A 72,089-nucleotide genomic window follows, 5' to 3' on the forward strand; every position below is an offset into this window, starting at 1 on the left:
TCCTAAAGGGGCAAGGTACACAAATAATTGTGAGTACATGTTAGTTTTGGTGAAACTCAACGATATAAGTAAGGAGTCCTTTTATGTCGTGGCAAATTCGATAGGTTTACCTAATAAGTTCTTAGACGTACCTATCAACCAAGAATAGTTTCTAGACTATTAGCAAAAGGCTTTTGCTTACCTAAGATGTTCTAGGATTAAGTCGACAAACTGTGCTTAGTTCTTCAATGATTTTAGGATCTTGGAATCATTTTATTCACACCTGCCGGAACAATAAAATCGAATAAAATGCTAATAACTTGTTTGAATTGCATGGTTGCTTTAATTTCAAGTTATTATTCATGATAAATGTTTAGACTTTGCATGCTTCAATATATGTTTTAATTATTGTTTATAATTAAATATCTTGCACTGCAATAAATCCTTTTAGAAAGGTAACAATAAATTTCCTCGATTGGTAGTGAATCCAAGAACGATTCACGGAAAAGAGAGAAAGTGAGCAATTTAAAATGTACGTTTCTTATATAGACTTTTATGGTTGTTTTCGAATATCAAAATCGAATGGCAAACCAATTGGTGCTTGTGAATTCAAAATACAATGTAGTTTTGAGATCATAAAGCATTGAGTTTAAACGCTCAGCCTTACCAATGGTTAACAACCTAATATCTTTGTCCATTTATTTCTCGAATGAGTCTAGTCCCTAGACATTCGAATAGATCGATACTTAGAGAACTTTAGAAGCTTCTGGTAAGATCATCTAGTTGAAACAAAATATTCAACATAAATTAAAATGGTAAAGAACCTTGTTGGTGACATTGGACATGTCTAACAAAGTATAAAAGTCAACACTAAAGAATTCAATTCTTAAGACTATAAGAAAGGGTACAAGAAATAGGAAAACGAGGAACAAATGAAAGGAATTTACGATTCCGTTTCTACCTAAAAGTTAATGTTTAAAGAGAAGTGACCTAGCAATCAAACTTCCTTGGTATCATATACCGCTTGAGATTCTTACTTCGGTAATAACTCAAACAATGGAAGCTAGGATACACTAATGACCTACAAGTGGGAAATGAAGCATGGCAATGCTACATTAATTGTAGGGTCATCTAAGTTTGTTTTAAGTCCTTTCAAAGGCTGGAACTTAATGGCTATTTTGATCCATAATCAGCATACCTAAATTTCTGCTTCAAACACAGAAAGACTCACATTCAAAGAAAAACAAAAACAATGTTTGTTTTTTTATTTGAATGAAATGGTCAATTACAGGTTGAGTCAATATGCTTGATTAAAACAAACAACTCTTTAAAGAACTTTACTAGGTTCAAATCAACCCCTTGATTTGAGTTCCACAAATCTTTGGCATTGTTGCTTAGACCATATCAACAAGTTAACATTCATAAGCTCTATTTTGATGGACTTCTGAAAGTTGATTGATTTCTAGATCATTTTAAGACAACTAGTCTTACTTGTTGAAAGTAACAAAAGATATGAACTATTGTTAGAACGCCTAGACAATGGAGTTCAAAGCTAAAGAAAGATTTTATGACTTTATTATTTCACATGGATTTGAGTGAATATAGGTTTATTTACTCAAATGTGATATAAGTTGAATCTGTTTGGCTAATTCAAAGATTCAGAAGTATAAAATCCACTCGGCAAGAAATCATAAAGATCTAGGTTAGATCATGTTGATGATTACTTGAGACCAAATATGATCATCAATGATTGTGTGTTGTAATTTCACAATCTAGCTCCATAAGATATGGCATATCTACGTTGGAATGATCGAAGTCAATTAGTACTTGATTCGATCAATGATGAATCATAAAGACTTTTCCTATAATTTCTAAAACAAAATGCTCAACTACCACCAAACTAAACCAAATTCGTCAAAGCTATTGAAAAGTAATTTTAGGATATCTTTTCAATTATATATATCTAAAGAGTTGCTAAACTCAGTGGGAGCTTAGTGTTTGTTATTCAACAAACTAAGGCCCAAGTCTAGATATATGTTTCATTGTGATTTATTCAAATGAGACACAAGGGTATTGTTTCTACCACGAATTTTTGAGAACATAATGTTTGTTTGCTCGAAATAATGTCCTTTTGGAGATTCGTTTCCAAAATGACAAGTGGGAGAAAATAGACCTCGAAAGTCTTCGAGGCGAACAACAAACATAAACGGACATTCCGGAGGCTTTTCGAAGTGCTTCAGAAAATCCGAACTTATTCTGAAAGGACTTTAGAAGTAGCTTTTAAAGAATAGACATCTCTTAGAAGACTTTACAAGTGCTTCAAGGAGAATAGAATATTCAAAGGACTCTCAAAGTGCCTGTTGATATTCTATTGTTTGATGTTCTATACCCAAGTAGGCATAGAGTTCAAGTCACTGGAACTATGAGATTCTTCTATTAGATAGTAAGGAAACATAGAGTTCTGGTCAATGAAACTATGAGATTCTTCTATTCGATAGTGAAGAAACCTACAACTTGCAGTCAAACTATTATCATGTAGATTAATGAGTTTATGACTTGTAAGAAAGCTATGACGAAACCTAGATTCCCTAAAATGGTTAGAGGCCATATATAGACTCAAATGTTTTAAATGGTTAGAGGCCATAAAACATACTCAATGTTTTGATGACAAAATTGAAATTTTGTTGATTTGCAAGAATAGTTTCACACCTATTGGTTGCAAGTTTGTTTTAAGGATAAAAACCATCAAACATGGAATTGTGTTCACACACAAAGCTAGATTAGTTGCTAAAGGTTACAAGCAAATTCATGGCATGGATTGTGTTGAAACCTCATGCAAAATCGTAATGCTTAAGTCTATAATTCAAGCAATGATTGCATATTGGTACATATGGCAATTGGATGACAAAACGTATTCCTCAATCAAATGTTGGAATAAACTATGTACATGGTATGTCATAGGATTTGTGGATCCAAATAAATGCTTGAAAAGGAAAGCTAGCTTATGAAATCTAAGTCCAGATTTAAGCAAGAAATTGGGAATTAGAACTGTATTTTAGTGAAGCTAATAAGTATTTTAGTTTCATAAAATATACATGATTCTTATAGATATATAAGAAGTTTAGTGGGAGTACTTAAAACTTAATTGGTCCTATGTGTATTACACACATATCTCTCTATTGTGAAACAACATTCAAATGCTAATGACTTAGATTTGAAATTATTCATCAATGATGGACCATGGCGAAACTTAGTACATACTGGGTATTAAGATCTATTTACAAAAATCTTATGATATTGTTTTGGATTAAGTAATGGCATTTACTAAATCAAACACGAAAGTCTCCATTGGAGATATTCGACCCATGTGAATAAATCTAAGTAAAGGATGTTTGAACTATGTATAAGCTTTTACTAAGTTAAACATCAAAGAGTCTAAATGAGATTCTTAACCTATATTATATGTCAAAGAATTTAGCTGGATTCAGTATCTGCTGAAATTGAATAAGCTAAAGTTACATGAATAGAATTCAATTGGGAATTATTCTGCAAAAGAATTTATCATGTATGATATAATATGAGGATCGCCAAAAACGTATCGTATGACTTTAGCCATGACGAACATATACCAATCTCTATTGATCTAAGTGAAGATCAACTAGATTGAGATCAAGAATACTTATGGTACTTGAAAAGGTACATAGGAATAGTTCTTGATTCAAGGAAATAAAGATATGCTAAATATTGATGCTACACGCAGAAACACTGGCAAAGGATCAAGCAAGACCCCTTTGGAGTTAACCATTGACAAGGACGAGCTATAGAGCATCGTGTTTTGAAATGGCAACATGGGTTGGAGACCATGAGTTGTTGCGTGGGAAATTAAAATAATGATTTCTATGTTCTAAGATATAGTTGAGAGTATTCCACATATCTGTGAACTGCTTGGATAAGTAATTCCAAACAAAGCATCACTAGCAACCTATAAAGTTGAAGTAAAAGTAATTATTGCCTAAGAAGCAATAAAACAGGGTTGTTTAAAGTTCTTCACTGAACTTGGGTAGATCACCTATCTGCTGGCTTGATGATTCTTCATTGAAAAATGCGTAGAACCACTCTTGAAGCAAGAAAAACGTCTGCTAACTTGATGGTTCTTCATTGCAAAATGAGTAAAACCACCATCGAAGTAAGAAAGACTAGATCACATAATAAACAAACTCGAAAAGATCTTATCATCATATCTCGAAGAACATTCGATGAAAAGGATATTAAGATTGGCAAAGCATGATAACTAAACCTATGCAACAAGTGAGAAGCAACACTCACATTGTAGCACTGGAAATCAAGCATAGGTTTGAATTCCATGAACTGTTTTAGAAGATGGGTTTGAGGCCCATGCTTGTAAAACATTGGGGTTGAACATTTATCATATATGAAATGTATTTTCATATTCCATTTAATCTTGGTTTAGTATTAAATGATGAGTCCCTTCAATTTGACGATATATTCAAGATAGACTGTCAGGACCAGTCCTGTGACTAAGAAATGTCTATCAAGTGAACTTGAATGTCAAAGATTGAAAATGGTCCCTAATCGGAGTTTTCTATAAAATTGGACGCATAGAAAACGTTAGACGATTAGAATGCAAGATGACTAGTAGTTCTGTTTCTTGAACTATGTGGACATGGCAATGTCATAATCATTTGCATAGATACTTACTTTGGGAAGACTAGTATCGGACAAGACCTATGAAACTTTACTGTAAGAGATGAAAATCTGTCATGAGTAAATTTCATTAAATTATTAGACACTAAATCCTCAATACCTGAGTGATTTGAGATTACTTGTTTGAGAACTGGTTGCTTTGACGTTGACCAACCGTCGCACCGTAAAAGGAGGCTATAAAGGCAACGCTCAGGTAATCACCTATCAAACGAAGTCTAATCTCAAGATCGCAAGATTGGGATTGTCCTCCCATAAATCGGGATGAGATGCTTAAAAGTTGTACAAGGCCACTCGGAGAGCTAGAAACTGTGAAATGCATGGCCGTGCTCGGATGAATCATAGGCTATGATTATCTGTTTATTTGATCAGTTGAACTCTGAAACCGAGGAACACCTCTGGACATAATAAGGATGACAACTCTTACCTTATGTTCAAGAGCAAGCATCGAGCGACAAAGGAATTAGGAAATGCACACTTGTCCCTAAGGACAAGTGGGAGACTGAAGGAAATAATGCCCTTGGTCCAAGTATGCATTCTATGTTAAGTCTAATAAATGCGGTTCAGTATTAATTGACAAGTTAATAATTCAGTGAGATCAAGTGAGCTGAATGCCTAGCTAGAGGCCGCTTCAGTTCAAGTGGAATTAATGATATTAATCCACAGCTTACTCTTGACTGAACCCGTAGGGTCACACAAATAGTACGTAAACGGATCAAGTATCTAATGGCATTAGATACTCTATCTATGAATATTCGGAACCGACGGATCTTGGTTTCAGTGGGAGCTAAGATCGTCACAGGCAAGAAATGAATACTCCGGAAACGATGATATTGCCGGAAACGGAAATATGGATCGTATCGGAAATATAAATATTATCCAAGTCGTAGATGTTGCCGGAAACGGAAACATGGTACGTATCGGAAAATATTATCGGAAATGGAAATATTGCCAGAATCGGAAATATTGACGGAAACGGAAATATTGTCAGAATCGGAAATATTACCGGAATCGGAAAATAATTCCGGAAACGGAAATATTAAATATTTGTTCGAAACGGAAATTAATTCCGGAATCGGAAATATTAAATATTGTTCGTATCGGAAATGAATTCCGGAATCGGAAAATTTAATCGGAAGCGCATCGTACGAATAAGCATCGGACGAGGCCTGCCGGACGAGGCCCAGCACGAAGCCAGGCCATCGCCCAGCAAGCCAAGCGCGCCGCACAAACAGCAAGGCCAGGCCCAGCAGGCTGCGCGCAGCGCGCACAGCGCGCGCAGCGCACAGCGCGCGCAGCGCGCAGCGCGCGCGGGCGCTGAGTGGGCTGCTGCTCGCGCGCACGCATGAGGCCCATCGTGGCTGTCGTGCGTGTGTGTGCAAGTGTTTGTGTTCGTGCACGTTTCCTAAAACATGCAGAGTTCGGTTAATGATTAAATTCCTAATTCTATTTGATAAATTAATTAAATTAGAGTTCTTGTAGGATTCTAGGTTTGATTAATTTGTATCTGAATAGGATTTCGATTCCCTTTCCATACCGCTATAAATATGAGGCTAGGGCTCACAATTTATAACACAAGTTTCAAAGTATTCAAAAAGTGAGTTTTTGAGAGAAAACTAAAACACACATCTTGCTCATAAAAGTGCCGAAAATTCTAGTACCTTAAGGGCGATTCTAGTTGGTCAATCTTAAGGCGGATCCGGACGTGCTGTGGACTATCTACGGAGGGACGACACTTGGAGTCCTAAAGACTTGTTCTTGTTCGGTTCGGGCGAAGCTAGGGAAGGCACGCAACAAAGAGTATGCATCTATTCTATGCTAAATGATTATGTGTAAATAATATGTTTTCCTGGGTTTATGGTTTTTTCCGCATGATTTATGAATTGTCATATGTATCATAACCTAACACGACGAGCTCCCTTTCTCGTCGTCACATGCCCGCACCATACAACACCCCTTAAGGGTAACACGTAGCGACCATTGCTTTGTGCGTGCAAGTTATATGAGCGAATCGCATAAAATTTTAAATTTATATTCAAAATTAATGACAAATTAATAAATAATATTAATTTCATAATTTTAGGGCGAAAAATCGAAAATTTATTATTCAATTGATTTCCGATTAACATGGATTCAAGTCTAGGTCATAAAAAATTAAAATTTAACATAAACTTACAATTTTTATGGTGGTTTTTAATCATAGGTATCTAATTAAATTATAACTAATTATGAAAATCAAATTAATTCCAAATTATTCCAATTTTCAACAAATTAATCATAATTACAAATTAGATTGCATAATTAACAAGGCTAGGCATTCAAACTTGTTAAACATATACAGTAGGTCAATCAAAAATTCAAGATTTATCAACAAGAATCGCAAATATTTAATTTATCATCTTAAATTTACGAAATTTTGCATTCGAATTTGAGAATTCTGGGTTCGGCAGAAAAATACTATTTTTGTCAAAATTTTAGAATGCCTTTTACATGCGGAATTGACACAAAAATCACTCAATTTGGATGAGTAACGAAGAAACTGCCGAAAAACGGCGTACGTATAATTAAATAAACGCAATTTGCAATTAATTAACAATTACGAAAATTAATCACCCCTTTTAATTCTTCCAAATTTGTAATATTTAACCATGTTCATGCAATTTAGATTATGAAAATAATAAGAGGCGCGTGATACCACTGTTAGGTTATGATACATATGACAATTCATAAATCATGCGGAAAAACCATAAAGCCAGGAAAACATATTATTTACACATAATCATTTAGCATAGTTTAGATGCATACTCTTTGTTGCGTGCCCTCCCTAGCTGCGCCCGAACCGACCAAGAACAAGTCTTTAGGACTCCAAGTGTCGTCCCTCCATAGATAGTCCACAGCACGTCCGGATTCGCCTTAAGATTGACCAACTAGAATCGCCCTTAAGGTACTACTTATTTTCGGCTAAATGGGCAAGAGATATGGCTGATTTTTCTGCTTAAAAATCCTAGCTTTGAATACTTGAAAAGTTATGTATAAATAATGACCCTAGGCCCTTATTTATAGAGGTATGGAAAAGGAATTGGAATCCTATTAGGATACTAATTTATTTAATTAGAATCCTGCTAGGACTCTATTTAAATAAACTTTATCTAATAGGTTTAGGATTTAATCTTTTATCGAATCCCGATAGCTTTAGGATTCGCACACGAGCATCGCACGAGCACCGTACACCCGCGCAGGCCTTGCGGCCTACGCTGAGCGCACAGCGCTCGGCCCATGCTACTGTCCGCGCGCGCCCATGGCTTCGGCTGGGCCTGGCTTGCGCTGGGCCTGGTCGAGGCTTTGGCGTGTGTTGGTGATGCGTGTGGCTTGCTGGGCGATGGCATGGCTTCGTGCTGGGCCTTCGTCTAGCGAGCCTCGTCCGATGCTAATTCGTACGATACGCTTTCGATTAAATTCCCGATTCCGGAATTTATTTCCGATACGAACAATATTTAATATTTCCGATTCCGGAATTAATTTCCGTTTCGAACAAATATTTAATATTTCCGTTTCCAGAATTATATTCCGATTCCGATAATATTTCCGATTCTGACAATATTTCCGTTTCCGGCAATATTTCCGATTCCGGCAATATTTCCATTTCCGATAATATTTTCCGATACGTACCATGTTTCCGTTTCCGGCAACATCTACGACTTGGATAATATTTATATTTCCGATACGATCCATATTTCCGTTTCCGGCAATATCATCGTTTCCGGAGTATTCATTTCTTGCCTGTGACGATCTCAGCTCCCACTGAAACCAAGATCCGTCGATTCCGAATATCCATAGATGGAGTATTTAATGCCATTAAATACTTGATCTGTTTACGTACTATTTGTGTGACCCTACAGGTTCAGTCAAGAGTAAGTTGTGGATTAATATCATTAATTCCACTTGAACTGAAGCGGCCTCTAGCTCGGCATTCAGCTCACTTGATCTCACTGAATTATTAACTTGTTAATTAATACTGAACCGCATTTATTAGACTTCACATAGAATGCATACTTGGACCAAGGGCATTATTTCCTTCACTTTCCTGTAACCTTTTGCAACCAATCTAGCTTTGAAAACTTCAAGTTTCCCATCCTTGTCCTTTTTCAGTTTGAAAACCCATTTCCTTCCAATGGCTTGGTAGCCATCTGGCAAATCGACCAAATCCCATACGTGGTTTTCAGACATGGAGTCTAATTCAGATTGCATGGCTTCTTGCCATTGCTTGGAGCTAGGGCTCGTCATAGCTTGTTTGTAAGTCGCAGGTTCATCACTTTCAAGTAATAGAACGTCATAGCTCTCGTTCGTCAAAATACCTAAGTACCTTTCCGGTTGAGATCTATATCTTTGCGATCTGCGCGGGGTAACATTTCTAGATTGACCATGATTCTCACCAGATTCTTCTAAAGATCTCTGAGTTTCATCCTGTATGTCATCTTGAGCATTCTCTAGAGTTTGTTGTTCGACTCGAATTTCTTCGAGGTCTACTTTTCTCCCACTTGTCATTTTGGAAATGTGATCTTTCTCCAAAAAGACACCATCTCGAGCAACAAACACCTTGTTCTCAGATGTATTGTAGAAGTAATACCCCTTTGTTTCCTTTGGATAGCCCACAAGGATACATTTGTCAGATTTTGGATGAAGTTTGTCTGAAATTAATCGTTTGTTGATACTTCACATCCCCAAATCTTAAGAAAAGACACATTTGGAGGCTTTCCAAACCATAACTCATATGGAGTCTTTTCGACAGCTTTAGACGGAGCTCTATTTATAGTGAGTGCAGCTGTATTTAGTGCATGTCCCCAAAATTCTAATGGAAGTTTGGCCTGACCCATCATTGACCTGACCATGTCTAGCAAGGTTCTGTTCCTCCGTTCCGACACACCGTTCCATTGTGGTGTTCCAGGAGGAGTCAATTCTGATAGAATTCCACATTCTTTCAGATGGTCATCAAATTCATAGCTCAGATATTCACCACCTCTATCAGACCGCAGTGCCTTAATCTTCTTGCCTAATTGATTCTCTACTTCACTCTGAAATTCCTTGAATTTGTCAAAGGATTCAGACTTATGCTTCATTAGGTAGACATAACCATATCTACTGAAGTCATCAGTGAAAGTGATAAAGTAGCTGAAACCACCTCTAGCATTTGTACTCATTGGTCCACATACATCTGTATGGATTAAACCCAATAGTTCATTTGCTCTTTCTCCAACTTTAGAGAAAGGTTGCTTTGTCATTTTGCCAAGTAAACATGATTCGCATTTACCATATTCCTCTAAGTCAAATGGTTCTAGAATTCCTTCCTTTTGAAGTCTTTCTAAGCGTTTCAAGTTTATATGGCCTAATCGACAATGCCACAGATCGGTGAGATCTGAATCATTCTTTTTGGCCTTTTTGGTATTTATGTTATATACTTGTTTGTCGTGATCTAATAAATAAAGTCCATTGACTAATCTAGCAGATCCATAAAACATCTCTTTAAAATAAAACGAACAACTATTGTCTTTTATTAAAAAGGAAAATCCCTTAGCATCTAAGCAAGAAACTGAAATGATGTTTTTAGTAAGACTTGGAACATGGAAACATTCTTCCAGTTCCAAAACTAGCCCGGAGGGCAACGACAAATAATAAGTTCCTACAGCTAATGCAGCAATCCGTGCTCCATTTCCCACTCTTAGGTCGACTTCACCCTTGCATAACTTTCTACTTCTTCTTAGTCCCTGTGGATTGGAACATAAGTGTGAGCCACAACCTGTATCTAATACCCAAGAAGTTGAATTAGCAAGTATACAGTCTATAACGAAAATACCTGAAGATGGAACGACTGTTCCGTTCTTCTGATCTTCCTTTAGCTTCAAGCAATCTCTCTTCCAATGCCCCTTCTTCTTGCAGTAGAAGCATTCGGATTCAGAAGTGGGTTGACTGACCTTCCTCTTTACAGATTTGGCGCCAGTTTGCTTAGTTGGGTTGGCCTTGTTGCCACCTTTCTTAGCATTCCTCTTCTTTCCAGATTTCTTGAACTTGCCCCCACGCACCATAAGCACATCCTGCTTATCACTTTTGAGCGTCTTTTCAGCGGTCTTCAGCATACCGTGAAGCTCAGTGAGCGTTTTGTCCAACTATTCATACTGTAGTTCAGTTTGAACTGATCATACCCGCTATGAAGAGAATGGAGGATGGTGTCTATAGCCATTTCCTGAGAAAATTGCTGATCCAGCCGACTCATATTCTCAATGAGTCCAATCATTTTGAGAACATGTGGACTTACGGGCTCGCCTTTCTTAAGCTTGGTCTCAAGAATTTGCCTATGAGTCTCGAATCTTTCGACTCGAGCCAGATCTTGGAACATGTTCTTCAACTCACTGATGATTGTGAAAGCATCTGAGTTGATGAACGTTTTCTGCAGATCTGCACTCATGGTGGCGAGCATTAGACATTTCACATCCTTGTTGGCATCAATCCAACGATTGAGGGCTGCCTGAGTGACCCCGTCGCCTGCGGCTTCGGGCATCGCCTCTTCTAGGACATACTCCTTTTCTTCCAGCATAAGAACTATTTGCAAGTTCCTTTGCCAGTCAAGGAAGTTTTTCCCGTTCAACTTCTCCTTTTCGAGAATTGATCGAATGTTGAATGAATTGTTGTTTGCCATATTAAAACTACAATTGAAAAGAATAAACAAATAAATAACCATTCACAGTTTCTCTTAATAAACTTAAATTCTAGCATACATGCATAATTCAATGTTCATTAAGCATTTTATTCAAGTTATGTGTTCCGGCAGGTGTGAATAAAATGATTCCAAGATCCTAAAATCATTGAGCGTCTTTTCAGCGGTCTTCAGCATACCGTGAAGCTCAGTGAGCGTTTTGTCCAACTATTCATACTGTAGTTCAGTTTGAACTGATCATACCCGCTATGAAGAGAATGGAGGATGGTGTCTATAGCCATTTCCTGAGAAAATTGCTGATCCAGCCGACTCATATTCTCAATGAGTCCAATCATTTTGAGAACATGTGGACTTACGGGCTCGCCTTTCTTAAGCTTGGTGTCAAGAATTTGCCTATGAGTCTCGAATCTTTCGACTCGAGCCAGATCTTGGAACATGTTCTTCAACTCACTGATGATTGTGAAAGCATCTGAGTTGATGAACGTTTTCTGCAGATCTGCACTCATGGTGGCGAGCATTAGACATTTCACATCCTTGTTGGCATCAATCCAACGATTGAGGGCTGCCTGAGCGACCCCGTCGCCTGCGGCTTCGGGCATCGCCTCTTCTAGGACATACTCCTTTTCTTCCTGCATAAGAACTATTTGCAAGTTCCTTTGCCAGTCAAGGAAGTTTTTCCCGTTCAACTTCTCCTTTTCGAGAATTGATCGAATGTTGAATGAATTGTTGTTTCCCATATTAAAACTACAATTGAAAATAATAAACAAATAAATAACCATTCACAGTTTCTCTTAATAAACTTAAATTCTAGCATACATGCATAATTTAATGTTCATTAAGCATTTTATTCAAGTTATGTGTTCCGGCAGGTGTGAATAAAATGATTTCAAGACCCTAAAAACCATTTAAGAATTAAGCACATTATGTATTTTGACTCAATTCTAAAATCTTTTAGGTAAGCAAAAGCCTTTTGCTAATAGTCTAGAAACTACTCTTGGTTGATAGGTACGTCTAAGAACTTATTAGGTAAACCTATCGAATTTGCCACGACATAAAAGGACTCCTTACTTATTTCGTTGAGTTTCACCAAAACTAACATGTACTCACAATTGTTTGTGTACCTTACCCCTTTAGAATCAATAAGTAACACCTCGTTATGGCGGAAAACTATTACTAAGATTGATGTAAAGGATATCCAAGCAAGTGTATATTTTGGCATGGCACCTTTTAACTCAATTTTTAAGTTTGGAACTTAAGGCTCTTACTATGTTGGTTAGATTCTAAGTGAACTAAAATCCTTAATCATGCAACATAATCAAGCTTTTGATCTCATGCATTTTAAGACATATTTAAAAGCAATAAGTAACTTAAAACATGCATAAGATAAATGTGATCTAGTATGGCCCGACTTCATCTTGAAGCTTTAACTTCAAAGTCCGTCTTGAAAATCTCCGTGGGAGGCACCATTTTCTTCAAATAGAATAAGCTATAATTAAAACTAATTACAACTATTTGATGGTACGCAGACCATATTTGAATTGAAAAACAACTTTGGTACTTTAGACCAATTACATTCAAATTAATGGTACGCAGACCATATTTTCTATCCTATTTGGGCCATACTAGTCACTTCATAACCTGCAAAACAGTACATATACAATATATACCATTCACCCATTCATTATCATGAATGGCCCACATAGCTGGTTAGTAAAACACATTATGCATCACATAAACATTTGCAGCAATTAATCAAGGGCACCAATAATTTACAAATTATTCAGTCCTTATTAATTCTAATCAAGTTGTTTTAACCTTAAGGATTTGTAGACCTAATCAAGAGTTTATGACTAAAAAGGGCTCCCACTTAAACCAATAAATTCATATGCTTTACTAATTTTAAACATAAAAATGTATTTGTAGTCTAACCGGAAACATATAAATTTAATTAAAATTTAAAGCTCATATAAATTTATAATTGAATCCAAAAGTTTAATTTAATTTCAGTCGCATTTAAATTAATTCATGATTTTAATTTTAGTAAAATAATTAGAATAAATAAAATTTATTATAATTACAATATTCAAAATTAAAATCCAAGAAAATAATTTAAATTATCAATTTTAAAATTAATTAAAATTACGTAAACTGAAAATTTCAAATTAAAATTTCAAAACGATCTAATCGCAACGCAACAATCCCACGCATCGCACGCCCATGGGCCACACGCACATAGCCATCGCTGGCCATGTGCGCGCAGCCCATGCGCTGCGTCGCATCGCTGCTGCTCATCATCGCAAGGCATCACGCGAGCTGGTGCTCGCTGCGCGCGCCAGCGCTCGACGCAACGAGAATGCTGCCGCAGCCCATCGCTGGTCGCAGCGCTCGTCGCACGTCGCAACAAGCAATCGCACGCCATAGCTGGGCGCAGCGCTCGTCGCACGTCGCAACAAGCACTCGCACGCCATCGCTGGGCGCAGTGCTCGTCGCACGTCGCAACAAGCACTCGCACGCCATCGCTGGGCGCAGCGCTCGTCGCACGCACAATAGCGCTCGCTGCGCGCGAGCGATCGATGCTTGGCGCAGCGCTCGTGGCACGCGAGCTTGCGCTCGCTGCGCGCGAGGCAGTGCGCGCTGTGGCGCAGCTCGCTTGCTGCCCACACGCGACTGCTCGTGCCTTGCTCTCGCCCTCGCCCATTCGCCCATTGCACACAGCCCACGACACAAGGCAGGGCTGCTGCCTTGTGCTCGTGCACCATGGCCTTGCTCATTGCTTTCGTGCCGCATGGGCGACGAGCTCCCTTGCTCGTCGTCACATGCCCGCACCATACAACACCCCTTAAGGGTAACACACGCAGAAAAATACTAGTTTTTGTCAAAATTTTAGAATGCCTTTTACATGCGGAATTGACACAAAAATCACTCGATTTGGATGAGTAACGAAGAAACTTCCGAAAAACGGCGTACGTATAATTAAATAAACGCAATTTGCAATTAATTAACAATTACGAAAATTAATCACCCTTTTTAATTCTTGCAAATTTGTAATATTTAACCATGTTCATGCAATTTAGATTATGAAAATAATAAGAGGCGTGTGATACCACTGTTAGGTTATGATACATATGACAATTCATAAATCATGCGGAAAAACCATAAAGCCAGGAAAGCATATTATTTACACATAATCATTTAGCATAGTTTAGATGCATACTCTTTGTTGCGTGCCTTCCCTAGCTGCGCCCGAACCGAACAAAGAACAAGTCTTTAGGACTCCAAGTGTCGTCCCTCCGTAGATAGTCCACAGCACGTCCGGATCCGCCTTAAGCTTGACCAACTAGGATCGCCCTTAAGGTACTTAGAATTTTCGGCACATATAGGCAATTGTATGACTGAATTTTTGCTCTCAAAAATCACTTTGAATACTTGAATACTCGATATAAATTGTGAGCATTGATCACCTATTTATAGGGCATGGGTATCGGATATTAGAATCCTACTAGGAAACGATTTAGTGAATCTGAATTAATCTAAAATTCAATCACTTAATTTATCTAGTAGACTTAGGAAATCAATCTTATACGAATCCTAACCGATCAAGGTTTCGTACGCAAGCACAAACACACACGCAGGGGCAGCAGCCCACGAGGGGCGCCATGCGCGCGCGCGCGCTGAGCCCAGGCCCAGCAAGTGCTCGCAGCCCACGAGGGGCGCGCGCCTGCTGGCCTTGCTCTCGCGTTTGGGCTTTGCTTGCTTTGGTCGCGCGCGGGCTTTGCTAGGCGTTGGGCCTAGCTTCGTGCTAGGCCTTGCGTCTAGCAAGCTCGTCCGATGTTTATTCGTACGATACGCTTCCGATTAATTTCCCGGTTCCGGAATTCATTTCCGATACGAACAATATTTAATATTTCCGATTCCGGAATCAATTTCCGTTTCGAACAAATATTTAATATTTCCGTTTCCGGAATTATTTTCCGATTCCGATAATATTTCCGATTCTGACAATATTTCCGTTTCCGGCAATATTTCCGATTCCGGCAATATTTCCATTTTCGATAATATTTTCCGATACGTACCATGTTTTCGTTTCCGGCAACATCTACGACTTGGATAATATTTATATTTCCGATACGATCCATATTTCCGTTTCCGGCAATATCATCGTTTCCGGAGTATTCATTTCTTGCCTGTGACGATCTCAGCTCCCACTGAAACCAAGATCCGTCGATTCCGAATATCCATAGATGGAGTATTTAATGCCATTAAATACTTAATCCGTTTACGTACTATTTGTGTGACCCTACGGGTTCAGTCAAGAGTAAGCTGTGGATTAATATCATTAATTCCACTTGAACTGAAGCGGCCTCTAGCTAGGCATTCAGCTCACTTGATCTCACTGAATTATTAACTTGTTAATTAATACTGAACCGCATTTATTAGACTTGACATTGAATGCATACTTGGACCAAGGGCATTATTTCCTTAAGATAGTACCTGGTGTGCATAAATAGTATCATAGACCAAAGTCCAACATACACCAGTCACATACAATGGAACGACTATATAAGGGTCTTTATAGTAAACAAAAGGCATTAGATACAAATTAAGGATCAAGAGGCAATCAACTCAATTGTAGCTAACACTAAGCATATGTAGTGCATACTACTCTGTCAACGTCTTCAGCTTATTAGGTCCCTTAAATCTAAAACACTTTAGCTATTCAGTCAGGACAGAATATCAAGTTGAAAAGAACAAATATCTCAATAGCCCTCAAAAATGAAAAAAGTAACACAAATTAGGGATATAATCACACATTTCTACTCAACGTAGACAAATCTAAAACCAATTTAAAGTTAACTCAGAATTACTCAAATCTAAACCAATTATATGAAATGAAAGAAAATCAAACAATATAATTCAACTGCAAAGAAATACCTAAACCCTATAAATTCAGATTTCGTAAAAATAGAATGAAAATTGAAAAATTAAACAATAAACAATAAACGAAATCTTAAACAAACATAATATGTTACCTTTCACGAGACCTATAAGGTATAAGATGTGAAACCCATTGATATGACGAACAAGATCTACAAATTTAGAGAATGAAATTTTTTTTAAAAAAATGGAAAGGTGAGACAACGAATTACAACACCAAGAGAAACAGATGCGGAAAATACGTGAAAGAGCTTACAATTCCGATGAGAAGAGAATAGATCTGAGATATTTGAGCAGGAGATAGAGAGGCGGTGAGTGATATTCAACAGGGAGGTTTTTCTTTTCCAAACAAAGTGAAGCTGGGGCAACTTGTAGCTAATTAGCCAACATCACGTGGATTGCACGTGTACTCACGACGCCAAAATATGTCGAGATAATCCTGGACGATAGAAAGCGTCGTCATATAGCGGAAAATAATTTTCCCCCCAACGCTCATAGGCTAGTGTCGAGGTCCTAGCGTCTAGAAACCAAGGTTTTTGTAGTAGTGGAATTAATTAAACTAGAATCCTATAAGAACTCTAATTAATTAATTTATCCTTTTAGGATTAGGAATTTAATCATATACCAAATCCTAATAGCTTTAGGAATCGTGCATGAACACAAACACACACACGCATGGCAGCCCACGAGGGGCGCCTATGCGCGCGCGCGCTCAGCCCACGCCACGAGGCCCGCAACGCAGCCATGGCCTTGGCGCGCGCTGGGCCTGCCTTGCGGTGGGCCTGGGCACTGCCTTGGCTTGGCGTGTGGCGCGCGTTTGGCTTGCTGGGCGATGGCCCGGCTTCGTGCTAAGCCTTCGTCCGGCAGGCCTCGTCCGATTCTTATTCGTACGATACGCTTCCGATTAAATTCCCGGTTCCGGAAATCATTTCCGATACGAACAATATTTAATATTTCCGATTCCGGAATTAATTTCCGTTTCGAACAAATATTTAATATTTCCGTTTCCGGAATTATTTTTCGATTCCGATAATATTTCCGATTCTGACAATATTTCCGATTCCGGCAATATTTCCATTTCCGTTAATATTTTCCGATACGTACCATGTTTCCGTTTCCGGCAACATCTACGACTTGGATAATATTTATATTTCCGATACGATCCATATTTCCGTTTCCGACAATATCATCGTTTCCGGAGTATTCATTTCTTGCTTGTGACGATCTCAGCTCCCACTGAAACCAAGATCCGTCGATTCCGAATATCCATAGATGGATTATTTAATGCCATTAAACACTTGATCCGTTTACGTACTATTTGTGTGACCCTACGGGTTCAGTCAAGAGTAAGCTGTGGATTAATATAATTAATTCCACTTGAACTGAAGCGGCCTCTAGTCAGGCATTCAGCTCACTTGATCTCACTGAATTATTAACTTGTTAATTAATACTGAACCGCATTTATGAGACTTAACATTGAATGCAGACTTGGAGCAAGGGCACTATTTCCTTCATCAAGTTGTTCAAAAGATTTGTTTTAAATTTGGGCATGTTTATTGGAACTTTAGGCACCACAAACTATTGCATATAATAGAATCAATACATTTGGGCATGTTCGTTGGAATTTTAGGCACCACAATCCGTTGCATAAGGAACCAATAATAACGACAACATTATTTTTAAATTTTCTTAATATTTTGAAGTATAATATTTTGTCTACAAAAACGAATGAAATTGATTCAAATATTGTTAGGATATTTAGGAATAGAAATCGTACTTCGTATAAAATCGTATACAATCTTGTTTATTCGATTTGGGTTAAGCATGGAATTCTTATTTGAGCAAATTCTTAGCAAATAAAAAGGGTTATTTTATATCGCCGATAAATTTCTCACCCTTTTTTCTACCGATGTTGGAGTACAGGTCACAAAATATTTTTTAAAAAAGAATTTAACTACTACAATTTGAAGGTGTTCAAAAATTCGTCAAAAAAACAAGAGCAAATTCTCTGCTATATCCAACCTGAGACGAATCTCACCAAGGCATTTATGAAAGTATTCTGTCATTTGTGTATGTATATGATCTTTTGTTCGCACCTTATTTTACACCACCAATGTGGGACTTTGAGTCACACGTACTCCCTCCATCTCTTTTTATTTTTTACGTTTGGTATTTTTCACGCGTTTTAACGATTAACTAGTGTGTAGCCCGGACGATGCCCCGGTTGCTACTTTGAATAATTTAAAATTCGATTTTTTTTTTCAACTCAATATTTGACTAAGATACATGTAGACCATAAAAGTGAAAAGATTCATTAAGTTCATCATCTACACATGTACATTACCTTCATCATGCAAAGTAATTTTTCTAATATTTTAATTGTTTAATTCACGGCTTTCCTAATATTGTAATTTTTTTTATTCTAATATAGTCCATACGAAATAAGAAGTAACATAAAAATTTAGTTATTTTAGACTTCATGTTAACATGTATTATAAATTAACGTGCATGGATAAACAATAATTAGTGGTTGGTTAAGATGGTAATGAAACTTAACTTCTACACATGAGGTCTTGTGTTCAAATCTCATTGCATTAGTTTTGGTTGTCTATGACATGGCATAACACTTGGTGATTGGATGATGTGGCGTAAAGGAGAGAGTACTATGTGGCACATATACATTTTTCACAACGTCTTTTAATATATTATATAGATTAATTTGCATCGAGATTCCTCAATTTTTTTATTTAAACAAGATAAATTACGTTTATTTATAATGTTTTCACTTTTATCAAAATTCTGATATTGGAAAATGAGAAAAGTTAATGGCCCAATGAATTTAATTGGTTAAAATAATAATTAGACACAAATTTTGATAAAATACTAAGTCATTTATGTGATAATATAAAAGGAAATGTAAAAAAAAAATTAAAATACCCAAAAAGGAAAACGTAAAATACAAAAAGAGACGGAGGGAGTAGTATCTAAAGTCAAGCTCGATGAATCCCAATGAGAGGCAAAGACCAACAAGGCCCAATAAAAGGAAAAACTCGCTGAGGTCCAATAAGAGGTCAGGCTCACTTATATATGTATATATATATCACTAAGAAATTTATAACTTTTATATTATTAGTGATTTTAAAGAGAAACTTTTTAATTAAAAAGTAAAAATTATCACTAAGAAATAGATAACTTTTACATTATACCGGAGTAATTTAAAGATTTTGACATAACTTTTAGTCTGATGTACAATATTTATTGTACACCACATTAAAATAAGAACGTATATTTATATTATACCCATTGAGTTAAGGAGCTTTACTGTATACACTTTATGCTTAATATATTTTATTTTATTAGTGTTTTTAGTGTGACTTTGAGTCACACAACACCTCATTCTCAAAGTTTGAGTTTTTAATTGACTATTCGATTTGGAATAAATCATTATAGACGACGGAATGTGAGCAGAAGGAGGGAGAGACCCTGTTATATTATATACAGTACTTGATTAAGAATGTTTTCTAATACATGGCTATAGATAGGTTGCCTTATTACAAATATAATTATCATGAGATACATTGACTAATGATAAATACTATTATCACTAATTATCATGAACCAAGATTTTATCGGTTGGGAGACGAGTAATTCACTAATATACTAGAATTATTTAAAACCATACACAACATATTAAATACAATAACGACTAATCAATTATTTGCGTTCGAATAAGCATAATTATTTAAGAATGACCCTTTATGTTTTTATATCGCATGAGGTTGCTTATTTTTACATACTAACCCATATACGTTATGTCATGAATATAAATTTATTTAAATGTTTTTTTCCTTCTTATGAACAAAGAAAAATACTACTCCTCCGTTCTTACATATTAATACCCTTTTGACTTTTTCACCCGTTTTAACTCAATATTTAAACGTAAAAATCTTCAAATACGTACGTTAAAGAAATATAAAAATTTGGTATTGTTAAACTACACATTGAGACGAACAAAACTAGATCTCACATGAATATATTTTGAAATACGTATTGGAAAGAAATTTGTATATTACCTTCAATTGTAAATAGTGACAAGATTCCAATTAAAAGGGGCTAATAATAAAGAACGGAAGGACTATTTAGCTAATCATAACCCATTTTATATATGTTTAATACCAAATAATAAATGGGAATTCCGATCGTGTTAGGGTATGGTGAACATGCACGTGGTTGATCATTGACTATATTTTTACTGATCCCTTGACCAGGAATAAAATACTCGTAGCTAAATAGTTACTTGTATTTTAGTTATTAGAGAAACAATTAGGTTATATGGGATAAATTATTTATTTATTTATTTATGGTCTAGTTTCCTAGAACATGTTGGATAAAATAGATGCCTCATTATTGTCTGTTATAATCAAACAAGTTAGGAGAATATGAGTTTGAATTTGAGCCTTAATTATTATGACCATTGCAACATAGCAAATTAGCAATGCACTGATTTTATTTTGTAATACATACCTTTTTTTTTTTTCAATCCTTTCCCCTCAAACCAACATAGTATAGGTAGAAAATCATGGTTGGGGATGCTCAAAGTGTTAGGGTAAAATAAATACGAGGTTGTTTAAGGGATAAGAGTTACGAAATTAAAAGTATATAATAAATAAAACCATATTAGACTTCCTATTTTTCAAAATCAAAAGTATTCCACTAAATATTTGGTAGTATTCCGTATTAAATTTCCGTACTAGGACCTTCAAATTAAAATGAAAAAACCGTATTTCAAAAATAATTCCATATTTAAAAACATATGTATTTAAAATATAATTTCGTATATTAGAAACTCTTTTATACGGAGTATTAAAAATAATTCCATAATTAAAAACATTTGTATTAAAAATAATATTGTATATTAAAAAATATATTTTAATTATATAATAATACAGGGAGTACATGTATGATATGTGTATTATACATAGTAGATTTCTAAAATAATACTCTATTTGGAGAAAAAAATAAAAAAAAAATATCATTTTTGTTTGGTAAACAAAGGAACGTGCATTGACTATATATATATGGGAGAGAATCCCATACACAACGCTTATGGTTGGCTTTTATCATTAATTTGTCTGGTTAATTGAAATTACACCGTTATTGTAGCTTCAAATGTTCATTAATGACACATGCGTGAATGATTTTTTTTAAGGGAGTTACGTGTTGTTTAAAATAAATTAATGAGATTTGTAAAAAAAAGTTTTTCTTTAAAAAAAAAAAAAAAAAATTAACCCTTTAAGTAATTTTTTTATCATTTAAATTAAGTCTAATTAATTTGAGGGGTTCAGATTAACCAATTTAAAAATAGACGGCTAAGATCTTTTATATTTAGGGTAGTCGACGTCTACGGTAGAATTATTACCAAATCACTAGTTTAATATTTTTCATGAGCAGATGGAAGTGAAATCAAAACAACAAATAAGTGATGTGACAACAAACGTCACGGCAGAAGCGGCAGAACCTTGATCTACATATAAGCATCAGCTGCAAAAATCCATCAGAACCTCCCTCTGCTAGCTTTCCAGAGATGAGGAACTTAATACATCATCTTAATTGTTTGCCTAGCTGTTCACCAGAACGAATAAGATCCTCGGAAGTTCCAACGTCATCACAATTAGTGGTTGGTGGAGAAATAAAAGCTTAAGAGTGGAGAACCACTTATTGCTGCAGGTGAAGCTCTATTGAGCTTCAAATTATATTGAGCTTCGACTTCATCTACACTGCCCTGTTGCTGTCGCCTTGTGGATGCAACAAAACCTAATGCCCCAGGCCAAAAACTCTATAAAAAACATGCATTACTTGCGACCATCTTCTACAATTATTTACCTAAAAAAATTCTCTAACTTAAATATTACACAACCCTTCTCTCTCTCTCTCACCATGCACAAGCAACTTACATAATATCCATATAAATCAAAATAACCCTTTCTCTCTTCATTTAACTCCATGGCTTCTAGTATTTAGAAGATAGCATCACCTACAAATGTGAGAAGAGCTCACGGGCACTGTAATAACGCTCAAGGACAACATTATACAAAGGGTGTGTTTGTTCCAAGAGATTGGAATATGGACCAAGCACTTCCTGTGCAATAGGCGAAGAGTCAGCTGTCTCCAAGTTGATATACTGGCACACTGAGAGACCACTTAAACAATAACATGTGTGGTAGAAGTCTCTGCTCTTTCCAGGCTTGTCTCTAAATCCTCCATCCATGATCTGCACCAATCAACCACATATATTTGTTTTGAACAAAAAAGAAGTTACAACTAGCAGACAAGTAGGTCTCAATATATCCAAGTAAACAACAAACTGGATAAACAACAGGCATTTCCTCTCTTCTTCAGTTCCTCTAATTTCCCTCTCTCAAAGGGATGGAGAAAGAAGGCAACTTGGCCAAAGCACTAGTTCAACACATTTAATAAGCAGATGGAAGTGAATTCAAACAAATAAGTTCTCTGACAACCGTCATGGAAGAACTTTGATCTGCATAGCATCAGCTGCATTTTATGTCTTAAAGTACTCATTAGATGAATAACATATGTAACCTAAATCAAAACCCCTGTAAACCTCACAAAACTTACATCTCTATCCTTTCATACACGTGTTGACATGTATGAGGATGTTTGTGGGGTTCGAGGGGATATTCCATTCTCCAAGACCTTTATTGTCAGTGTTATCTTAAAAATAAGAAGAAAAAAAAAATTATATGAAGGAATCAGATCTAAAAATTTAGTTGATCCAAAACATCTGGAGAAACAGTCCAGGGTATTGCTTTAGGACACCATTGCATATCTGAAAATAAATGTAATTCAAACCCAGTAACTTTTCTAGATGTTATGAAACATTGAAACTGCGGTTACCTCTCCCCCCACCCCCTCCTCGGGAAAAAAAAAGCAGTCCAAGGAACTTATATGCATACTGTTGAGATGTTATGATATTTTTAGGAAAATATTTGCTATTGTTTAGGATTGTTATTTCCTATACTTAATTAGAATGTTACAATTATGGATGATATATTTTAACGTAATTGTTATTGTTTAGGATTGTTTCCTAAACATAGAATTACATTAATTAGGATAGCTAATTAGGATAGCTTCGTGATGTACTATATATATGCATACATTAATATCAATCAAGGCAAGACTTTTAATCCTTTAATCATTTTTCACATGGTATCAGAGCCTCACATACACACACAATAAAACAATGGCCTAACACCCAAAAAAAAAAACAATAAAACAATGGCCGACGACGATGAACAATCACCATCGCCGCCACCTAAAAGGGAGATGAATTCACCTTTTTTTCTCGGCACAGGAGACCGACCAGGTGACTTCATCACTCCCACTCGCTTACATGGAGACAATTATGATGATTGGGCTTCAGATATTCAATTGGCACTGCAGGCGCGCCGCAAGTTCGAATTTTTAGAAGGCACTATTACCGGACCGCAACCTCCTTATACCCAATCTGATTGGAACACCGTCAATGCAATGTTGGTTTCTTGGATTACAAACACAATCAACCCTGTCTAAATTTCGTGATGCGAAACTCTTATGGGAGCATCTTAAGAAACGCTATGCTATGGTTAATGGCCCAAGAATTCAACAACTAAAGACTTCAATTGCCAAGTGTGAGCAAACAAAATCTATGTCTGTTACCAATTACTATGGAAAATTGAATGTATTATGGGAGGAATTATTTAAGCATGAACCACTGATTTCTTGCACTTGTTGTTCGTCTTGTACTGCCGCATCATTGCACCAAGAAAGACGTGAACAAGGAAAATTACATGACTTCTTGATGGGACTCAATAATGATTTGTACGCTCAATTAAGGACCAATATCCTTTCTCAAGATCCCTTGCCTTCGCTTGATCAAGCGTACCAACTGGTGATACAGGATGAGCGTGTGCGGCTCGCTAAGGCAGTCATAGAAGATAAGCCATCAGAGGTCTTTGGCTTTGCTGTCCGGAAGAGGACGAGGAAAAATGGAGAGGCCCGTGTGTAGCCACTGCAAGAAGCAGGGGCATGATTCCTCGACTTGTTGGTCCCTGATTGCTTGTCCTCATTGTCACAAGCATGGCCATGACAAAAATAATTGCTATGAAATAGTGGGATATCCTGAAGGGTGGTCTGATCAAAACAAGGTTGATGTGGGTTTTGGTCGTATTTGTCAGTAGGCTGGTCGTGGACGTGGTTCAGCTCGTGCTAACGCGACAAGTAGTACACTTGGAGCATCCTCTACTAAAATTTCAACCGATCAACTCTTCACACCCGAACAATGGAAAGCTCTTGTGGGCTTGATTGGTAATTCTCAAGTTTCGGATGACAGGTTGAATGGTAAGTTTGCCACGAAATCATGGATCATTGACACCGGGGCAACTCATCACGTGACCGGTGATTTGTCTTGGTTATTTGACATTATGGCGTTGTTCGAGTGTCCGGTTGGACTTCCTAATGGCGAATATATTGTTGCGACCCAATCTGATTCAGTTCGATTTTCGGACAAAATCACTCTTAAAAATGTTCTTTATGTGCCGAAACTCAATTGCAATTTACTTTCGGTTTCACAATTGAATGATGACTTACATTGTATTGTCCAATTCAACTCTTATATGTGTGCTATACAGGACCACACCAGGGAGCTGATTAGAACGGGAGTTAGGAGAGATGGACTTTACTACTTCGATGGAGCTGAAGGTGATTCGGTACAACATGTTTCTGTCTACAGCGCAACATCGACTTTGGAGTTGTGGCACAAAAGGATGGGGCACCCTTCAGAGAAAGTAGTAAAGTTACTCCCTCCAGTTCGTAATCTCAAGGGTAGTAAAGCTTGTGAAATATGTTTTCGTGCTAAGCATCCTAGAGACAAATTTCCTTTAAGTGACAATAAGGCAACCAGAATTTTTGAGAAAATACATTGTGATTTGTGGTGCTCTTATAAACATGTCTCTTCTTGTGGAGCTCGTTATTTTTTAACTATTGTAGATGATTTCTCAAGAGCTGTGTGGATTTATTTGTTGGTAGATAAAACAGAAGTTTTTCGGATGTTTATGTCTTTTATTGCAATGGTAGATCGACAATTTTCTCAAACTGTGAAAGTTGTTCAAAGTGATAATGGTACGGAATTTAAATACCTACTTGACTATTTTTGTACAACTGGTATTTTATTCCAAACTTCATGTGTGGGAACTCCGCAACAAAATGGGAGGGTTGAGAGAAAACACAAGCATATTTTAAATGTGGGGAGGGCATTACTGTTTCAATCAAATATGCCTATTTATTTTTGGGGATAAAGTGTTCTTGCCGCCGCTCATTTAATAAACTGCACTCCCTCTCCTTTGTTACACAATAAAGCACCATTCGAAATCCTATTTGGCACCCCTCCTTCATATGAGGCAATTCACACCTTTGGTTGTCTTAGTTTCGCTCATGATCAAAAATCCAAAGGTGACAAATTTGCAAGTAGAAGTAGAAAATGTGTGTTTTTGGGTTACCCCTTTGGAAAGAAGGGGTGGAAGTTGTTTAATTTGGACAAAAATGAATTATTTGTTTCTCGTGATGTCAAGTTTTTTGAGGATATTTTTCCGTTTGGTAACCCAAGTGTTGTGAATATTGTCCCGGAAAATATTGTGCCTATGATAACTGGTGAGATTGATAGTGATTTTGCTGATTTTGTTGATTTCTCTAACCTACAAGCCAAAACACAAAACCCCAACCTCATACAACCTGAACCTCAAGCCCACCAAGACCAAGCACCATGGTGTAAAAACTAGCCCGAGTTAACTCGTACCGCCCGAGTTAACAAGGTTTTGGAGGCTGGCGATACGAGATATCCCGAGTTGTAAAGGTGTTTTTAAAAACGGCGAGATCTCGACCGGTTCAACCGATACGAACGAATTTTGTCCGCATTAAACGTTATGAACCTCACATCTACTCGGTTTTCAGCCGAATTCCCCATGTATTCGACAAAAAGAAAGGGAAAAGGGAAAGAAATGGAGAAACTCCATTGAAATAGAGTAGAGAACTCCATTTTCAAATCTAAAACAAGAGAGGAGAGAGAAGGTAGACAAAGGAATTCATTTTAATTATGTCACGTGTACGGTTTAGGGGAAGGGGACTAGGGTAGGTAGTGAATGGGGCTGACATGGGGCTTCTTTATAAATTTCAAATTCCTACGCGACAACCGCGACACGGTCCGCGACTAACGCATCATTTCCGTTACCGAGACTCCGCGACCGATCCCGCGACCGTGACCGATACCGCATTTTTTATCTATGCCAAGCACTCCACTTTGATACAGGGCTTGAGGGAGGGTGGTCAGGCCCACACCGAAGCTTCATCAGCGCCACAAACAGAGGCTTCTTCAACGAGTCTTTCACCTGGGCCAGATGTTGTTCCTACTGCTAGGCCAGTTTCACCAGAGCTTGACAATACAAGCAATGGGCAGTCTGCTCGTATGGGAAGGGGAATGAGGGATAAATTTCCTTCGGTTCTATCAAGAGATTTTGTTACTCATATGATGGTTCCTGAAAGTCCATCTCCCGTCACTCCGTCTCCACATCATCCCTCAGGTACTCCTTATCCCATAGCACATTATATAAATTGTGACAATTTTTCTATAAAATACCGAAAGTTTCTTGCAGCTGTTATTTCGAGCAATGATCCTAAGTCGTTTAAAGAGGCTATGAAAGATGTAGGTTGGCAAAAGTCAATGCAGGAGGAGATTCGTGCTTTGGAGGAAAATGGTACATGGACTCTTGAACCTCTTCCAAAGGGTAAGCGTGCGTTGGGAAGTCAGTGGGTTTATAGAACCAAGTACTTCTCACACGGTGATATTGAAAGGCTCAAATTCAGATTAGTAGTTTTGGGGAATCATCAAGAAGCCGGTATTGATTATAATGAGACATTTTCTCCCGTTGCCAAAATGACTACGGTGCGTGCTTTCTTGGCTATTGCGGCTTCCACAAATTGGGAACTTCATCAAATGGATGTTCACAATGCCTTTTTGCATGGAGATCTTGAGGAGGAAGTGTATATGAAGCTACCCCCAGGATTTGAGCGTTCCGATCCAAACTTGGTATGTAGGTTACGAAAATCTCTTTATGGGTTAAAACAGGCTCCGAGATGTTGGTTTGCAAAGTTGGTCACGGCTCTTAAAGGGTATGGTTTCTTACAATCCTACTCTGATTATTCCCTTTTTACTTACGCTAAGGGAAATGTTCACATAAATGTGTTAGTGTATGTCGACGATCTTATTATTTCTGGGAATGATTCTGCTGCACTTAAGACCTTTAAAGCCTATCTCGGTGATTGTTTTAAGATGAAAGACCTTGGTGCTTTGAAGTATTTCCTCGGAATCGAGGTGGCAAGGAGTTCGGTTGGTTTGTTCTTGTGTCAACGCAAGTACACGCTTGACATTGTATCAGAGGCCGGATTATTGGGAGCCAAGCCATGTGGTTTCCCTATCGAGCAAAATCACAGATTAGGACTCGCAAATGGGGAGCTCTTATCGAACCCTGAGTCCTATCGCAGATTAGTAGGTCGGCTCATTTATCTAGCAGTGACCCGTCCAGATTTGGCCTACTCGGTTCATATATTATCTCAAATTATGCAGGAGCCTAGAATTAAGCATTGGGAGGCGGCTTTGAGAGTCGTTCGTTATTTGAAAGGTACTCCGGGACAGGGTATCTTGTTACATGCAGATAGTGATCTGTCCGTGCAGGGTTGGTGTGATTCTGATTGGGCAACATGCCCAGTCACTAGACGCTCTTTGTCCGGGTGGATTGTATTCCTTGGGCAATCTCCTATTTCTTGGAAGACAAAAATGCAACACACAGTTTCCCGCTCGTCTGCGGAAGCGTAATACCGATCTATGGCAGCAGTTACTTGTGAGCTCAAATGGTTGAAAGGGGTGCTTCTGAGCTTGGGTGTGCACCACCCAAAGGCAATGAAGCTCTTTTGTGATAGTCAATCAGCCCTTCATATGGCCAAAAATCCAGTGTTTCATGAACGTACCAAACACATTGAGGTTGATTGTCACTTTGTTCGGGATGCGATAACAGATGGTTTGATTGCTCCGTCATATGTTCCTACTATTACACAATTGGCGGATATTTTTACAAAGGCTCTTGGAAAGAAACAATTTGATTATCTTCTTGCCAAGTTGGGCATTTTTGAACCTCATGCTCCAACTTGAGGGAGGGTGAGGGTGTTGAGATGTTATGATATTTTTAGGAAAATATTTGCTATTGTTTAGGATTGTTATTTCCTATACTTAATTAGAATGTTACAATTATGGATGATATATTTTAACGTAATTGCTATTTTTTAGGATTGTTTCCTAAACATAGAATTACATTAATTAGGATAGCTAATTAGGATAGCTTCATGATGTACTATATATATGCATACATTAATATCAATCAAGGCAAGACTTTTAATCCTTTAATCATTTTTCACACATACCTATAATAAAAGACAATTAGCTAGATAGGATCCCAGCAGTATAAAAGTTATCAACGGTGACAAGTTATAAAAATTAGCAACGCACGACATTTAACCCTTTTTTGTGACCGGAAATGGGCATATAGCATACACTTTCAACAAAATTCTCCATTTTTGTCCATTGTACCTCCAGGCGTTAGCGAGGGGAAAAGGGAAAGTAGAAGAGGAAGTTGAAGAATTTCTCCTTAATTTAAAAGCCAAAATTTCTTAAACTCATAGGTTTTACTATCAAGACATTTGAGAATCGACTAGACTATGTAATCGTAAAAAAAATGGACAAAAGATGGAGATGTAAAATAGAAGTGTACGGCACCGCCCACTCCAACGAGAAAACGGGGTTAAAAGTCGCACGTTGCTTAGTTTTATGCTCATATGTGGCACGGGTCGCTATACATTACTTATATGTCATCATTGATCACTTTTATAACAATCATGGTAAACGGGTGCTATCTTTTACATGAAAGGGGGCAATTGGCTATCAAAAAATTACAAGTAACTACAGGTGCTGAAACATGCTAGATATACCTAATGCAACGACATCAAAAGAACAAAAAAAAACCATATCCAAGGAATACCAAACCAAGATACTCTCATAAAAATTACCTGTGAACAAAGAATTATATACTGCTGCAAAGCGAAGTTTTGAAAGAGAGGTCCAATATCGGCGGAGCGTTTGACAAAATCAAAACCAACGTCAGAGAATTTTGCAACATCAGGAGGCTCTTGTAGGCCTGCATATAGAAATTCAGCCATACAATCTTATGTGCTTCTAGAAAGAAGAACAAATGCTGAGTTAACAACAAGTGAAGGAAAGCCTATCCAACAAGAGGAGAAGTTCCTTGGTTAATTCCAATTTTATTTTATTTAAATAGCATTGAAATGGTATCTATATTATAATTCCCTCTGTCCGAAAATATAGTTTAACATTACTTTGGCCCAACCTTCAAGAATCAAGATTAATTGGTTCAAGATTAATTGTTAATCGTAAATAAAATAAATGGAAGTGGACGGGAAGAGAAAATGGTATTTTTTCTCTATGCTCAAAACTTGTTTCCATATGTACAAAGGTTGCGCCTTATGGATGGAAATTTGATCCGAATCTGCCCCAATTTCGACCCGATCCCAAATATAAACATCCGAGTCCAACTAAAAAAGTTCGAGTTGGAGCCGAACCCGGATCCGGGTCGGATTCATAGGCAGTGTAGGGTCCAACCCGTGTGACCCTGAGTTCGACACATTCTATAGCTTGCGTAATTTTGCCTTCATCAATTAATGGCTGACATATAAAAGTAAAGGGAACCTAATTTTTACACCCTTTGTCACCTCGCCGGCTCGCCGCTCGCCGCAACTACCCCTTCTATCTCCAAAGTCCACCCTTCCTTCTCTCTCCTCACATTGCTTTCTTTTGTTTTTTCTCTCTGGTCATTTCTTCTTTTGCAATGTCTCTCGCTCTCAACATTTCCCTCTTTTCTGCAACTATATAAAAAATCAAAATATCCTCACGAAGTCACGAATATGGTCAAAATCACGCAAAATCTCATAATCTGAAAGCATCACAATTCCTACACTAATAAATTAATAATAGTAATATAACTTTATAAGAGATCTCCGGATTGTAATATTTGTTCTCACAATAACTCTTGCAAGTAAAATATGGAGGGGGCGAGCTTGGACCAGATCCTGAGCTCCGGATCTACCGACGGATCCGAACCCGGAAAAGGGTTCATTTATCAATCGGATCGGACTCGGATCCTAGGTCTGACCCAAGTCTGACCCGTTTCCATCTCTAAGTTACGGTGAGCATCATGGTCTTTGACCTATAAAATATTTATCCTTTCTCTCAAAATTGAAACACCCCCAGCTCCTCCCCCGCCAAAAAATAAACAGAAATATAGATTAATATAAAGAAAAAGTGTAGAGATGAGGCAATGACGGGTAACACAGTTAATACCCAATATATTAAGATCCTTGTTAGGTATGTATTGCATACCCAAATCATGTATGTAACCCAACCGAACTTCAAAGAAGGTAACCATGGTCCCAACGTGAACTGAGACTTTATGTTTGTGTTTCCTTAGGTTGTTTCCTAGGTGACTGTATAATCATTTCTCCTTGAGTGCCCTCTTTGGCTCTTTGCTATACCATAGGGAGTAAAATGCGGAGTTATATTTTAAAAAAATTCCAAAAGTAAAATACTGTAAGACTTGATAACTACCAGCATGAGGAAGCTACCATTTACTGAGTAATACTCTAATAACTAGTGCAAATGAAACTACTCTAAAGTTTTCAAAATTACTAAACAAAAAAATGAATTAGTGATAATAAAGTGCCTCATTATGAGTTTATGACAAAAACAAAACACACAATAATTAAAATATCTCCTCACCTTTCTGTTCAAAAAGGCCACTGTGCATTTGACGTGTCTCCTCAGGTAAATTAACATTTATTTTGGAAGAATCATTGTCATGCTTTCGACAACCTATAATCCTCAACTGCTCCTCAATACTTCGCAGCAATCTTTGAATTAGTGGAAAAACACCTCCCTTGATCCAGAAAATATATGTCAGTTTCGTGTATAAAAACAAAATAAACCAACAGACATGCACGTTTAACATCACCTGCCAAAAGGAATAACAACCATCTACTAATTTGTTTGTTCTCCCCTGAAATCCACCCTCAACTCCTTGACGAAATGCAACCCAATTCTGGTTCGATGTTCGATATTAAAAAAGTCAGCAGTAATAAGAACATCACAAGTTTTTACAACACTTGCTAGCAAAATACCAACCAAAAAAAAAAAAGAACACTTAACTTGGTCAATCTTATAAGCTTATCCTCTCTAAAATTTAATCTATTATCTTGACTTCTATTTAAAATGATGCACTCTGTCCAAAAAGCTAAAGAAATTCCTCGTCGTTATACCTATCAAACTGATTTACTTGTGGGCTGATTGATTTACATAACAAAAACAAAGAGGAACACATTGTTTCAGCCAGATGCGGGATAATTAAGAACAGAGAAAACACTCGATAGATAGGGGGAGGCAGACAACATAACTCGGAATGAGTAACAATTTAAGAGGGGAAACACAATTAACATATTGTCCACCCAAGTCACCCAAGAAAAAAGATGAAGCACTCCTTTCCTCTTGCCAAAACATACAAACTTTCTATTCAATGACATAGGCCTCGCAGGAGTGCCTTTTGCTTGAAAAACTCTAAAAATACCACGTATTACCTCCGTTTCATTAAGTTCTTTAAGTTTTAAAATTGTGCCCCAAAGTTCAAAAGCTTTGAACGAAATTTCCTACTAATATACTTCCTCCGTTTCTTATGACATGATATAATGTGATTTTTTATACTATTCACACAAGGTCCTTTGACTTCCTTTTGTAATTTATATTTAAGAAAAAACATAGTCATGTGGGGTCTTATTAGATTCGTATTAATGAATATTTTTTAAATATCAAATTTTTATAAAAAAAGTTATCCAAATTAAAGATATTAATGTTTGAAATCGTGCATTGGCAAACGTGCCTAAAAAATTGTGTCATTTAAAAAAGAACATAGGAAGCATATATTAAAATGTCTATTATGTAAGATCTTGTTAGAGTCGTCTCAATGTGTATTTTCAAAATATCAACTTTTTTATATTTTAAAATAAAATATTGGATATATTAACTGTTACATAAGCATTGGGGCCGGTGCAAATAGTGACTATAAAGAATTTAATAAACCGGAGGTAGTATATCCAACATTTTTTTAAAAAAATGAAAAAAGGATACTCCCTCGGGGTTTTTTAATACCCATTTACTAAAAACTCTTGTTTCTAGGAGGGGTGAGTGGGTGTAAGAAAATGGTGGATCAAGTAAGAAAGTTGTATAAAAGGTGGGTGTGTTAAGAAAAAGGTGGGTGTGAATAAGAGAGAGTGAGAGGAAAAGTGTAAATATTTTGTGGAAATGAGAAAAGATGGTAAAATGTGTTTTTGAAAAATAGAATAATTCCCCTTAATTGAAAGTTAGTACATCAAAATAATAATAAAATAAATAAACAGGGGGAGTACTTTTTTAAAACTGCTCCTAGATGTTTCATCAAAATCAGACTTCAAGGGACAAAGCAGTATATGAAACATCAGAAAGTAGGTTCGACGAGAAATAAATTAGTCTTACAACTAGAGCAGGCAAGTCCAATCGATGAACCTCGTTGATAAGAATCATTGCGGCCAACCCACAAAAGGTATACCTATTGCATCCAAAACATATTATGTTAGTTTAAAGCACAAGGAACAAAGGGGAAAATGGTAGAAAGTTAACATCAACTCCAGCATGTAGTAACCAATAATAGCATACCCTCCATGGGCTTCTGAACCAGGCTCACCAGCAATGCCACCTTCATATGTCTGACAACTGGAGAAATATCCATGCCACATCAAGAAAGATAATGCAATCAATACAAAATGTTTATTTATGTATACCATTTAAATCTTTCAACACTTTAAGGGGAATGACCAAGGGGCAAGGGAGGAAATAACAGGGAAACAACAAAACCAAAAGCTAGATTCAACCAACCTTAGAATGTAATCCCCAACATTTTCCACCAATTTGTAATCCAAGATGTTCAGAATACTTGCAACCTGTACGGGAAAAGAATGGAGTAGAATTGGACAATAAAAATTCAGGCTTGGTAAAGAAACTATTGTGCAGTAAGGTAAATAGTCGATTAACAAAAATAGGATCATAACAAAGAGATGCATGAATTGATAAACAAACATACACACACACACACACAATCCACACAGCTTTTTCGATCTGGCAGTATATGATAATTATGAATAATGTTGCATGTGTACTCTCCCTTTGTGTTCTCTGGACGTCCACCCCAAAATATGAACTCCATATTTTATCCTTCCGCAATTATTATATAAAAAAAAAAGCACTGCATCATTACAATTTTCTTTTGCAAGATATTAGATCCAATAGGAAAAGATAAACAAAGGACTTGCACACACAAGGGGGAAAGAGTTATCAATGGCCCACCAGAAGAAGACAAATTTCTTTGCTACAAAATAAAAGAGAAAAGGGGACACTATTTAGGATAGAATATGGAGTACAAAACAGGAAAAGAAATAAGTTCTGCCGTGGCAGAGGTGTGGGCGACTACAATGTTAGACAGAGGAACAGAGCCTTTGACCAAACTGTACCCGCCCAACCGTGAATTTTTATTTCAGTGTCCTCCGATGTATAAAAAAGCACAAGGCGCACCAAGGAAATTATATAATTGAGAAACAATTGTTGTGCAACTCAGCTGCGCTTCATCGCAATCGCTTCTTCTAGACTCAAAAAGCCACATCACCCTAAAGGACTTGGCGTGCTTTTTAAAACACTGGTGCTCCCCTCTCCTACAAAGCCCCCCCCCCCCCCCCCCCCCCGGTACTCTTAGAGTCTTAGCTCTCTCTTGCCTCATTCGTTGGGTGGTTAAACGAAAACCTCAACCATCCATTTAATACCACTTGATCATTTGACTTTAGAGAGTACTTTGGACTCTTTGCCTGTATCTCTTTTGTATCAGGATATCTTTCAAGCTGCTGCAGTTGTCCTTATCTTGAAAGCAAATATGTTATCCCACCGTTGAAAAATGTTTCCCAGTTATATAAATGTAAGAACTTAATTTATCTTGTCGATAAGAGACTATCTAAACTGTTATCTTGTCGAAAATTCTTTAGCAATATCATAAACTTATCTTAAATAAGAAATAAGTTCCGATCATTCATCATTATCATTACCCCATTGCCTCAAAGAGGCTCCCGCAACAAGCGAGGTAAGGGGGGGTAGGACGTACGCAACCTTACCCCTGCAATTGCAGAGAGGTTGTTTCCAATTGACCCAAAAGCGATAACGGGACAACCATCTTCTACTTCATGGAAAGGAAGCGAAAAGGTTTTATGAGTCATTTTGATTTAGTCCATTACATCCCAAAGCCAAAAGAACAAATGAATCTTTGGCTCCATCAGAAATGGACAAAAGAAATAAGTTCTGATATGCCAAACAAATTATAAACTTTACCATCTTCTTGAGTTAGAGAATAACTGTAATAGCCCAGATTTTAAAGCAGTTTTTAATTAATTATAAAGTTATTTTATTAGCTAAGCTTTGTATTAAAAAGTTTATATGAGATGTGTTTTAAGAGAAAATAATTTATTTTCGATTAAATTTTATGATTAAATTAAATTTATCTAGATTAAATTTTATGATTATAATATCAATTTTGCCCTCCCTTCCTCTTTCCTCATCTCACCCACGTGTGGAGACCTTAGGAAATGCCAGGATGCATTCATTGCCTTGTTGTAATTAAACTGCTCCTCTTCCATCAATGAAAGAAACGAAATTTAGAAAAGATGCTCCAATTCATCTTCCAGGAGTTTCTCTTCCACCATAGCCATTTTGCTAATCTATTTCGTTATTATTGAGTATTGTCCTCGCCCATGTCGTGATCTCAAACATTCAATCCATAATTTCAATAAAAGGGAACCCAAAACCCTATAGATCTCTTTCGAGTTCTCTCTCCTTCACCGATGGTGCTTTGCATTTTCATTCGCCGGTGTTCCTTCCTCTGCCACCGCCTCCCTCTGAAGCTCGCCGGCACTAACAGACCGGCACCACCTTGATTGCTGCTTGGTGTTGTTGTAGATGCTTGTTGTCTCCTCTGCCTCCTCCTTGAGTACGGTACTACCGCCGCAGCCTTCCCTCTCCTCTCTACTGCACGATGTGGTTGCACCGCCACCTCGCCGGAGATGTTCCGCTTCCCAGCCACGATTGTTGTGGCATCATGGTTGTGTTGGTGAAATTTTTCCTATTACTCTGCTACTATGTCGCTTGTTGTTGCTGATGTCCTTTCACAGCTTGCAAAGTGAAAGTCTCAAGCCCATTCTTCCTCTTTACACTTTTAATTTTGAAAGCCCAATACCAATATTAACTAATTAAAGTCCTAGTGTGCTGCTACCTACCGTTAAGTATTTTAGCAAAATAAGATTTTAAAGACTTTAAGTTTTATTAATGTTTTTCCAAATATTAAAAATAAGATTTCTAACTGTTTTTTTTACAAAGGAGTATTAAGAGTAATGTCTACTTTCCCTAAAAAAAGAAGAAGTAATGTCTACTTATCTAATTAGAGTGAAAATGGTAACTAACTATGATTATAGTATAATAATGGGTACTCCCTTCTCTTATTATCTAAATAAACCGAATTTGTTTTACTAAAACTAATTTGAGAGTTGATTTTAACTACGATTTATATAAGGTTTTCTAAAAGAGGATTTAGTTGAGGTATGTAATTTGATTGATTAAGTTTTTGATGATAGCTATGATTATTGTTTGATCGAGGTATCTTGTTGGAGATAAATTAAGGAGTTCAAAGCAAGCTAATCGATGGTGATAAAAGACTATGAATTCGGGAGGTTAAATAAGATTATTCTTGTGCATTATGGAATTAAATTGCATTTGAGGTAACTTTTATGTTTAGCAAAATATATTTGTGCCCGTGTGTGTTTGAAATTTATTCTTTATTTTATATGATCACATATCCATGGCCATGAATATCAGGAATTGCATTTTATTGCATTGTTGTTTAATTTGATCTATATTGAGAAATTGTTGGTGGAATTGTTTGGGAATAATTTTTGTATTGAAATGGGCTTTGAAAGGATATTGTAAATTTAAAAAATGTGTTTCGTATTTGTTTTTCTGGCATTGGATTATAAACGGATATAGAAAAGTGGGCAAGTTACAGACAGAGGAAAGATACTGAAATTAAAGCTAAGACCGGAATGGTCGAATATGTGTGATATTTTGTGTTTTGTGATAAGTTACATTTGTGGCAAAAGCCTGTTCTTGTCACTGATTTGTGAAGGAAATGATCAATGCCAGTTAACGTTATCGAATAATAAAAGTCTATTTCCGAACAATTACCAAGTTATGTTTTGAAAACTCTTTAACAAAAGGCTTTTGAAATAAAATGATTTTGACGGGCTGAAGTAAAGTTTACGAGTTTTCCACTCATTTTGGATGTTTTGTTATTGTTTTTTCTTTGTAAAGCAGGTTGTGTGGAAGCTCGGGTGGGAATTCAATTGGAGCTTAATTGTACCTAAGGGATTGTAAATTGTGTTTTATAAATTAAGGTTGTACGCATGTATGAGATAGTTTATGAATCGGTTGTAAGTTTGGATGTGAATTAAAATTATTATTGAATTAAGGATTATTTATTCAAGTTATTCGAGGTTGTTCTTTTGGGCCCATAAACCACAGGTCCAGGATCGAGTTTAAGTTAAACGTTAATTATTCAGCTGCATGTTAAGAGTTAATTGTGATCATTAAGGGTTAAGTGTTCTTTATTAACAGCTCGAAAGAGCGGGCTGTTACAATAACAATCATCTTTATCACCAAATTCAGCCACCAATTAGTGAATGTGACAAGCACAACTTATCGTTCACAAAAATTTGAGATGACTTATGAGTCCAAAATAAAAATGAAAGCCCCTGGGTAGCCAAGCTGAGTAGTGAACAGTATGATTGCCACATTCCACAACAATCATTTGAAGTTGATTGCACCTCAACTTGTTCTTTGGCTTTGTACACTGTACAGTATGATAAAGATTCTTGCCTATGATATGACATACATGAAAAGGAACTAAATGTAGGGAGAAGAAGTACAAGATAAGAATAGTCTTACAGAAACTGCAGTGTAACATGCCCTGACATCAATTTCTCCCTTTTCATGCATCCTGAAGAAGCAAATGACGAATAAGCACGCCACATGAAACAAATAGTTAAAAACAATAATTCCTCCATCTTTTCTCATTTCATCAATTGGCTTCCATACTTAGGTGCAAATTGTGTGGATTTTTGTGTTTTTTACGAAGCACAAGGGCTTAAGATAATCTGAACTTGAATCAAGTTGACTGCAAAGCCCTTGATTCAAGAATCAAATTTGTAGTAGAGATTAATCAAAACGGGACAGAATCCACAAAGGATAAAAGGTTCTCCACTGTAGAAGGATCATTAAGTTCCCAATGAAGAAATACTCAAATTTATAAGACTTAAGACCCAAAACAACTTTTAATCTAGGCCCTAGATAACAAAATGAAAGCAAGGTTAAATATATAGCAGAGTCAAATCGAGAACCCCTAGCACACTCATACCCATGACCGAGGTAAAACACCCACCCTTTGGAGAGTATTTGTCCAAAGTTCCTTTTCCAATTGTATCAAGCTTGTATAGGTGACTGTGTTGCAATCGAGCTATATTGTCTAGCATTCTTTTTCCTCCAATCATTCCTTATGCATCAAAAGGTTGTTAGCTCAACTTTAAACCTCCAATAAGCCCTACAGCCCCTACATTAAATCATACTTACCGTGTAAACCCTTCCATTTTAGCCTTTTGGGAAATAGATAATGAGGAAATGCTCCAACGTTACATTCCTTTACTAAACAAGGAAAAAGTATCTTTAAAGAATATTATCTTTCCCTGAAATTTCATGCTCACCCTAAAGTGACTTTTTCTAAACTAGACAAAAACTATAATTTTTTTGCACTCCTCAGTATGATCCAATATTATTCATATGATCAGGGGTGGATAAATGTAGTGGCTAGCCCCCACCCCAATCTCGGAAAAATTAACCCAATGGCATGTATCTCAAGTTCGCTATTATGTTTCTAATTAAAGTATTTATAGTATTTATTGAATGAAATACGGGACAAAAGCTTGGGATTTTACAACGATGAAGCTCATGATGATTTTCCAAATGGTGGTGACGCAGTCGGAATTATCAAAGAAAAGCAAGCGCTAATCTTTAGACGAACAAACAGATTTACAAGCGATAAATCTGTAAAAGCTCAGGAATACACCAGAAAAGAGATAAACTCTCAGAATTTTATTATCAAAAGAATAGTTGATTTCTAATGACGACTCAAAAGTGTTTAAATAATTAACACATAACCCTAATACGAAAAGGAATTAAAAACAAAACCCGAAAATAATTAAACTGCAGTTTTTGAGCTCTAAACGAACTCGGATGGCTTAAAAATCCCCTAAGTCACAGCATAGCTGTAAATTGAACTCGTTGGCCCGTTTCCTTTCCGAAAACATATTCTATTAAGCATTCGGACACCGAAAGCTCGACTAGTTTGAACTCGTTGCCTGTTTCCTTTCCGAAAACATATTTTATTAAGCATTCGGACACCGGAAGCCCGACTAGTAGAAATCCTTTCAAAGTTTTCGACGATTTGCTTATTCGTCGAATCGTGCAACCATCCTTCCTATGTCAGGTGGAGTAGCAAGAGTGTTAGAATCCAACCTTTATTTACTTGTATTTTGCTTATTTATTGCTTTCTAGGACCTTTCTAATAATTTTCTAGGTTTTAGATAGAATTAGTATGTTTTTGTCAATATTCCAGCGTTCAATGGAAGTTAATTCAAAATAAACTTCTATGAGGGGTATTGAGGGGTATGGACCAATATCAGAAGTTACCTTTGCTTAATTACTTGCGTTGTTGTTAGCCTTTATAGATATTGTGTTGTCGCATGTTTTTAAGCTTTTCAAGACTCAACAAAGTCTCTCCAAAACAAATACATTCTCGCCGCCGGTCCTCTTGTGCCCGTTGTCCACGCACAAGCACCCCAATTGACCCTCAACCCTCTCTCTTGTCGCCCCATAGGCAAGAGCGCGCCACATTATCCGGTGTCAAAACACTCGGACAGTGACAAAGAGGGTTGGAGAGAAATTTGACCAATAAGATGTAAACGCTAAGCAAACATGATTCAGAATAAAGGAGAGGGGGGGGCTTATTAGTGAAAGGGGGTTCTTCTAGGAACCCCTTTATCATTCGTAGCATGTGGCATAGTCATACTAGAATACGTGCCATGTGGTAAATTGTTCATTTGATTTGTATAGCAGTCCTTTTTTAAGTTTAAAATTGATGTCATGAATGACTACTTTGTAAATATAAAGTTTTTATTTTCTTGCAACTTTTATGGCTTAGATTCTCGGTCAAATTGCAAAAAAAATTAGTTAATTTAAAAGTTAAATGCCTAAACTCTAATATAAAATTTTAAATAAATCAGAAATATTACGTCTTATTTTTTTTAATAACTTTATATAATTTTCAAAATGGCTCTTAAAACCTCTTCGCTTCCTTTCCATGAAGTAAAAGATGGTCGTCCCGTTGTCATCCCGTTATCGCGTTTGGGTCAATTGGAAACAACCTCTCTGCAATTGCAGGGGTAAGGTTGCGTACACCCGACCCCCCCTTACCCCGCTTCTTGTGGGAGCCTCTTTGAGGCAATGGGGTAATGATAATGTATGAATGTAATTTTCACGATACAATTTTTCAAACAGGTGTGCGTCAATAGTAGTGCCATCACTAATTTGTTATGGGTATTTTTTGGTAGCATAGGATAATGATGTTATGGGTACATTCATGACCGTACCTCATGTTTGTACCAAATCTTAAGAAACTTAATGTGCTATCCCTAAATGAAAATCCTAGATTCAACATTAGCGATTGGTTCCTTCTAAATACTTGATATTTGTAAGAAAGTGGAACTTGTATGCGGGTGTTCATTTGTAGTTCTCAAACCAACATAACTTTTGAACGACTTTTTGGGAATAACATAACTTATGGGGAATACTAGCTTTTTTATATAGGATACGCTTATATAATTTCCTTAAAAACAAAATAATAAATTAGTCTTAGGTCATCTCTTCTACTAAAATCTGGAAGACAAATGCCTACTAGAGCTTGATTTTAAGTTATTAACTCTAAGTGAAGAAAGTTTCAAATTGCAATTTGATGTGGTGTCGTAGTTTGTGACTTGAGGAAGAGTCTACTGATTACTTTTACTCTTTTATCCTCTTTCCCTGAGGCTTAAAGCGTGGGTGACAGTCATGTTGGCAGTATGGCGCTGCCCGGGGGTGGGGGTGGGTGGGGGGTGGTTCATGGAGTAAGGTATTAAATTTTGATCACTACTTGACAAATCTTGATTTTGTACATCGATTGATCCATGATGGTTTGAAGTTGTCCTTTACTCATTGTGCATGGGTGATTAGTTGATTACCCCTCTATCTCTCCCTAAATATCTCCTTATTACTTATCTATCAATTAAAAGAAGTTCTAGAAATGACATGTAATCATACTCCCTCCGTATTTATTTAAGGGATACACTTGCCTTTTCCGGCCGTATTTATTTAAGAGATACATTTGCCATTTTTAGTAACTTATCGACCCCACCATCTAATTAAATAATACATCTAATTTACCATATGACCCACCATCCTATTAAACAAATAATTTCATAAACCCACCCCACCTCCCACCCACCAAAATGACATGGTCCTCACTTGTTTAATTATTAAAATATATATCCAACCCCACTTGCTTTATTATTTTATTTCATTCAATTCTTCTTCTTAATACCCGTGCCCGACCAAGTGTATCTCTCAAATAAATACGGAGGGAGTATTTGATAACATATTGAAAGAAAAAATTCAAATAAGGTCCCAATGGTCAAACAACAATTAGCTACAACTTAATCCTTCAGCTCAAACCTCACCTATAAAAGCTCAAAGACTTAACTTAGAAAAGGCTGCTGTTCAAAATTGAATGACACTAATGGAAGCATGCAAGGATGTAGCCGTTAGTCTTAACAAGGAATGAATCTAGACATTCAAAAAGAGGGCGGAAGGGGATTCCGACCAGACTTCCACAGTCCATAGCAAGTGGATGAAAAGTTTTCAAAGAAGAAGATAAAAGTATTGTACCTGAACGACCCACTTGGGTCCTTCATTCGCTGCAAGAATGCATACAATCTATCTCTGCATAAAAATACATAAAAAGTCTTAATATCCTTGATAAATGATGTTGATATTATGAGCGAGTTTCTGCACAGGTTATCCACATTCTCCACAATTGATATCACCTCTTCTGGTCATTGTTCCAAGACAACTTTAATTTAAGGAATATAAATGGGATCCCAAGACATAATGTTTAAGGAAAACAGCCGTTCCCTATTATAAACTACTAAGAAGAAGAAAAACAGCACTTACTCTAACAAGTCAATCATTTCCTATAATTAAAATACGTACATTACTTATGGCTCCGTGCATGTGTATGCATAAAAAGACAACTATGGAACCATCAATTGTTCTAATGTAATAATTGGCTACCTGTTAATAGACGACAATGCTCTGCGCCCTCCCACTGTGATAATTGAATTCACAGCAGCATATGTGGTTGCCAGATGAGGCATCTGAGCAGAAAACCAAAATTTCTAGTCACTCATATAGTCATATGAAAAACAGAAATATAAAATAGTGACAAGGATCATTACACTGTCGAAGCTGGACATATAATATCTATACATATGGATTAACAAATAAAGAAGAAAAAGGAGAAGCATACTAAAAGGTTGTAGCAAGTGACATGCTATTTTTCTGAACAATAAATGGGAAATACTTTCAATCTCTTCTTTTCCCTTCAAATATTATGGCATTCAACAAACACAAACTAACAAACAGAAAGAGAATGGTAAAAGATATTTAAGCTTCTCTCAACCTCCCTTCTTCCTCAGTTTCTTAAACAGTCCTACCTCTCCTCGCAGATCTCACCCTGGCTGGAGGCTTGAACTCACTGCTGTAAGGCAGCAGTGATCTTTTTCAGAGGTGTGAGCTAGTGGGCAGTATGCTACAACAAGATAATTCTTCTTCTCCCTCTCTTCACAAGTTTGTCTAACATATTTGTACGCCGATTTGAGATTTGTGGCTCAAGTTCGGCCTTAAAATATGATTTTTATATTGGTTAGCATCTACATCTTTTGTAGTGATTTAGATATAAATGTTTGTGTCTTAAGTCAAGAAACAATCCCTTTAACCTTTTCCCTCAATAACTAACTAGACATGGGCCAAGGCTAGGGATTAAATTCTTGATTTGTGTTTCGGCCAATCCATTATGAAGGCAGACAACACTCTCTCCATTACCCAACTCTCTCCTTTTGAGAAACCGGAGATAGTTGTAGATGTAAGTTATAGAAAGAAAAGCAACTAAAGAGTTTTCCGTAAATGAAAGGTCATCATAACATAATATAGGAGGCGTTTGGTTATGAGAGGTTTGGAGAAAAAAAAAAAAGAGGTTTGAGGTGAATTAGAGGTTTGACCATTTCGAAAAGTTAATAGGAGTGTTTGGTTGGTAGAGTTTTGAGATGAAAAATCTAATTTTGGAAAAGCTCAATATAGGAGGCTTTTGCATTAGAGGTTTGAAGAAGTGGGTTTAAACGTTTAATATGACAACTTTGTCCTTATATTGTCTAAAAATTACAACCCATAACAACCTACATCCTTCTATGTCAATGTCCTTAATGTTCATTTTACATATTAAACCACTACCAGCTAACAACTTATTTACTAAACACTTTTACACAAGCAAACCACCTAGTCAAACGGTCAAACCAGCTAATACAAACACCTAGCAACTTGTCAAACCAGTTAATTGCCAAACAGGGCGGCGGGGCCATAGTATTTCCCAAACCTCTCTCCTTTATAACTTTGTTGCTCTATATTTTATGACCCTATTTCTTAAACTTTAAGATGGCACATTTCACATTTCTTTTCTTCCATTGTTTTCCTTTGAAGAAAGCATTTCTAAGTGAAATAGAATTACACGATTTTTGAGGAAGGAGGAATGAAAGTAACCAAAGATATCACTAACCATTCATGTCAAGCATTGATAATCATAAGAATACCAACCCATAACTTAAGAGATGGTGATGATAGTTTCTTCAAAATCTATCCATTAAGTGGAATCTCAATTAACAATAAAATAAAATCATGAAATATACAATATAAAGGATAATCATAAGAGGAGGAACTTTTTCATTGGAAGTCTTCGGAGTTTGTGCCTTGAGGAGGGAAAGATAGTTAATCAACCTTTACGTTGTTTCTCTCCCGTGCCTAGAGAGTCAAAAGAACACAGCTTCCCATTGTAGAGCTTTAATGTTATAGTTTTTCCGCTTTTACATAGTTGGAATGGAATATTAGCTTCTCAACGTTGGTTACATGTTCAATTGTCAGACACAATAGGGTTCCCAAACGTTTGTAAGAATATTGTTCAAATTTAGAAACACATGCGAGGACACTACACTCATAAAAGTGTATTCTTGGTTTTGTGAAAAACTCTAAAACATTTATAAGCATATATCGCACTAACTTATCATTTGTTTCACTTTCTTTAGAAACGTTTTCTATGATTATGTTTTTTAAGATTTCAAAACCAAGTTTCAGACCTTCGCAGTCTCCGAGTGTCCACGCAGCCTACTTGAGAAAAAATAGAGCGAGAAGTAACAAAGTTTAAGCATTATTTGATTTTCTTGAGTTTTTAGATAAACGACTTCATGACAAAGAACATCCAGCATTCCAGCATATGAAATTGAATAGGGTACTTGCTTGTCCATTATAGTAAAACTTATCAAAATAGATGAATAATATATATGCAAATTAAAGAGCATACTTGCCTGACCCGGTCCACCACCATATCCACCAAGTGGGTCCTGCATCCAAATTCAACATAAATGGCAAGATTGTCATCAACCAATTTTGAGAGTCAAAGACAACAAAGGACATACTATCTTAACATTCATTACGTGAGGATCACATGTAAAATAAAAAACAATCACATGTCTCACCTAACAGTAGCAAACATTATAAGTCAAATTATGGATGACAAACATTTATCAGCACTAGGCCATTATCTAAATTGTGACCTTTATCCTTTAGAAAACCCTTTACCTATGTCAAAACAATATTAGTTATATGGAAAATCTTCGATGGTCGGATTTCCACTTCCCACTATTTTTTTCATAACCCGATCCACAACATATCTTGTTTCTAAAGCTTCTTTAAAATGTTATCTTCAATTGCAAAGATTCAAGGGCAAGGAGAAGCAAATATAATCAAGTGGTTTAAACATTTATTATACTTCCTTTGTATCTTTATAGTTGTAACACTTTACTTTTTCCACTATTCACATACTCTAATTTGTTTATTTTCTATGATCTATACTTAAGGAAAAACATATTCATGAGGGATCTCATTAGATTCGTGTAAATGTATAGTTTCCCTATATCAATTGTTTATATTTTTTTACTTATCGCTAATTAAAGATATTGATTGTTAAAGTTATGCATTGGCAAGCGTGAAAAGAAAAATGTTGCAACTAAAACGAAATAGATGAAGTATATTATTTGCGTGTAGGATAGTTCAAAGTGGCACATTCTACCTTGTTCCTAGTATTACACATAAAGCAAGTGGACTACGTAAAAAACACTGTTATCTAAAACAATATCAACATAAATAAAATTATTGATATGTCCTCCCTTTCTTCATTCTAAATTGAACAAAAGGACCTTTCTAGTTTAGAGCAGATATAGTGATATGGCTTCGAGTATCAAAGACGTATTGAAGGAACTTTGGTCTAACAGCTCCCGAATTATAATAACAAGTAGCTAAGAATCTGGGATAGATCTTGAAAATCGTGGTTTAGAGGTTCACACAAGTCGGCAAGTCGCGCGTGTACATTTGGTCTAATTTCCTAAAACGATATAGCATAAGTTTATCAAAACAATTCAACCATAAACTAACTTATCCATGTAGGAATTAGCCTTTAAATAAGCAAATACAAACCGCGCCAAGAACTTTTAACAAGCCTAAGATTCGTTCTGTATTCAAACACTAGAACAAATCAGATTCTAATCCTAATACGACTAAGAACTCACACATAACAAAGCTCTAAAGTCTAAAGTAACTATGTTCTAATTACATACAAAAATAAACTTCAAACCAGAAGTCTCAAAGTTCCATCCAACTTGATATTTGCCCATGCACCATCTTGACAACCACATTTTCTTTGACCATGTTGTTAACTTTCCTTTTAGAGAAAGTTTCCATAAATAGTAACTTATCAAAATTGCAATACCAACCTTCTAAATATAGGAAGTTCCTATGTATAGAAATATCAAAATGACAAGTAAAAACAAATACTCTAAATGCCAAAAACATATACTTCCTCCGTATTTTTTAATTGCACCATTTTCCTTTTTTGGAAGTTGCATATTACTTGCACCCAAATACCCATTTTACCCTTACATGCATTTTATATTTACCATTAATACCTAACATTTTCTACCTTTTTGTTTGTTATCACATGGGCATTCTTGTTATTTACTTCTTTTCTTAATGTTTGTGCCCAACCCAAATGGTGCAATAAAAAAACGGAGGAAGTATTCTCTTTTGTTACATGTAAAATGCTACTCCTGATGAGCAAGCAAAAGCATGTATATCAAAACAAAGAAACTAAAGATAGTGTTGAGAAGGCTTGATCTGCAACCGCATCACGAGAAGGTCACCTAGAAATATATTTTGGTTGATAGGATGTGGATCACCTTATCATAGACAGCTCCGCTACGAGGCAACAGTATTTATATCTCTTGGCCCCCTCCGCCAGTCATATATTGGAGCCTGGCAAGAGAAATCAGATCCACTGGAGTGATTGACAGCAAGTTTAGGACTTTTAACCGTTAGAATGGGCTAGGCAATGCCAAAGTTAAAATGTAGTGGTAAGCTCATGAACGAGTAAATACACTTTTTCATAGATTTTATGAGCCTAGGCCATCATAGATTCTCCTAGTGCATCTCCAAGCTACACATATCTCTAATATAAGTGCCACGTGAAAAGAAAAAACTGGCCTACTTGCTTGGTTTAGTTTAGCCCAGCATGGTTTAAATGCACATTGAGTGCTAAAACCATGAGGTTGTGCCCATACTCCATAGTAACCTTGGTATATAACCATAAAAGATAAGATGAACAAGAACCTACCAAGGTATGTCAAACAATAACTTATGAAAAAGTGTATGCTTGAGACAATCACCCACACCTTGTTGTACACTATTTGTGTATTGCACCACCATCACGCGTTAAAATTTCTCAAACTATATAACACAATGAATGAATAAGAATGAGATGTAAACAAACCTGGCATCGACTGAGAAAATCAACAACATGATGTTTCAAGTTGACATCGATAGATTCGCCCAAAAGTGCAAGTGAATGAAGAATCCAATAGCATAGCCATGGTCGACTGCGCAACAAAGGTATCATCTTTCAAAAACTTTCCACGCCTCCATGGGTGAGATGGAGAAGAGGTAGGGGGAGGGGAGGTTGGTTAAGTAGTTCTCTAAGAATTTTCATTGTAAAGAGTACTCTTTGTAGTTTATAGCACAATGACCACTTTTTCCAGACATTTCAGCCGCGTTCTTTTGATATTAAAATTCCTACAGATAATTGAGAGCATAGCTTATCCAAACTTATAACTGAGCAAAGTGATCTCGGCTTATTTACCCAGCTTATCTTAACTCAATAGATCTTAACTAAGCTTACTTTTAATATTGAATGGAATTGATCTTATCTAGTTAAACTTATCAGCTTTCAAATTAAATGATCGAATTTAACTAACATTGAGTGATTAGCATAAGCTTAATTTGAACCAATCTAAAATTATTGAACTTAAAATATGTAGAAGTATTCTGTAAGGGAAAAAAACGCACTTGGCATCAAGAACGCAGAAAGAGGGGGGAAGGCGACGAAGGCCATTGGTGAGATACTCGGTGTGCTTATCACACACAATTTCCAGCCTGAAAAAAGAGGCAAAATACATGAGTAATTGACAACCAGAAGAAAAAATATATATTTATAGAAAAGAAAACCAACAAGACGGTTTGAGCTCTCCTGGGGAGCTCTTTGAAGTTGTTGTAGATGCCAAAGACTTGAGACTCAACCATCCATTGTTCTCTCTGTGTCACTGTTGGAATCACCTCCATTGCCAGCCCCGTTTTAGGGAAAAACTACAAATTGATAAACTTTTACCCAATTTGAACCAATTAAATAAAATAAGATCTTAAGAAAAGAAGAAAGAAAGACAGACAGATATTAGGGGTATCAAATTCAAAACTAGTGTGTGAAATTAGGGGAGAATGAAGAACTGAAGAGGCGAAGAAGATGGACACAAAACACATTGGCAGCTAAATTTCTAACTTTTTTTTCCCTTCTCTTAACTGAACTTGGGCATGGTAACTAAAATTGGGTCTCCAACGCTGGGCCTAGGGCCACCCCGCCTGCGCACTTAACACTTTGACACCATGATCAAATGTGGGAGAAAATTATAGCGACATCTACTCACTACGGCGGTCAAAACGATTACTCGAGTCTCATTTGGGTCTGGTCACCTCGGGTCTCGGATTATGATCTGGTTGGATTATTCTATCATCCGGGTGTAGGTCGGGTTCGGTAAACTTGATTATTTGTCGGGTTATTTTTTCATTCAGTGTAGGTCGGGTTCGAGTGGGGTCTTTTCTAGTCGGGTATAATTTCGGGTTCGGGTCTTAACGAGAAGGGTTTGAGTCAGACTTGTAGCAGTTAACTTCGGATTCGTGTCAAGTTTGAATCGGTTAAAATTCAGGTCGGGTTCACTAACGAAAACAGGTTAAGATCAGGTCCGATAACTATCAGGCATTATCTAGTTTAAACCTTATAATTAACTTTTATAAATTTGGTTAAATTTGGTTTAACACTTTTCAAATTATAAAAAAAATATGAACTTGATTTAAGTTATTACTACCTCCGTTTCAAAAAAATCTTTACAGTTACTATTTGCTCGGACTCCGGTGCAATGTTTGATCATTAATATATCCAATTTCGTATGACACAAAATTATAAAAAGTTGATATTTATAAAATACATTTCGAGATGAATCTAACAAGATGTCTCATGGTAATTTTTGATAGATATAATAGTGAGAATTTATGGTCAAAGTTTTGATTTTTGGACACATTTTTCAAAGCGTAAAGATTTTTTTGAAACGGAGGAAGTATTAGTTAGGACAATGACAAATCGGGTGGTCAACAGGTCGCGTAAAATCAAGTAACGGGTTGTCACGAGTTGGGTCAATAACAGATTTTATCGGGTTATAATCAGGTTTGGGTCATTTTGTAATACCCCAAACTTTTGAGTATTTTATGATAAATTATTTTAGTAATTTATGTTGATTCGTGAATTTATTTTTAAAAGATTTTCTAATTTTAAATAAATGAATTTAAGATAATTGTCTTTCAGATTTTATTTATTTATTCTTTTTAAACTTAATTCCTTTGATTAACCCTAAACCTAGTTCCATTCTTATTTCTAACTCTATTATGCCGCTTCTTAGCACTTTGACTCAAGATGCCTTTGTTTCTCTTTCTTTTCCATGCTCACCATCACCAACCTTGCAATCCTCCACCATTAATGCTTGACAACCTACGCGTTGTTTCCTGATTTCTTGATTACGGCCCTATTTAGTTCATTATTAGTAAAGGAAAGGAAGGGAAAAGAAAGGAAAAGAAGGGAAGGGAAATAGATTTTATTTTCCTGCGTTTGGTTTAAGGGAAAGAAATGAAGGGATAAGAAATGAAATATAACTGACAGCTACCTTTCCTTTCTTTTCCTTTCCTTCCAATTCCTCCCAACCAAATAAAGCCTACATGTGCGACTTGGTCCATCGTCGGTCGTAGTTGCCTCGTCGTTGATTTTGTTCCTTGTTCCTTCAGTTTGCGTGAGTCTCCTTTTGAACCTTTACCCTTACTTTCCGTATTGTTGAGATTATACAAATTCTTGATAAGATATTTTTTTTATTGTCTAGTTTTCTACAAATTATGAAACCTATTAACAAATTTTATCAAGGAAAATTAGCTTGGGCTTTCTGTACTTCTATCCTTTAAAATATAGTACAATAGTTTAAACTAAAGAAATTGATTTTGTCTATTTTATAAAAAATATAACATTCCAGCATTGAGTTTTTGTTTTTGCCGTTTTAATCAAATCATTATACATGTTTTATGCTACCTTGATTTCGACAAAAAATGATTGACATATTAATGGTTTTTAGAATTTCCGGCCAATTCAGATATCTAAATGGTTTGTATCGTTTTACAAAATAAAGACGACCTATGTCAAAAAAAATAAAAAAAATAAAGACGACTTGTTTATTAATCCTAATCGAAAGATATTTGCGGCTTCTAGCTAATTGTTATAGTAGATTAATCAGAGGTTTTATTTAATTGTAGATGAGGGGTTACACCATTGATTTGGAAGTGAGTTACTAGTTCGTGATATATGCGTTTGAGGTAATTTTCAATGTCCATCATCTTTAGGTCCCATTAGTAAAAATATTTTGGACATGTCTTTGTGTTATTATGTGATAGGGAGATTAAGTGTTTGTATACGAATTATGTAATTTGAGTTAATCAGTATTTTTTTTATTATTAATAAAATTAAGAAAAGATTAATTACAGTACGCACAATACTCTAGTTATGAATATAGTAGTACTGTAGTGCCTATATCTTACAAATTAGAATGTAGGTATCATATAGTTAAGTGTCAGCTACTTGAATACCGACAATAGTGGGTAATGTACTGTTGGAGTATGGTAAATTTTGTAAAGAGTTGCACTAGTGGATTAAGAGTTGAAGTAAAAGCGTTAAGGTTGGACTGTAGTCTGGGTAAAATTTTATTATGACTACTGGTATTATTTATGTTGGTGAATCTTATTAAAACAATAATAACGTAAAGTGTAATCTCCGAGTGAAAGCCCGTAAGGGTTAGGAACAGGTTGTCCTTCTAGATGTTGTTATATCGGTGCACTTTAGTGGAGACCCGATAGGCTTCTAGTCGTTACTATTATTCTGTATTAAACTTTCTGCTTAGTCTTCCTCCTAATTCTATTGGTGCGCGGTCGCGGAGACCCATAGTTAATTAATGAGGGGTGTGCACACTAGGGACATTCTGTACTCATCTTACTTTGGCCATTTTCAAAGGTTACGCGCGACCCTTAGCGTTCTCTTCCCCTCACTTAATTAATATTGATTTTATGTGATAACTTTAATAATTGAACTATTAAATTGACACTTGTTGCTTATTTGCTTATTTACTTATTTGATATACTTAAAACGTTTTCAAAACTAAAATTATTTATTTTACGGGATGGAGTTGGAATTACTCAGTTTATCTGATTTTAGGGAGTTCGTCTCTTTTGTCTCTTTTCTATTTATTTTTGCAGGTTGGTAAAGGTACTTGGCTACGAGTGAAGAGACGCTTAGAATAACCACCTAGTTAAGAGACAATTTCTATTTCGGTTTAAGTTAGATTTTGTTATTTACTTTATGGGGATTAATTGGTTGTAATATTTTATTGGCCACCTTTAGACCACTTAGTTAATTTTGAACTTAATGGTTTTAATTGTTTTGTTGCTTTGCATTTATTTTCTAAGGAGAATAAATGTAGCAGCGACACTCCCAAGGTTTGGACGATGATTTCATGAAATAAAAATAGGGTTTTTGATTATATAAAAGGTCTAAATTTTGGGAGTGTTACACATTTTTCCGTCGGGTCAGTTGACTCAGTTCTGTTATCGGTTATATCTCGGTCGGGTGTCAGTTCGGGTCCGAGTCATGCATTAACGGGTAGAAATCGTTCGTCGGTTTTAACGGATTGGATACGGACGGTTGCAGGTTTCCTATTTTAACAACATTTCGAGTCAGGTCGAGCCCTGGTCCTTAAAAATACAGATCGTCGTTTCAGGTCGGTTTCTCGGTTCGGATCAGTTTTCACTGAGTAGATGTTATAGTCTGGGATATCATTAACCTTGACTATATTACCTCATTTAGTCATCTCGGATCTCGGATAATGATCTGGGTGGATCATTCTATCACCCGGGTGCAGGTCGGGTTCGGTAAACTTGATTATTTGTCGGGTTTTTTTTTCAATCGGTGTAGGACGGGTTCGAGTCGGGTCTTTTCTAGTCGGGTACAATTTCGGGTACGGGTCTTAACGAGTAGGGTTGAGTCAGACTTGTAGCAGTTAACTTCGGATTCGTGTCAAGTTTGGATCGGTTAAAATTCAGGCCGGGTTCACTAACAGATCAGGTCCGATAACTATCAGGTGTAATCAAGTTTAAACCTTATAATTAACTTTTATAAATTTGGGTAAATTTGGTTTAACACTTTTCACTCGCTCTAGATTAGGTAATTATAAAAAAATATTAACTTGATTTAAGTTATGTAGACACCTACTTTTGTCCCCATTCCCGAAAGGGAAGGTTCGATGATGAGAACATAAAATCTCCACTTGGCAACGCATCTCCTATAAAATAACGAATCTCGATCACCCTTTTCATTTCACCCAAAACCTGCTATTTATAGAAACCTGCTATTTATGGAAACTTGCTAAAAATAGTAACTGCCGTAACGGGTAGTTGTTAAAAGTGGCAAGTCATAAAAGATAGAAACCTGTCAGAATTAGGTGTTGCACTCCAACATAAATCCTAAATGAGATAGAATTTGCAAGGGGAATCCTATTCCTAATATGATTCGAAAATAAGAGTTACGTATTAACTAAAATCCTAACGAACCTAGAGTTCGTAACGGGCCCAAATGCATTCCGTCATAAAGTTAATACGCGCTAAAAGACTCGGATAAGTCTCAAAGACTCCGTATTCCACGAGTCCAAATCTGACAAGGAAATACGACCCAGATCCTATTTTCAACGCCTGGCTCTGGGCGCCGAAATCTTCGGCTCCCAGTCCTGGGCGCTGAAATTACCTGGGTACGTGTTCTTTCCTAATTCTTCTTGGATTAGAGCTCTAAAATTCTATCTTTCCACGAACTCTTTTCTATAAATATTGCCCCAAATTCGACGTGAAAGGACATAATTCATATTCTGAGTATTGACTCCAACCCCTAAGCCTAAGCCTCACGCTGCGAAATTGATCCCGCGTTCTGTCGCAATCGATCTAAAAATCGAACATAACGTATCCTGTCCCTTGTAGCTGAATAATTAAGCCCGGAAACTTGAGATTCGTTAAATAAAAGGAGAAATAGCAAAGTCAAAGTGGTTAGTTTTCTGAGAACCGTGACGCACCTCTCAAGGGTGCGTCGTAATGTGTCCCTTCGCATGATTTAATCGCTTTCCTCGCCCTTTTATAAAACTGTTAAACTATTAAATCTGATTGTTCTATCACGCTTAATAAAGATAATATTTTGGGAAATTGAACTATCATGCTAGGTCCCTTAAAACAATCTAAATCAGATAATCGCGATCGATCTAGTATTATGTGTTGCATATTGTTAAAATCAATTCAGATTAGTTTAATAGTTAACGCATGTCCCTTCAATTATTTATGTTGAGCTAGTAAGGATATCCTGCCTCTGAAGTTATCGAAGAGCGAGTACTCCTCTCGGTAGTTACAGTCCCCCGAACCCTCAATCTCTACCCTGCGGGTGTACGTTGAGCGATTCCCACACCAGGGATCACAAGGGAACCTATGGCCGTCGTGGTGAAACATAATTGCACTCCCTTTATGTCACGATAACCGGGTTTTGTCAGTTTTTCTCATTGTCGTTAAAAACTGAATGGCGACTCCTATATTACTAGTCAATTGGGTGTAAACTCACAGGAAATCCAATTATACTTGATTTGACAAAAAGAAACGTCACACCCACGAGGGACGAGGTCACACATTAGCCTCGTGCTTTTTCGACCCCCTCACAGTGGCGACTCTACTGGGGATAGTGAAGGAAATACTCGTGCTCGTAGGTAATCAAAATAGCCGAAGGGTGAAACGATCCTACCCCGCGTTTATTTCCCCATCAAGTTGGGTCGACCTGAAAATCAGCATATTAATGTGAACGGGCAGAACCGCATAACGAATCTTGGCTCCCTTAGGGAGTTAGGACTAAGGATACCCATCGCCAACCGGGGGGTGCATACGCTTCGAATGTTGTCCACTCGACACTTTCGCTAGTAGTACACCCGTCCCAAACCCAATCGCTCGCCCACTAGGTCCCTCTCATTGGTGCATGCCCCCTTGGCTTACATCGTGATTGGCCTCTTGGGCGAAATTCGTCTGTTGAAGGCACTACCTCGACCGGGGCATGTGTTGGATCTGCGATAGAAGCGGTACCAAGCCGGCGCAAATACTACCCATAGAAGCCTATCATAAACTACATGACATATTATTATTCTGCCTCATGATGAAATGTTAGTTATGTGTAGCGAAATATGTGATTGTGTATGACAAATAATTCTAGAAAACCAACGACCTTAAAAATTGCCCAAACATTCATAAACCAATTGGCCAAAGAGTTATACCAAAATACGTGTTCCGCAAACCCGAACGATCGCCACAAAAATAAGCGACGCTCGGGATGGTCCGTAACGAATCCCACAAACGCTGCACAACGCGTAAAGGACGTTATTAGGCAAGCACGCAAAATTAAGTCGCATAAACAAAAAGTGTACGCAAACAAGAAACGAGGACCAGCCAGGGACGCATTTTCAACGCCCCTGGCTGGGCGCCAATATTTCTCACGCCCTTCGCTGGGCGCTGAAGTTGCTGCCTGGCCTTTTGGTCAGGCACAACAGCCTCGGTGCCCGCGCATAAAAAAATACGTAGCAAAAAAAAAGAAAAAAAAACTTTTCGTAAAAATTGCTGCAAGGGCGTATGAAAAGGCACTCGATTCTAAAAGCGACTAAAAAATAAAAATAAATAACTCTTTGTGTCGTTGTTAGGCCTCCTACGACGACAATGCTCGGCACCAAAACCGAACATGCTAATAACTATGAATGTCACACGGGCAAGTGTTTCGAAAATCCAAAGAATGACCAAAAGAAAAACCAAAAAGCGTACCAACAAAAGAAAGAGCGAAAAAACCAATAGAGAGAGTCAAAAGTCTAGACTAAGTAATGCTTGAAACTTTGGGGCCTAAACTTTAGCTTATCTTATGCATAGGGCTGGTCCTGCCACTTGGTGCCGATCTGAAAATCAAAGGTTAGTGCGTCTCGAAGATACATCACCAACACCAGGTTTAGTGACTCCAAGCTCCGTCCGTCATCCCTCATTTCAAGGATCTCCGCTTCCCCAACCTCGATTCGCACCCTCAAACATGTCCATCGAAGAATTGCGAGACCAGATGGTCCAAATGACCCAACTTATGAGCCAACTGAAAATGGAAAATGAAGCCTTAGCAGCTGCGCAAGCCAAAAACGACCTCGATAACGAGAAGAGGATTGAAAAAATGGTTCTACAGCAAACCATGGGGAGCAAGTACTTCTCCCTCGATCCTGAACCTTTTCCTGGCAAACTACCAGAAAAGTTTAGTTCATCTGACTTACCAAAGTTCAAAGCCACGGACAATCCCCGTGATCATCTATTGAGCTTCGTGAATGCCATGAACTTGAAAGGCGTGGACAAGTCCATGTATTTGCCTGCCTTTCCTTTGTCCTTGGAACCTGTGCCGCTCAAATGGTACTACCACCAGGACCCTAAGATCTTCCCCACTTGGGAGGACTTTGTCAATGTCTTCATCAAGCAATACTCGCCGAACATGGATTTTCAAGTCACCATGCGCGAGCTGGAAGTCCTCTTCCAAAAGAAAAATGAAGGTTTCACAACCTATTTTGCTAGATGGAGGGACCAGGCGGCCCAACTAATCAATAGGCCTCCCGAAACAGAATTGGTCCAAAAATTCATTGACAACCTAGACCCGGCTTACAGACAACACCTTAGGTACCTGGGCCTTAACACTTTCAAAAGAGTTTATGACGTGGGAATAAAGATCGAGGATGATCTCGCAAAAACAATACAAAGCAAGCCCGCATACAAAAGTAACACCTACAACAGGGGCAACACATCCCAAGCCCAAGAAGTCCATGCCGTAGAGGAGAATCCCGCCCGAAGAAGCCCTGGAAGATGGGTTCGAGATCGAAAGTTTGCCCCACTAGGGTCAACTTTGGTACAAGCCTTCGAAAGACTAACCAATCAAGGAAAGTTGAGGCCTATAGGCCCCACCCGTGACCCTCCTGTCAAGAGTAAATATTGGGTCGAAGGTACTTACTACAAATTCCATCAAGGAAATGGGCATGACACTGAAAACTGCCGGAATCTAAAAAACACGATCCAAGACATGATAGAGGATGAAGTAATACCTCTCCCTAACATTGGCAAACCCAACAACAACAAGAGCCCACTCGGCTCTTGTCACATCTCTCTCGACCAACCAGAAAATGAGAACTTCGAACCTACGGTGTACATTACACCTCAAGGTGCACCACTCGCTGTGGTCCCTATGGATCGAATCGAGAGAGAAGTGTGCGGTGTGTGGGATGATGATGCTGAAGATATCTACCTATCTCAAGTATCGGGCCAGGACCTCTTTACTGAAACTTGGCCCGGGTATGCTCTCATTGACACCACCCCTCAGGAACCCGAAGTCGACAATCTCACCCGATCCGGAAGGATATACCAACCGGATATTCGCCCACCTCCCATGGACGATATCCCAGTCAGACAAACTCCTGAGAATGGACGGCACACCACCGTCGCAGAAGTCATTGAAAATCCTCTCTTGAAGCAACTAAAAAGAACTAAGGCCGAGATTACCATCTAGGATCTCATGTGTACTTCGAAGGAGCATCGCGAAAAACTTATTCGCTCACTTGACCTCATCTCAGTGCCTACAGATATCACACCTGACTCATTGGTTAACCACTTCACGAGAGATGCTGGAGAAAAGGCCATAGTTTTTACTGACAAAGACTTGCCCAAAGAGGGGGGTGCCCACAATAAGGCCCTCTATCTAGTGGTTGGATGCAAAGGACAAAACATCCCCCTAGCGCTCGCAGTTAACGGTTGCCCATTGCGAACCGCCCATTGCTTGGGGCTAGGAAACGACGACTTCCAAACCTCCACCCAAGGAGTACGAGCTTATGATAACTCTCGAAGACCTGTGTTGGGAAAAATCAACCTTACAATACAAACCGGGCCTGTGGCACGCACCACGGAGTTTCAAATAATCGACATCAAGCCCACCTTCAACCTCCTCTTGGGGCGACCTTGGCTCCATGACTTAGGAGGTGTGGCTTCTACCTTGCACCAAATGGTTAAACTTAACCATAACGGGGTAATTCTGGAAATCCGCGCCCCTCCTCTCGACATCAGTTGTACTATGGATGGAATGGCCGAAACTGCAGACGACCTTTACGGTTTTCAAATGGATGAAGCCATCCAGTTCATCGAAGACTATGATCCAGCATTCCTAGACCCGCACGCATCCCGAGTCATCCGTAAAATGCTGTTAGCTCAAGGTTATTTCCCAGGAACCCCATTGGGCATAAGGAAGAAGGAATACACATTCCATCCTTTACACAACAAATCTACTCCCTTTGGCCTAGGCTATGAACCAACGGAGGAAGATATTGCTGACCGCTTGTCTGGGCTACGCCTTAACAAGGCCAAACAAACCACCCTTCTTCCCCCGTATCAAAGAACCCTTAACGGAATGTTCGCTCGGGAAGGAGAAGAACACCCATGTTGTGATTTCCCTGAACCTTTCGTTCAGGATGGCTTGCTAAAACCCGAATTTGAAATTTTCCATGACTGCCACACCTTGGACGAGGCACCCCACCAAGACCCAAACAGCTGAAATATTGGACAACCAGGCTCTATGGACATTGTTTAACGAATCGAGGCCTATGGAGGACGAGACTGTGATGACTACCCTAGCTTTACAAGATGAAGGTTTCGATCCAACCCGGTTAATCTCTCCTGCATCAACACTAGAAGAGGCCGAGAACGGATGGGTGAAGACATGTCAGTGGGTCAACACAAAGGAAATGGAATTCAAGATGAGTACCGGCGAAGGACCAAAATTTTACGAGACTAAACCCAAGGCTTGAGCCATATAGAGCACCTTAGTAAAAAAAAAACGCCTAGTAGTTCTTTAGATTGATAGAAAAATAATAATAAAGGCTTTAGATGGTCCTAAGACCCCTTAGAATATAGGCTAATTTTGTTTCAGTGTGTTTTCCTTACTTTCCAAATTAATAAAGGCGTAAGATTTCTCCTAAAAACTTTTATTTTAACACTAAATAAGCACCAAACGTACTTGCAAATACAAAAACAAAGAGGCGGCCTACTCTAGGCCCAATAAACAAGGCCCACTCGGTCTTGAATCGTGACATCAAAACTCATCAAAAAAAAATCCCCAAAATAAGCCACACTATCATATTGCCACAACATGAGGGTCTAACCCATGCAACCCAAAGAAATTAAAAAAGAAATCAGAATAATGCAAATGTTGCTCAAAAAACAAACTCATAAAAAATAAACATCGCCCCCCGCATCGATACGCACCTCATCCCACTCAAAAAGCCTACACAAAGATCTTCATATCTTCCACACACTAACCCCATTCTCAAAACCGTTTCGAGTCACGAATAGAAAAAAATTAATCCGGACAAAAATGCGTCTCACGCTAACAGTAAAAAAAGCCTCCGAAATAGCGTCAAAATTGATTTTAATACGAGTAAAAAAGTAAAACACAAAACAAAGAGAAAAGAAATAAATGCAAGAACATGTGAAGCAAAGCGTCGAAAAAGACCGCCCAGAAATCATTTTCAGCGCCCAGGGCTGGGCGCCGAAATCTTTGACGCCCCAGCCTGGGCGTTGAAACTCTCTGCCTGCCTAATTTTTTTCAGAAGTGTTCGTCATTTTATCCGCACATAACGGAAAAATAACGAACACTTTGGGGGTACAACACGTATTCAGATATGCGTACCAAAAAAAATAGCCGTACAAAAAACAAAAAAACACATGGAATTTCATTTTTATGTACAGATACACGGCTTACGGAAAAAACAGCAGATTAAAATGATAATACTTCACTCATTTCACCGATTAAATAATATGTTTCCACCTCAGAGCATATCTATTAAAATTCGGCATCCTAGAATTTATTCTAGCTAGAACTACGCGCGACCTGATTCTAAGTTAAAAATATTTAACAAAGATACGTAGGCAATCCTATTTATGGATTCGGTCCAATCAAATAAAAAACATATATACGTTGTGCAAAAGTGTTTGACATATATAAAATGAAAAAAGAGGAGAAGCAAAAAAATGAAAGTAAAAACAAAATACGCCTTTATTAAAAAATGATAAGAAGGAAAACAAAAGTGCTAAGGAATGAAAAACAAACACAACTGAAATAAATAAAGGGCACCTACACCCTAGCAAGAACTACACTACTCTAGTTCTTCCGGATCATCAAATAAAGTCTTGTAGAAAGCAATGTTCGCGGGGTCTACCCCCACAGGTTTCTGCACTGCCCCTATATCAATCTCCATAAGAACCGGCTCTTGGACACTAACTTCAATAGATGCCAAGGCTTCAGAAACATTCTCAGTTTGAACAGTTATAACCCGCTCATCCTCAAGGGCACAGACAATGGTGGGGGAAGGATTATCAACATCAACTGGATTAGTCACTGTTTCTACTGGCGGCTGAGCTTTCCTAACCCATACATTGTTCCGGCGATGATCTCCGCGAGAGCTTGCATTTCTTTTAGCAACGGCAGGCCTCTTCATGTTAGGCATCTTCTTAGGCCTAGAACTGGAACGGGGAGGAACTTCCTTTCGCTTTCGATCAGGACGAGCTTTCACATTCTTAATACCATGGGTGCGAGGATTGGCAGAATCACGACCCTCATACCTAACCCGAATACGTGGTATCAAAAGCTCAGCCGGCTCTCCATTTCGAGCCTCGGTCCTCACAGCTTTATCATCGGAACTCATTGGCAGGCTAAATCGCACTCCTATCAAAGATAAACCTAACGTTCACCAACTAAAAATATAGTAAGGGAAGCAGAGATCGTATCCACAGGGAAACATTGTTCTTTCTACTATTAATTAACTAATCTAGACTACTGGTAACAAAGAGTTGGATTGGTTTGTATATTAAACTAAAGCAAATAATCAAATCGGAAAATAACAATATTAAAGGAATCTAGGGCAACGGTTCACCATAAATGCAGACCGGGATTGGACAACGGACAATGACAATCAATTAACAATCATAACTAGGAAAACATACATCTCTCGAATCTTATGAATTCCTTAGGATAGAACAACTAGCGGGCTCTCGCTACGTACTAGAAATAATTCCTATCTAATAGCTACAGACCAAAAACATCAGATTTATACCTCTCGGCGCATAATCTAAGGTTAATCAAACTCAAATAAAAATAGTCCGGCCGAACAGAATTGACGAGCAATAATAATAAGCTATAGAAATTATAATCAATCAATCAATTAATCAAGTCCACATATAATCCCAATCATGCATTCATGGATCCCCTAAACCCTAGAAATTAAACTACTCACTCATGACAATAAATAACAAAGCAATTAACATAATAGAAAACATGATCAAGCAATAAGATAATTAAAGCAAGAAACAATACCGACTTGAAGAGCAATGGAATAATAAAGCTTGAATCTTTGATTAAAATTAAAACTAACTGTTTGGAGAAAATAGAGAGAACTAAAATAGACTAAGTAATTAGAAAACTAGAATAAAAGATGTCACTAAAAATATAAGGGGCTAGTATTTATAGTTTGCCCAAAATAGAGCCCAAAATCGGAAATAAAAACTCGCGAAATACGCTGGAGGTTGGCGTCGCCCGATCGGGCGACGCTTCGCCCGATCGGGCGATGTGCTCGATAGTCGGCCCGATCGGGCGAAATTCCGCCCGATCGGGCGGTTGCAAAATGCCCAGAACAGCGCCCAGAATGACCGCCCGATCCGGATCGGGCGCGTGTTGAAACTGCACGATCCTCTATCTTCAAAACGTCATATCTCCTTCGTTATTCGTCGGAATCATGCGAGTGACCACTTTTTGGAAAGCTATTGACGTCTAGAATCCCACCCAATTGGAATTACTTAATTTGGAGTTGTAGTACTTGAGTTATGCTTAAAATTGTGGACTATAGTCATTTTTCTACTTCCTTCGTTATTCACTTTGCTTCAAAACTCTTCAAACTTAATGTTTGTGCTCTCGAAAGTACATAATATCTTGTATTGATTCAAATGAGTAGGAAATGCACAAAAATATGCTAATTCCTACAATGATGAACCTGAAACTACAAACACACTACAAGGAGTACATTAGTACTAAAAATCGCCCCGAAGAGCTCATTTGAGATCAAAAAGTACTAAGGGACGGGGTAAAAACTCTATATAAAACACACATATCAAACTCCCCCAAGATAGATCTTTGCTTGTCCCTAAGCAAAGAAATCATCGATGAATACAAGAATCAACTTCATCCCAAACATATTTCAAAACAATGGATACAATTCAAGGCAAAATTCAACGAGCATGCATCAATGACAACCAATCAAATCTATCCAACCACGAATCCTCCCTAACAATCGTCACGCAAAGCGAACCACAAGTGCACAATGGAATTCAAGACTAGTGCTCACACACTCGTCACTCGTTTATGTGGCGGGTAAAAGATGTACCCGTTCGCTCTCCTCCCAACATATATGTGAACAATGCCCTCCCCACTCACAACACTCGTGTGTCTAAAAGAACATGCACTCAACCTAACAATCGACTCGAAATGTGTCATGTCATAACTTGCATTGATAAACAACTACTTTCATATTAGTACGACTCTATGCACAAAGGTCGGAAGGTCTTCAAAGCTTGTAATGTTAGGCTTAGGTAAGGGTGCGGTAAATTTGGGTATAATGTGAGCTTTAAAGCCTTGGCTTTGGGGAGCATAAATCCTAAAAATAACCGTGATCAATCAACATAATGACCATAATCTCCCACTCAACACATGAAAAAACAACAAATAGCCAACACCATACTTTCTTGCCTCTTTTCACAATTGTAACCAATCACTCATAAGGATATGAATTTGCAGAACTTGATTGAAACAACACTTTGAACTTTTTATGAGAGTAATAGATTTTTCTCTTTCTTTTCTTTTTCAATCTCTCTTTTTTTTTCTTTCTTTTTTAGCAACCTTCACATTTGTTTTGTTCTTTCATCTCTTTTCATTTTTAACTCATTTTCAACAACAAACATGATAAGACGAACTCCATTTTCAATACCCACTTTGTGCTCAAAATGTAGCACACTACAACTCCCTCACCTCACTACTATTAGCTCCCCCAAGCTAGGCTTGGGACTAGTAACCAATGGGGTTTTTCATGGGCTTGTAATATGGCTAGTCACCGAATAAAAGGGCACAAGCAACAACATGGGTAGAAAAGGAGGGGACAAATGTATCTAATTTCATCTGAAGGCTACCTAAATAGAAAAATGCCTTCGTCCTCCACAATGTGCATGTATATGAGTCATAAAACACTACTAATAGTTGCAAATCAATACTCAAAATCAATGACACACCAGGAAGCTATCACACATCCTAACCAAATCAACTAGTCAAGCACCAAGTCCACAAATAGTTAGTCGGAGTTGACTCATGTTAAGGGATCAAAGCAATCGAATATCAAATCATGGTTAACACATCTACATTGCCCATCATCAAATACCAAGAATCAAAACAATTTTCGTTCAAGGGGCACAGGGAAGCATGATATTGTATTCATCGGAACGTATTTTTGTATTTTTTTTTCAAACCAATAAACTACTCTAGAAAACATTAAACACACCAAAATAAACACACAAAAATAAGTAAATGCAAAAATAAAAGGAAAAACATACCTAATATGTACAAGTGAGTGAAACACCCCCCCAAGCTAAATCAGACAATGTCCTCATTGGCTCAAGGGGTATCATGAGGAAAGTGAGCAACCCGTGGCTTATTTGTCGCTGATTCGCAAATCGCCCGATCGGGCAGCAGATTGCCCGATCGGGCAGCAGATCGCCCGATCGGGCAGCAGATCGCCCGATCCAGCAGCAGATCGCCCGATCCAGCAGCAGATCGCCCGATCGGGAGAATTTCGAACCTTTTCGTTGAATCTGTGCGCGCCCGATCGGGCGCTCCTCGCCCGATCCGGATCGGGCGAAATACAATGCCCTTTTTATTGACTTTTCTCAGCCCAGAACCCTTCCTTGACTATTCCACGACGTCATCATCAACCGCCCGATCGGGCGGATTTTCGCCCGATCGGGCATTTCACTCGCCTTTTGTGTCGATCGGGCCACTTTCGCCCGGTCGGGCGATTTCCCAAATTTTTCTTTGTATCGACACGCGCCCGATCGGGCGCTCTTCGCCCGATCCCGGTCGGGCGAAATGCAAGCTGCTCCGTTTGGCTTTGATTCAACTTTTTCGAGCTTGGGGCCTTAGACCTGCATAACATTAAACACCAAAACCGTAAAATACCCTCATCTCGCCTCTCCAATACCAAAGAATACACTGAATCACACACTTGATCAAAAATTATACTAAAACACACAACACGAAAGCATAAAGTACACTACGGAAAGCAATAAATGGATAGTTAAGTACTCATCCCCTATTAGATTGGTGTAATGTCCCCATTACATAATCTCAGTTTATGCACAGACAACGAAAGGAAGGGGATGAGAGCCACGACAACTCATCGAATGGGGGCACCAAAGATGGTGCCATCTGGTGTCACATCGATTGCCTTGGATGAGCTATGTAGTGCGGGGAGTGACGGACCACGACCCCGATCATGAATACGGTGCCCACCGTTTACAGGACTTTCGGCCTTTTGGGTCGCAACATCATCAACCCGTGCCTTCTTTCGAACCCATGTTAAGGGGTTCACACTCCGGTCACCTCCACCTGCAAAACAATTTGAAACATGCGCTTCCTCCGAGGAGTTATTAGAGTTAGTATGAGTCAATTCAGTATTAAAATAATCATTAGAAACATTGACTCCAAAACATGACTCTTCTACCATCGGGCTTCTAGCAACTTGGGTTAAATTGAAAGTGATTTTGTCATCCCCCACATTTAAAGTCAGTTTGCCATTCTTGACATCTATAAATGCCCCCGCAGTGTGTAGGAAGGGTCGACCTAAAATAATAGGAATTTGCCTATCCTCTTCCATGTCTAAAACAACAAAATCAACAGGAATAAAAAATTTACCTACTCTAACAGGCACACCTTCTAAAACACCTAGGGGGTATTTTACAGATCTATCAGCCATTTGCAGAGTTATGTTGGTAACTTTTAAATCACCCATGTTCAACTTAGTACATACAGACAGGGGCATGACACTAACACTGGCACCTAAATCACATAAGGCTTTGTCAATAAAAAGGTTGCCAATATTACACGGGATAGAGAAACTCCCGGGGTCCTTCAACTTGGGTGGAGACTTATTTTGTAGTAAGGCACTGCACTCTTCAGTAAATGCAACAGTCTCCACCTCACTAAATGCTCTCTTCCTAGTCAAGATGTCTTTCATGTATTTAGCATATGCAGGTACTTGAGTAATTAATTCAGTGAAAGGGACTGTTACCTGCAGATTCTTTACCACTTCTAAGAACTTACCAAACTGCTTGTCTAGCTTGTTCTTTAGCTGACGATGAGGGAAGGGAAGTTTGATAGGTGGAACTTGTATCTCAGCTTTCTTCTCAACCCTTGTGTCAGCTTCCTTATCCTTAACCACCTTCTCACTTTCTCTTGGCACAGCACCACTAATAGATACTTCAACCCCTTCCTCTATAGTCATAGGTGGCCCATCATACTCATATCCACTCCGCAAAGTGACATCATTTACAGACTCTCTGGTCACAGGCTGTGAAGGGAGTTGACCCTTGGGTCTCTCTGCGAGAGTAGTAGCCATTTGTGCCAACTGTTTATCCATGATCTTGTTATGAGCAGTGAGGGCATCGATTTTGGCATCCTTTTCGCTCAGAGACCTCTGCAATTCTAACATCATATTCCGCATCTCAACAAGCATGGGATCAGGCTGTGTGGGTTGAGGCTGTGGAGGAAAGCCAGGTGGTCCACTAGGCTGCGGGTTGTAGTTACTCCGCGGTTGGTAGGGCTGCTGTGGTGGTGGTTGGTAAGGTTGCTGTGGTGGTGGTTGGTAAGGTTGTTGTGGTGGTGGAGGGTGTTGAATCTGGTGGGGGTTCTGAACATTGGTACTCCTATATGATAATAGGGGGTTGTTTTTATACCCCTCATTGTATGAGTTGGAGTACGGATTGTTCTGCTTGTAGGCCTGGAATGCATTGCATTGTTCAATAGAGCTCCTACATTCCGGTGCATAATGACCTTGCATCCCACAACTATTATAGACATTGGCCAACTCAGCACTCATTGCGGCGACACTAGCTTGTTGGGTGGCTTGGGAAGATGCGCTTTGCATATTATCCAGCTTGTGATGTAGGGCAGTTAGCTGAGCAGTAAGTTGTTCAATAGAGTTCATTTCATGCTTAACACCACGATCGGCAAAACCTCTAGGATTCCCATATTGGGCACTATGGATGGCTATCTCCTCAATCACCTCTAAAGCTCTAGGCACCTCCAGTTGCATAAATCTCCCACTGGCAGCTGAATCCAAAAGACACCTAGACTCATTACCCAGACCATTATAGAACTGCTGAACCAGGAACCAGTCCTCCAAACCATGGTGTGGGCACTCTCTTTGCAAGTCCTTGAATCTTTCCCAAACCTTGAACAAACTCTCATCTGCTTGTTGAGAGATACCTAATATCTGACCCCTTAGACGAGCTGTCTTCTCAGGTGGGAAATATTTAACATAGAATGCAAGGGCCAAAGAATTCCAATCGGTGATTTTCATAGCTGTGCGGTTGAGACTATTAATCCATAGTTTTGCCTTCCCACTCAATGAAAATGGAAAGAGTATCTCCATAGTCTGCTCCGGTGTTAAATTCTTCTGCTTAATGGTGGCACAATACTGAATGAAAGACTGAATATGAAGATTAGGATCTTCACCCTTTTCCCCCACCGAATTGGTGTCTCTCGATCATGTTTATCAGCTGGGGTTCGATCTTGAAATTCTCGACCTCAATGGAAGGCATGATTGCCTTGGGAAGCATAGACAGACTTGGTTTAGAGTAGTCTGTAAGCCTTGGCACAAGTGGGGGTGGCAGTGGTGGTGCTTGGTCACCCATCTCTGAATCTGTATGGAATAGATTGCTAATCAGATAGTCGGATTCAGAGTCAAAATAGTCTCTTAACTGTTTGACGAATCTACGCCGTCTACGTAAGGTCCGTTCAGGTTCAGGATCGAACGAAGTCAGATAGCTGGTATGGACAGTCCTGGGCATAAACAAGCAAAAACTAGAAAACAGTCGTGAGATCCGATCTCAAGGAACGGGAGTCCCTTGTGAGGTAACAAACAATAATCTAGAAAAACAATTAATAACAGAAAATAAAACCGTTTCCCCGGCAACGGCGCCAAAATTTGACAGGCTAAATCGCACTCCTATCAAAGATAAACCTAACGTTCAACAACTAAAAATATAGTAAGGGAAGCAGGGATCGTATCCACAGGGAAATAGTGTTCTTTCTACTATTAATTAACTAATCTAGACTACTGGTAACAAAGAGTTGGATTGATTTGTATATTAAACTAAAGCAAATAATCAAATCGGAAAATAACAATATTAAAGGAATCTAGGGCAACGGTTCACCATAAATGCAGACCGGGATTGGACAACGGACAATGAAAATCAATTAACAATCATAACTAGGAAAACATGCATCTCTCGAATCTTATGAATTCCTTAGGATAGAACAACTAGCGGGCTCTCGCTACGTACTAGAAATAATTCCTATATAATAGCTACAGACCAAAAACATCAGATTTATACCTCTCGGCGCATAATCTAAGGTTAATCAAACTCAAATAAAAATAGTCCGGCCGAACAGAATTGACGAGCAATAATAATAAGCTATAGAAATTATAATCAATCAATCAATTAATCAAGTCCACATATAATCCCAATCATGCATTCATGGATCCCCTAAACCCTAGAAATTAAACTACTCACTCATGATAATAAATAACTAAGAAATTAACATAATAGAAAACATGATCAAGCAATAAGATAAATTAAAGCAAGAAACAATACCGACTTGAAGAGCAATGGAATAATAAAGCTTGAATCTTTGATTAAAATTAAAACTAAGTGTTTGGAGAAAATAGAGAGAACTAAAATAGACTAAGTAATTAGAAAACTAGAATAAAAGATGTCACTAAAAATATAAGGGGCTAGTATTTATAGTTTGCCCAAAATAGAGCCCAAAATCGGAAATAAAAACTCGCGAAATACGCTGGAGGTTGGCGTCGCCCGATCGGGCGACGCTTCGCCCGATCGGGCGATGTGCTCGATAGTCGGCCCGATCGGGCGAAATTCCGCCCGATCGGGTGAATTTCCGCCCGATCGGGCGGTTGCAAAATGCCCAGAACAGCGCCCAGAATGACCGCCCGATCCGGATCGGGCGCGTATTGAAACTGCACGATCCTCTATCTTCAAAACGTCATATCTCATTTGTTATTCGTCGGAATTAGGCGAGTGACCACTTGTTGGAAAGATATTGACGTCTAGAATCCAACCCAATTGGAATTACTTCATTTGGAGTTGTAGAACTTGAGTTATGCTTAAAATTGTGGACTATAGTCATTTTTCTACTTCCTTCGTTATTCGCTTTGCTTCAAAACTCTTCAAACTTAATGTTTGTGCTCTCGAAAGTACATAATATCTTGTATTGATTCAAATGAGTAGGAAATGCACAAAAATATGCTAATTCCTACAATGATGAACCTGAAACTACAAACACACTACAAGGAGCACATTAGTACTAAAAATCGCTCCGAAGAGCTCATTTGAGATCAAAAAGTACTAAGGGACGGGGGTAAAAACTCTATATAAAACACACATATCACTCATCAACAACTTGTAGTTTTCAGAAAGACCCACAAAGCCATTTGTAGCCACGGCCCAACGCGGGAGACCATCATAATACTTAGCCCATGCTTGAACCCGTGCTTGTGAAAAGGCCGCTACTTTAGGTGGTACTGTATCAGAAAATGGGATAGTCTGCCTTAAAGCCGTATTGACGCATGACTCGGTAAGGAAAGATATAAATGGGCCGAGATAGCCCCAGCAGAGATACATAAACTGACACATCAGAACCCCCTGTCATAGTAGTCAAACCCCACCACGGTACCACCCACTTAATAGAATAGATACTATGAGTAAAAAAAGAAGCCCACTCGGCCTCGTCCTGGCCTCGGTGCAAATACTTTCGGTTACCCAAGGCTATAGGGCGATAATGTTTAGGATCGGCAGGAGTTTCTAAAAGCCAGAGTCGTTCCATGAGCCAAATCTGAAAAAAAACGGGTACGATCAGATCAAAAAATATAATAAATAAGCAAATGAAACCTGGGGCGCAGTTTCAACGCCCAGGACCAGGCGCCGAAAATTCTAACGCCCAGCCCTGGGTGCTGAAACTCAGCTCTAGGCAGGACGAGTAAAAATATGTAAAAAAAATATATATGTGCGCAAAGGAAAGGTCGATTACCTGCAGCAATAGGGGGCTCCCCTTAAAATATTCAGATTTGGCATTCTTCTTCAACTCATCCGCACTCAGCAAAGTCTCGGCAACAACCAACGGCATAATAGAATAGCAACTTTCTATCTGGCTAATCAAGGGGATCAACCTTATGTCACCGAACTCACCATTGTTATTCGACAGCAAATAATGATTCAACAAGAAAAATACAAGGGCTCGAATGTTCAATTTCTGTTCGGTCATATTCTTACTAGGCCTAAAGTGATGTTTTACAAGCCTTGCCAAATTAACCTCATCACCTGCAACAATCTCAGCAAGCATGTTAGCATCTAGTCCTAGGAAAGCCCCTATGGTTGTTTTACCCTCTTCGATGGTGCCAGGGGTGGCAGGAGTAGCATTAGTAGGATAACCAAGGATCGCAGCAAATTATTCTGGCAAAGGACATATTTCATTGCCCCGAAAAACAAAAACATGGTGATCGGAATCCCAAAAGCTCAGGGCTGCATACAGAAAGTTACAATCAATATTAATTTGTTGTAAGCCTAAAAGTGCCTCTAAATGGTATTCTTTCAACAAAGCCTTTTCTGTAGGAGTAAGGGCTCTTTGCCAACGCCTAACAGCTCGTTGGAGGGAAAAGGGAGGAATCGACATGACAAAAGCAAGGAGGAATTAAAGCTAAGCAACTACAAGAGAGAAGAAGATTGAGAGTGATGGAAAAGAGGGGCGTATCTAACCCCTATATATAGCTGAAGACATCAAGTGACATCCTGATCCCATTCGGAAACGCGCTAAGAAATCCGAAAACCAAAAATCGCCAGGAAAAGACTTTCAGCGCCCACGGCTGGGCGCCGAAATGATTAACGCCTAGCCTTGGGCGCTGAAAATGCATCCCAAGGCCCGGATCTCACAAAACGCGGAACAGGAAAGGACTTAAAACCGTGTTGGTAGACACGAGGCCCTATTGAAATCAAGATCAAAGCCCAAAAGCACCTTTAGCACCCAAATAGTGAAAATGAATGTTAAAATTTGTCGAAACTTAGACTCGTCTCAAGGAATATATGTGTACACTTTTCAAAACAAATATGAGCAAAATAAATATCAAGGTCATTCTTCGAAACACAAAAAAAATATTGTTAAGTCGTTGGTTTCTCAAATGAAAAATGTTTGTTTGTCAAAAGATTAATCCGGGCCAAGCTAAGCCTGATATTATTGAAAAATAAACTTTGTCGCCCGGAAAACGAAGTCGCACTCCACGACTTCGTCAAAATAGCATACCACTATAGAGGTCTCTCGCACATACGAGCACGATCCCAAACATGATTAAAGGGCGTTATAAAATATGTACCTCTCTTGGCAAGAAATGACCATCAAGCACGAGTGCTTGGGGGCTCGAAAGAAAATACATACTCCAATGAAGAGTGTGCAAAGTTAAAATCATATTCCCGGACTACGCTATACACAGTCCCATGTTTGGATAATCTCAAAAGGAAAAAACGGATTTCGACCTCAGAATAAAGGTCGCCGTTGATACTTGTACATGGTCCTTTGATCAAAGACCAAGTGGTGGCAAAAAATCGAGCCGTAAAGACTAGCTCAAAACCACAAAAGAAGACGACCACAAGACAAAGGTCCGTCTAAGCCCGTTGTCAACCCACATTCAGGTTACAACTAAGTCCGAGCATCCCTCGAAAGAATTCGCTCCTGCGAGAATGAATAAAAAGGGAAATTCTCAAAAGAAATCACGATGAACAAAAAATAGGAACTTGCCCATCTTCAGTTGGCAAGATCGCGTCACGAACCACGCGAGTTCCAAATAAAAAAAAAGAAAAAAAAAGAAAAACAAATTCAGGGACGTCCACCCTCAGCGGACAGGGCTCGCCCACCTTCAGCGGGCGGGGTCTGCGTCACTAGCCGCGCAGGTCCTCAGTTTTCGAAAAATAGAATCTTCAAAAAACAAAATAAAATAGGCTCGCCATCTTCAGCCGGCGGGGTCTACGTCACAAACCACGTAGGTCCTTATTTTCAAAAACAATAAACAAATTTCAAAATAGATTCGTCCACTTCTATCGGACGGGGTGTCCACCCTTAGCGCACAGGTTCGCCATCTTCAGCCGGCGGGGTCTACGTCACAAACCGCGTAGGTCCTTATTTTCAAATTTCAAAACAGATTCGTCCACTTCTATCGGACGGGGTGTCCACCCTTAGCGGACAGGCTCGCCAGCTTTAGCCGGCGGGGTTTGCGCCACTAACCGCGCAGGTCCTTAGTCGCCGTAGCGATAACTTTTTTCGGTTTTCCCTTTTTCCAAAAATTAAAGGATTGGTTTTCCGTTTTTGCAAAAAAGAATGATGTGCTGGATTTTCCTTCGTTTTACGTCTCATAAAAACAAGGGGGGTTTTCTCGTTTAGCTAACCCTGAAAATGAGAATATTTAAAAACATTTTACCTCGTGATTGGGCTTGGCCAGGCCCAATTACACATTATAGCTTTAATTTCAAAACATCTGTAGCTACTCTCAATGACAAAGTGAGGGAGTTTCTACACATCTTTAGATACTTCCAATGACAAAGTGAGGAAGTTTCTATACTATCTGTTGACAAGTCCCAATGACACGTGAGGGATATGTCGACACTTCAAGTGATGACCCTTAAGTCAAATGTTATCACTCGGGAGCTCGTGAGACCCTCGCAAAACAAGTCACATACACTATGGCTTGTGTGACGCACTCCGTCTAGTACTTTGACCATCGTCTCATCCCGAGACTCAGTCAAAGTGGGGGCTAACTGTAGACACCTACTTTTGTCCCCATTCCCGAAAGGAAAGGTTCGATGATGAGAACATAAAATCTCCACTTGGCAACGCATCTCCTATAAAATAACGAATCTCGATCACCCTTTTCATTTCACCTGAAACCTACTATTTATAGAAACCTGCTATTTATGGAAACCTGCTAAAAATAGTAACTGCCGTAACGGGTAGTTGTTAAAAGTGGCAAGTCATAAAAGATAGAAACCTGTCAGAATTAGGTGTTGCACTCCAACATAAATCCTAAATGAGATAGAATTTGCAAGGGGAATCCTATTCCTAATATGATTCGAAAATAAGAGTTACGTATTAACTAAAATCCTAAAGAACCTAGAGTTCGTAACGGGCCCAGATGCATTCCGTCATAAAGTTAATACGCGCTAAAAGACTCGGATACGTCTCAAAGACTCCGTATTCCACGAGTCCAAATCTGACAAGGAAATACGACCCAGATCCTATTTTCAACGCCTGGCTCTGGGCGCCGAAATCTTCGGCTCCCAGTCCTGGGCGCTGAAATTACCTGGGTACGTGTTCTTTCCTAATTCTTCTTGGATTAGAGCTCTAAAATTCTATCTTTCCACGAACTCTTTTCTATAAATATTGCCCCAAATTCGACGTGAAAGGACACAATTCATATTCTGAGTATTGACTCCAACCCCTAAGCCTAAGCCTCACGCTGCGAAATTGATCCCGCGTTCTGTCGCAATCGATCTAAAAATCGAACAGAACGTATCCTGTCCCTTGTAGCTGAAGAATTAAGCCCGGAAACTTGAGATTCGTTAAATAAAAGGAGAAATAGCAAAGTCAAAGTGGTTAGTTTTCTGAGAACCGTGACGCACCTCTCAAGGGTGCGTCGTAATGTGTCCCTTCGCATGATTTAATCGCTTTCCTCGCCCTTTTATAAAACTGTT

At 38.1% G+C, this 72,089-nt stretch overlaps 1 protein-coding gene, 1 long non-coding RNA gene and 1 pseudogene across 2 annotated transcripts; 2 read left to right on the top strand and 1 right to left on the bottom strand.

Moving 5' to 3' along the window:
- Positions 1 to 21,747: 21,747 nt before the first annotated feature.
- LOC110777583 (protein farnesyltransferase subunit beta) lies at positions 21,748 to 48,079 on the bottom strand. The gene is made up of 14 exons (XM_021982184.2): positions 47,713 to 48,079; positions 47,550 to 47,636; positions 46,978 to 47,083; positions 44,462 to 44,497; positions 42,123 to 42,205; positions 41,718 to 41,771; positions 37,632 to 37,683; positions 33,477 to 33,541; positions 33,258 to 33,314; positions 33,078 to 33,150; positions 31,528 to 31,614; positions 31,296 to 31,452; positions 29,513 to 29,640; positions 21,748 to 22,616 (listed from the first exon to the last, which is right to left on the bottom strand). Exons 1-14 carry the CDS (start codon positions 47,820 to 47,822, stop codon positions 22,380 to 22,382), a joined length of 1,332 nt encoding a protein of 443 aa, XP_021837876.1. The 5' UTR covers positions 47,823 to 48,079; the 3' UTR covers positions 21,748 to 22,379.
- Positions 48,080 to 49,515: 1,436 nt separating this feature from the next.
- On the top strand, positions 49,516 to 51,260 carry LOC110777584 (uncharacterized). Its single transcript, XR_002530479.2, has 3 exons — positions 49,516 to 49,591; positions 50,103 to 50,162; positions 51,096 to 51,260. It is a non-coding gene; the product is annotated as an uncharacterized lncRNA (long non-coding RNA).
- A 14,196-nt stretch (positions 51,261 to 65,456) lies between these two features.
- On the top strand, positions 65,457 to 65,556 carry LOC130466557 (uncharacterized; annotated as a pseudogene).
- The last annotated feature ends 6,533 nt before the right edge of the window (positions 65,557 to 72,089 follow it).

This window comes from Spinacia oleracea, chromosome 1, assembly GCF_020520425.1.
Source record: "Spinacia oleracea cultivar Varoflay chromosome 1, BTI_SOV_V1, whole genome shotgun sequence".
Taxonomy (NCBI): domain Eukaryota; kingdom Viridiplantae; phylum Streptophyta; class Magnoliopsida; order Caryophyllales; family Amaranthaceae; genus Spinacia; species Spinacia oleracea.

Coding starts and splice junctions, on each gene's coding strand:
- LOC110777583 (XM_021982184.2), bottom strand. CDS start 47,822: ATGGAGGTGATTCCAACAGTGACACAGAGAGAACAATGGATGGTTGAG. Junction 47,637..47,712: donor AGGAGAGCTCAAACCGTCTT/GTTGGTTTTCTT, acceptor CTCTTTTTTCAG/GCTGGAAATTGTGTGTGATA. Junction 33,151..33,257: donor GGTTCAGAAGCCCATGGAGG/GTATGCTATTAT, acceptor TGGATGCAATAG/GTATACCTTTTGTGGGTTGG.